This window comes from Musca vetustissima, unplaced genomic scaffold (genome assembly GCF_032173495.1).
Source record: "Musca vetustissima isolate MV318-11 ecotype Yass unplaced genomic scaffold, APGP_CSIRO_Mvet_v1 utg20142, whole genome shotgun sequence".
NCBI classification, from domain to species: Eukaryota; Metazoa; Arthropoda; class Insecta; order Diptera; family Muscidae; genus Musca; species Musca vetustissima.
The window spans coordinates 309076-380500 of record NW_026882995.1 but is presented as its reverse complement, the minus strand read 5'-3'; the positions used below and the strand labels follow the sequence as shown (position 1 = coordinate 380500).

The 71425-nt window shown below is 36.0% G+C and overlaps 8 protein-coding genes and 1 non-coding gene across 9 annotated transcripts; 5 read left to right on the top strand and 4 right to left on the bottom strand.

The window, feature by feature from the left end:
• Nucleotides 1-43019: 43019 nt before the first annotated feature.
• Nucleotides 43020-43772, top strand: LOC133329737 (glutathione S-transferase 1-like). Its single transcript, XM_061538204.1, has 2 exons — nt 43020-43127; nt 43196-43772. The coding sequence occupies exons 1-2, from the start codon at nt 43033-43035 to the stop codon at nt 43770-43772; spliced, it is 672 nt and encodes a 223-aa protein (XP_061394188.1). The 5' UTR covers nt 43020-43032.
• Nucleotides 43773-48528: 4756 nt separating this feature from the next.
• Nucleotides 48529-49267, top strand: LOC133329736 (glutathione S-transferase 1-like). The gene is made up of 2 exons (XM_061538203.1): nt 48529-48631; nt 48688-49267. The coding sequence occupies exons 1-2, from the start codon at nt 48537-48539 to the stop codon at nt 49265-49267; spliced, it is 675 nt and encodes a 224-aa protein (XP_061394187.1). The 5' UTR covers nt 48529-48536.
• Nucleotides 49268-49586: 319 nt separating this feature from the next.
• On the top strand, nt 49587-49658 carry Trnat-ugu (transfer RNA threonine (anticodon UGU)). The gene has a single exon. It is a non-coding gene; the product is annotated as a tRNA-Thr (tRNA).
• Nucleotides 49659-52016: 2358 nt separating this feature from the next.
• Nucleotides 52017-52924, top strand: LOC133329747 (protein saal1). The gene is made up of 3 exons (XM_061538214.1): nt 52017-52172; nt 52239-52834; nt 52912-52924. The coding sequence occupies exons 1-3, from the start codon at nt 52017-52019 to the stop codon at nt 52922-52924; spliced, it is 765 nt and encodes a 254-aa protein (XP_061394198.1).
• A 4343-nt stretch (nt 52925-57267) lies between these two features.
• LOC133329746 (protein FAM185A) lies at nt 57268-58588 on the bottom strand. Its single transcript, XM_061538213.1, has 3 exons — nt 57986-58588; nt 57731-57917; nt 57268-57662 (listed from the first exon to the last, which is right to left on the bottom strand). The coding sequence occupies exons 1-3, from the start codon at nt 58586-58588 to the stop codon at nt 57268-57270; spliced, it is 1185 nt and encodes a 394-aa protein (XP_061394197.1).
• Nucleotides 58589-60029: 1441 nt separating this feature from the next.
• On the top strand, nt 60030-60801 carry LOC133329735 (transcription elongation factor SPT4). The gene is made up of 3 exons (XM_061538202.1): nt 60030-60109; nt 60169-60331; nt 60666-60801. The coding sequence occupies exons 1-3, from the start codon at nt 60041-60043 to the stop codon at nt 60782-60784; spliced, it is 351 nt and encodes a 116-aa protein (XP_061394186.1). The 5' UTR covers nt 60030-60040; the 3' UTR covers nt 60785-60801.
• A 2062-nt stretch (nt 60802-62863) lies between these two features.
• On the bottom strand, nt 62864-64056 carry LOC133329745 (uncharacterized). The gene has a single exon (XM_061538211.1). It carries the CDS (start codon nt 64052-64054, stop codon nt 62864-62866), a length of 1191 nt encoding a protein of 396 aa, XP_061394195.1. The 5' UTR covers nt 64055-64056.
• Nucleotides 64057-64791: 735 nt separating this feature from the next.
• On the bottom strand, nt 64792-65055 carry LOC133329749 (bolA-like protein 2). The gene has a single exon (XM_061538216.1). The coding sequence runs from the start codon at nt 65053-65055 to the stop codon at nt 64792-64794; it is 264 nt and encodes an 87-aa protein (XP_061394200.1).
• A 3191-nt stretch (nt 65056-68246) lies between these two features.
• On the bottom strand, nt 68247-70461 carry LOC133329744 (ceramide-1-phosphate transfer protein). Its single transcript, XM_061538210.1, has 3 exons — nt 70343-70461; nt 70015-70235; nt 68247-68543 (listed from the first exon to the last, which is right to left on the bottom strand). The coding sequence occupies exons 1-3, from the start codon at nt 70459-70461 to the stop codon at nt 68248-68250; spliced, it is 636 nt and encodes a 211-aa protein (XP_061394194.1). The 3' UTR covers nt 68247.
• Between the last annotated feature and the right edge of the window lie 964 nt (nt 70462-71425).

Here is a 71425-nt window from a genome sequence, read left to right as displayed (position 1 = left end):
TAGTTTTGACATTTTTTTTACTTATGTGTACGAAAAGTACTAAATCGTACTACAATTGGTACAACTTGGATTTAGGTGAACCCATAGAGCTGGAACAATGAAATTTATAGTTAGGATCATTGTAGGGGTGTAGGATTAGGGTCAGGATTCAGTTTAACAAATTAATACTTATCGGTACTAAATGGTACTAAATTTGGTACAATCTTAATTTTAGGTAAAACAATAGTGCAAGAATCATGAAATTTGGAGTCATAATCACTGTGGTGCTGTAAGATTGAAATATTTAGGAAGTTTTAGAAATTTGTACTAATGTGTACTAAATTTGGTACAATTTAAATTGTGGGTGAAGCGATAGAGTTGAAATCATGAAATTTTTATTTAGAATCACTGTGGAGGTGTAGGATTGGGGTATGTAGGAAGTTCTGGAAATTGTTATAACTGTGTACTAAATTTGGTACAATTTAAATTGTGGGTGAACCAATAGAGTTGAAATCCTGAAATTTAAATTTGCAATCATTGTGGGGGTGTAGGATCGGGATATGCATGAAGTTTTGTTGGATGTTTGAAGAGGGTACTTATGGAAAATATGTGTGTTAAATGGAAAATTTGGATTTGGGTGAACCTTTAGAGCGCGAATCGTGAAATTTGGTACTAAATAGTACTCAAATTTAATTTATGGTCGAAAGTAATGCGTGAAATGTTTTTTCTGACATATGCAGCTTGCTGTGAAAATAAAATAATATATTAAAACATGTTTAAATATTTTTTACATTCGCCAACGAAGTTGCGGGCATATGCTAGTAAATAATATAATTCGGTTTTTGAATATATGCCTATATTCAAAAAGGTTCCGCAAAAAAATGTTCACCCTCCAAGAAACCCGAATTCCAAAGTGAGGCCTCTTCGGTGCCTTATATCTAGGGGTGGTTACAAAATTCATAATAATTTCAAAAAAATCGCTATAAAAAGAAAATTGAATTTCGAAAAAAAAATTTGTCAATGAGCCCCTGAATTGCCTAATGCATTGTAAGCAATGTTGTAAGTAGTATGCCTTTTTTACATCTCTTGCATTTTTATTACATTTTTTCCTTTATGTTGCTGATAATGACAACAATAGCAACAACTTCACCCGATCTTACAACAAAAACGTAATCGTTATGAAAATAGCAACAAGTTTTGTTTTCCTATTAGCTGTCGATTTTTTTTTTTCAATATCTTTTTTTTCCGAACAGAAAAATCAATCCACATACAAATATGGTATTCAATGTCAAACAAGTCGAGTCGAGTCAAGCAGCGGCAACCCAAACCCAGCGACAAATACAGCGGTGAAATTATCATTTTTGTTTTTGTTCGGGGTTTCGATTTGTTTTTTGTTTAAACAAAAGAAAGACAAATCGTTCTTTGGTCGATGGAGGCCTACAAGGGGGCCCAATGTAAGTGGGGGTCGGTTTGGACTGGCAGTCAGACAAAAAAACTGATTTGAAAAAAATTAACTACTGGCCGATAGCAACAACAACAAAAATGCGGTAGCAAAAAAACCCCAAACAAATACACTTTTTTTGCTGTTGTTGTAACCGTTATACAAATTGAAATCGATTTTAAAGTCGCTCGGTCGTTCGTTCGAACCATGCGAAAAATGTAATTGATTTTGCTTCGAAATTTTTCAAAAACAAACGAAAAAATTGATTAGCGTTTTTTATTTTTTGTGTGTTTCGAAAGTTCATCAGGTGGTGTTGGATTGGTTGGTCGGTTGGTAGGTGACATACTCCCTTGGCTCCCTCTCCACGTATCGTATCATTCTGCTGAGTTACAAATGAATTTTGGAATGTAAAAATGGATTTATTTTAATTTTGAAATGTTTTTCGAAATTTTCTGGAATTTTAAAGTTAATTGCTGAAGCGGTAAATGGGGTTCCAATAATTGGGTTTTGAAAATTGATATTTGAGAATTATTTAGAAATAATAAAATTGACACTAAATAAATGGAACTTTTAAACTACTAGGAGGAAGACCTTAAAAAAATATTTTTTTAAAAAATTCACATCGAAGGGTAAGAAATATTTTTAAAAAGGCGCGCCTAATACCTGCCTAAGGGTAGACCTTAAAAATATTAAAAACCTGTAAGGAAAGAAGTAAAATCGGACGGGGCCGATATTCATCAGATGGAATCCTAACGGACGTGGCATTTTTGAAGGACTATTTACATGAAATTAAACATGTCATTCTGCAACCTATACTCAATTTTTGTCAGATATAGAGTTGCTTCATACAATGGGACAATATTATGTAAATAAATGTAAAGCAAAATATCGAAATCTAAATAGATTTCATCGAAACTTGTCACACATTAGGTTACACATATTTCAGTATGTTTTATGCATTCGGCCACATTTTGAGCTTCGTTTACTTATAAATCCAAATTCGGGCACATTTTGAGCTTCGTTTACTTATAAATCCAAATTTCGTGAAAATCGAAGGATGTATAGGGACTTCGGTGCACCGTTTACATAAAATCGGATACATATGTGTGCGATATATATGAATCCGAATCGATTTTCTCGAAAATTGAAACACGATATTCTAGACTCAATTGATTAAACCATGCAAAATTTCGTACAAATCGAAGGATATATAGGGACTTTGGTGCACCATTTACATAAAATCGGAGAAAATTACATATGGGAGCTATATCTAAATCTGGGCCGATTTTCAGGAAACTTAGCACACATCATTCTGGACCTGATTCAGTACCCTATGTCAAATTTCGTGCATATCGAATGATATATAGGGACTTTGGAGCACCATTTACCTTAAATCGGACGAAAATATATATGGGAGCTAAATCTAAATCTGATCCGATTTTCTCGAAATTTGTCACACGATATTCTAGACTCAATTGAGTTAACCATGCAAAATTTCGCGCACATCGAAGGATATATAGGGACTTTGGTGCACCATTTACATAAAATCGGAGAAAATTATATATGGGGGCTATATCTAAATCTGGGCCGATTTTCACGAAACTTAGCACACATCATTCTGGACCTGATTCAGTACCCTATGCCAAAATTCGTGCATATGAAAAGATATGTAGGGACTTTTGTTCCCCATTTACCTTAAATCGGACGAAACTATATATGGAAGCTATATCTAAATCTGAACAGATTTTCACGAAACTTAACATACATCATTATAGACCTAATTCAATACGCTATGCCAAATTTCATGCAAATCGAAGTATATATAGGGACTTTGGTTCACCATTTACATAAAATCGGACGAAACTATATATGGGAGCTATAACTAAATCTGAACCGATTTTCACGAAACTAAATACACATCGAAAATATATATGGGAGCTATATCTAAATCTGTACCAATTTTCACGAAACTTAGCACACATCATTATGGACCTAATTCAGAACTCTATGCCAAATATCATGCAAATAGAAAGATATATAGGGAATTTGGAGCACCAATTACCTTAAATCGGACGAAACTATATACGGGAGCTATATCTAAATCTGAAGCGATTTTCTTGAATTTCAATAGGGTTCGTCTTTGGGCCAAGTAAGTGAGCTGTGCCAAATTTCATCCAAATCGGATCATAAATGCGACCTGTACTTTGTTTACAATTTTACATCTACAGACGGACGGACATGCCTAAATCGACTCAGAAAGTGATTCTATGCATACTCTCAAAAGGAACTATGGGTCTATCTCGTTTCCTTTTGCCTGTTACAAACATATGCACAAAGACATAATACCCTGTACCAGGGACGTACACAGAGCGGGGGCCCGGGTCCCCCGAAATGAAATCTTGTATACGTTGCTGCCCTGTACCACAGTGTGGTGAAGGGTATAAAAATCCATCGATATTTGTGTGACCTCAAGAGTTTGTTATTCAATGGAAATTGGCCCTTAAGTATAACGATCGTCAAATCTCGATTAACTGAGTCGATCTAGACATGTGTGCCCGACCGGTTGTCCGTCTGCCCATTATAATTTGTAAACACTATACAGGACACAGTTATGGACTACTCGTCACGAAGTTGTGCATGCAAAATGGGTTCTGATCAAAAAGAAGACCCCCATTGTTGATGGTAATGATCGGTTTATATTTAGGGGATGGAATTATTTTCTGTTCGCTCTAGAGGTCTCAATAATGATCCGAACATCATGCAATTTTACATGGACAAGGGGGCCTGGCCATGGAATAAGCATGACCCTTTTGATGAAGATGACCGATATTTTGGGAGCCAAATAGATCAATAATTTTATGTAAAAAGTGAAGGACATAGACCAGATATGTTGACAGTAAACCCAAGGCGAAAGAATGACACTCGTTGACCCTTGTACGTATTCGGATGTGGGTATTATACGTAAATATAAATTATAGGCCCCTATCTATTCGGATATTTTTTTGCATTACCATTACCGCAATAGATGGGGCTGTTCGATTTGAAATTTTACACAAAGTTCCGATAATGGTCAATGACGGACACCTATACTTTTCGGGGATGATCACATGATATTTGGAGGTTGAAATGGATCGACAATTTTATTTTTGTTTTATTTTCTGAAGCTCTAGAGATCTCAATAAAGACCCGAACATCTGGAAATTTTACATGGACAAGGGGGTCTAGCCATGGAATAAGAATGACTCTTTAGATGAAGATAATCGATATTTAGCGATTCAAATAGATGCAGAAAATTCCAGACTCTATCTATTCTGATATTTTTTGTATCACCATTACCACACTAGATGGCGCTGTTAGCTTTGAAATTTTACACCAAGTTCCGGTAATGGTCTAGGATGACACCTATACTTTTCGGTGATGATCAGATGATATTTGGGGATAGAAATGGATCGACAACTTTATTTTGGTTTTCTAGTAGCTTCAGAGGCGAAAATTATAAGCCGAACGTCACATATTTTACACGAGGAAGAAGATTTCGCCAACGAAAAAGTATGACTGTTTAGATAACGATCGTTAAATATTTAGCTGGTCAAATGAGCCAAGACTTTTGTGTGTAAAATAACCAAATTTGAAACTCATGACGTAAATGTTCACTCCGGGTATCGTGATTCGGAAAAGATGTCAGGGTAAAGTAAGAGGCACTGAAGACTTTAAATTAGTCGAAAACGAGCAAATATCGTGAAATATGGGCCAAGCTCGGGAAATAGTACCGCAGATAGTTAGAATTCCATGGGCGCAAATATTGTGAATTTTTGGCCAAGCTCGGAATATAGTTCCGCAGAAAGTTAGAGTTCCATGGTAGGTAGGATGCCATATGGGGCCCGTTTGACATGAATTATTACATACAAAATTTCCGAAATTTTAATTTTTTACAATTTTTAAATTTTTTGTTCTAATTCGCCGTTCCAATCATACAAAATTATTTTTCAATTTTATTCCAAACTTTTTTTCAGTACAGTTCCATACAAAAACATAATTTTTTTTAATTTTTAAACTTTATAAAAAATGGTGTAACTGATATTTTTTGTGGGCTATTTTCGTGTAATATCCTCAACTAAGTGTTAACTTTGGTATAATTAATTTATTTTGTTTAAATTTTTTAATTTTGAAACCGCAAAACAAATATATATTATCCAGTTCTCGGGTTATTTTTAAAATTTTCCGCTTTTTTTTTTTTTTTTTTTTGTATTTCGTATTTTGCGGTTTCTGTTTTTTACTCAAGTTTCAGTTTATTGGCGCGAGCGAGTTAATGTCGGCAATAATAAAAAAAAAAAAAAAATACGGAGCAGCAACAGCCGCAGACCCCATTAAATATTCCTCAGATGTTTGCATAATTATTTTGAAAAAAAAAAATTATAGTGATTAAATTTATAATAATTTAACACAATATTTCTTATTAAGTTGTATTATTATTTTTTTAATTTGATTTTATCAGAAAATGTCACTTTTATTTTTATTTCAAAAAGAATAACAACACAAATATTAACCTTTTTTGTTTATTTCTTGTAGGTTTTGTTGTTGTTTTTATTGTTTTCTCCTTTATTTGTTTTTATAGAAATTTCGCAGAATTTCAATTTTTTATTTATTTATTGAAATTTGTATTGTTTTTCTTTATTTGTTTATCGCTGTCAAATATGTAAACACAGCCAACATAGTCTCGTATCAATTTATTTTTTGTTGTTTTTGGTTTTCTTATTCCGCGCTTTATTTTCATTTATTTATTTGTGTTTTATTAAACAAATTTTATTAATTTTTAACGTCTTTCCAGCTTTAACAACAATTGGCAACTGAGCCGTTGAAAGGTTGTCGTCGCCTGGTTTGCCTTGTCTTCTTCCTACCTAACTGCATGCCGTTGAGCAGAGATACCAATCAAGTAGTGTCTTGTTGTTGTTTTGGTTTCTGTGTGATTAATTTCCCATACTCAATTCTCACACACTCTCTCTCACTCTCTCACTCTCTCACTCTGGCTTCGGTGCAAAGCTCAGCTTGGCATTCATTCTCCCTCCGTATTAATCATGCACAACACCCCGCACAGTTGTGTAAAATGGGCACAATAATTGTTTTTGTTGTTTTTTACACATTCTTTTGATTCGGTTAGCTTTCATTTTATTTTGCAGTGATTCACATTCCGTTTCCATTGTCTCTGTGTTGTTAGTGTTAAAGAATTCTCCAGAGAGTTGGGGAGTCTCAAGAGAGTCTCTGGAATATGGTTCTCACCTAATTTAGATAACACAACACTCGCGAATCTCACAAAACTATTTAACAAACTTTAATTAAAAAGAGTTCAAATGCTAAACAGTTAACCGGCTTCATTAAACTTTGTGAGTGTGTGTGTGTGCTATAAGTTAATAGGTGTGTTCAGGTTTATTAACAGTCGTAGGCATACTAATGTGGATTTATTGGATGATGATTTTCAAATGGCTGTAACTCCTTCAAAAATCATCGTATTTGAATGGAATAAAAAGCATTGTAAAGCTGAAGAACTGTAGTTTTAATCAAAATCGTTTTAATCTTCAAAATCGTAAAGGGTACAAAAATGGATTTCTATTCTTTAATATAACTATTCTAATTGAAGGTATTTTTTTAAATTCGAAATCCTAAAGAAAACAAAAAATGCATTTTTATTCTTTAACCCTTTGCGTCTCAAATAATTTTCTTTGACCATTGAACTATTTTCCTGAGCACAAATATAATGCAACTATCCTAAATAGGATATGAACAAAAATGTATGTCAATATATTTTAACATTAGTTGAATACAGTACATTTTTTTAAATACAAGTCCAAAATCAAGGCATGGAATTACAATTTCGATAAAATTATAATAATTACTTCAAATTATTCTTTAGGTTCCCTTTTAATAAAAATCCACAATCATTTTGAGGGTACAATTCGAATACGAGAGATTTAAATAATTTGGACTACTTTAGATCACACACACGACAAACTTTCATCTTGTCTGAATCCTCGTTCGGTATTTAAGGGCTCCGATAAGTCCTTTCCAAACGCAGACATGGCTTTATATACCTCTGAATGGATAGCGCTGTCGAATGCGGCTTTATAGTCGACGAATAGGTGGAATGTGTCAATGTGTTTTTCGTGGTTTTTTCCATGATTTGGCGTATAGTGAAGATCTGGTAAATGGTGGATTTGCCAGGTCTGAAGCCGTATTGGTATGGACCAATAATGTCACTGACCATTGGCTTCAGTCATTCACACAGTACGCTGGATAGCACTTTATATGCGATGGGAAGAAGGCTAATTCCTCTATTGTTGGCACATATCGTCCTGTGTCCTTTTTTGTGCAGGGGGCAAAGGATGCTGAGCTTCCAATCATTGGACATGCATTCCTCTAGCCAGCATCTGACCACCAGTCTTGAATAGTTCGGCTGGTAACCCATCGACTCCTGCTGCTTTATTATTCTTCAGCCGAATGATTGCTATTCTGAAGTCATTTTGGCTAGGTGGTATACACTCGATACCGTCATCTATTATTGTCTCTGGGGTATCCTCTTCACCGCTACTATTTGATACCAGAAGTTTTTCAAAATCTGCCTTCCAGATCCTCAGCACGCTGTCTGTACCTGTTACGAGGTTTCCGTCTGAAGGAGGATGTGCCTTCAGTTTGGTGTTTTACCCGTTGGTAGAATTTTCCGACTTGATTCTGACTCCTGTACATCTCGATTTGCTCACGCTCACGTTTTTCTTGTTCTTTCTTCTTTTTTTTTTGAAAATACGTTTCTCCTCTCTCCTTTTCTCGCGATAGTTCTCCATCGCATTACGTGTTGCTACTGTCCGCAGGGTTGCCCTATACGCTGCGTTTTTCATATCAGTAGCATTACGACACTCCTGATCGTACCACAGATTTCTTAATGGTGGTCTTTGGTACCAAGGTGTTGCTTTTGCTGCAGTTTGGAGTGGGCAATTATCTGGCACTGTGCTTTTAACCCTTTCTGTGTTTTTGTCGAATATATTCGACATTTAAAAATTCTCTCTTTCTTTGCGATTTTTTCGTCAACGTTAACGTTGACGTTTTTGTTATGGCTGAAAAACATACGAAACTATCCGAGGGTTAAAATGAAAATTGTTTTTTTTTCAAAACTCTGTGCCTTTATATGATTTTAAGTATAAAAATTTAAATTTTTATTCCGACAAAAAGTTTTTTTTGACACTGAAAGGGTTAAGACGGTTGCGTACCTTGGCTGCAAAAAGTTAATGCTCCGAATCGATATTCGCTCCTCGTATCGATCGAACGTCTAAAACACTGGACGAATGCCTTCCGTCTATCACAACATGATTAATTTGATTTTTCTTTTCTTGATCAGGAGAAATCCACGTGGCCTTGTATATATCGAGATTCTTGAATCTGGTGCTGCTAACTGCCATGTTTTTTGCTGCCGCGAAGTCAATCAACGACATACCGTTGTCGGATGTTTCTTCATGAAGGCCGAATTTTCCGATGGTGGAGCCAAAGAAATTTTCCCTTTCGATTTTTGCATTAAAATCTCCTAGCAAAAGTTTAATGTCATAGCCAGGGCAACGGTCATATGCTGTTTGTAGGCGCTCGTAAAATATGTCTTTGTTCATCTTTATCTTCGATCGGAGCATGGGCGCAAATGAGACTGATGTAGAAGAACTTCGGTTTTATACGGATTATAGAAATTCGTTCATATACTGTAGGGAATCTGGAGACGAGGTTTTTTTATCCTCCTGTTGACCATAAATCCGCAGCCAAATTCATGTCTCGTATCATGGCAGCTATAATACAGGGCGTAATCATCTGATTTACTTACGCCAGTCCCTTTCCATCGCCTTTCCTGTAAGACAATAATATCGGCTTTGTACTTCTTGAGTACATCCGCCAAAGCGAATGTTCAACGTGCGCACATTCCAAGTGCAGATTCGCAGATCGTGGTCCTTTATACGTTTGCGGGGGTCGTCAACATTAGGGGGATTTGGTTTTCTTTGCTTTTTCATAGTAGGTTGGGTTTTCCGAGAGTTGGCAACTAACTCGACGCCTCAATCTATTTTATAGTTCTTATGGGTGAACTCGCGGCACATATTAGCTAACTATTTCATTCTTTAAAAAATCAACGACTATTTTGGGACTTGAAAAAATATTCTTTAGACCTCCAAGTCCCGTCTTACCCACAAAGCGGCAACACTGTGTTTTTGTTTTGTTTATTAACACCAACACTTACAGGGCAGTGATCGGTTGGAGATTTGTTTTCGCAAAGCTTTATTTGAAATTGTTAATTAAAGAGACTCGCGTTACAACTTTTTGCGAGCTCTCTTTTTCATTGTGCTGCTTTTATTTAGGCCTCTCAGTGTAAACAATGAAAGCTGTTATTTTTCAAACTGATAAGAAACAAACAGATGTTTTGTGTTCGTTCTCATTACCTTTTTAGAACGGTGTTGTCAATGTGAGATGGCAGTTTTAAACGACAAAAAATTATATTTAATAAAAGCTTATTATAGATAATAGGGTTTGGAATAGAAAATTCCACATATTTCTTGTATCGTTTTGGACCGAGATTTTCTGGGATTTTATTTTGAAATAAAATGGGAAATGGAATTTCCACATAACAGTCTCGAAAAATTATTCAGTTAAGAAACTTCCCTGTTTCATTGGACTAAGTCCGTTTCAGACAATTTGTAATTTTTTATAAACACGTTGGCAGAGATTATGTGACACATGTCCGACAAAATACACACATATTTAATAGTAATAATAACGATGTAACCTTTCTCATAACAACAAATATTTTATCTTTGGTAAATAACATTTTGAGGTTAGGATGAATGAATGAAATGTCATTGTTAATGTCTAATCCAAACCAGGTAAATCTGATCTAACAACAATGAACCGAAGTTCAAGTGATGGACAGACTAAGAGTAAATATTATTTTGTGAAAGTAAAATTGTTTTATTTTTCATCTATGTATGTACATAATAAATGGATAGATATACAAACGGATAATTTGCTGACTAATAATTTTAGTTCAGGAAATAATTCGCAGTTTATTTTTTCCAAATGTCATTTCTAGAGAAAATCATCAAAAAACAAGTTAAATGTGTTCATTATTTTTAAATCAAATAAATAAATATAAACAATATATTTGATATACCCTACACAGTTGAGGGTGGATGAGAATAATTATGACAACAAAATATTACTTAAAACAAAACTGGAAAAATATTTTTTTTTTAATTTACGATTTTTGATACAGGGTATTATGTCTTTGTACATATGTTTGTAACAGGCAAAAGGAAACGAGATGGGCACATGGTTCCTTTTGAGAATAAGAATAGAATCAATTTCTAAGTCGATTTACGCATATTTGTCTGTCCGTCTGTCCTTTCATGTATTTTTGTGAACATTTATGATCCGATTGGCTCAAGGACGAACCCTATTGAAATTGGGAAAAATCGGTTCAGATTTAGATATAGCTCGCATATATACTTTCTTATGATTTAAAGTAAATGGTGCACCAAAGTCCCTATATATCTTTCGATTTGCACGAAATTTGGCACAGCATACTGAATTGAGTCTAGAATGATGTGTGCCAAGTTTCGTGGAAATCGGTTCAGATTCAGATATAGCTCCCATTTATATGTTCGTCCGATTTAATGTAAATGGTACACCAAAGTCCCTATATATCTTTCGATTTGCACGAAATTTGGCACAGCGTAATGAATTAGGCGTAGGAATATATGTGTTAAGTTTCCTGAAAATCGGTCCAGATTTAGATATCGCTCCCAATATATATTTTCGTCCGATTTAATGTAAATGGTGTACCAAAGTCCCTTAATATCTTTCGATTTGCACGAAATTTGGCACAGCGTAATGAATTAGGCGTAGGAATATATGTGTTAAGTTTCCTGAAAATCGGTCCAGATTTAGATATCGCTCCCAATATATATTTTCGTCCGATTTAATGTAAATGGTGTACCAAAGTCCCTTAATATCTTTCGATTTGCACGAAATTTGGCACAGCGTAATGAATTCGGTCTAGAATGATGTGTGCTAAGTTTCCTGAAAATCGGTTCAGATTTAGATATATCTCCCATATATATTTTGGTCCGACTTAAGGTAAATGGTGTAGCAAAGTCCCTATATATCTTTCGATTTGCACAAAATTTGGCGCAGCGTAATGAAATAGGTCTAAAATGATGTGTGTTAAGTTTCCTGAAATCGGTTCAGATTTGGATATAGCTTCTATATATGACCGGTTACAGAATGACATGTTTATGGAACCAATTTCATTTTACTGGTCCTTTAAAAATGCGACGTCTGTTAGGATTCATCTGTTGAATATACCCAAAGTGGTGAAGGGTATCATATAGTCGGCTCCGTCCAATTTTACTACTTTCCTTACTGGTTTATTTGTATTTATTCATTTATATAAAAAAATATGTATATGTACCCATGAAAAAATATTCTTTAAAAAATCCACGCCTTGTTTGGGACTTGAAAAAATATTCTTTAAAAAATCCACGCCTTGTTTGGGACTTGAAAAAATATTCTTTAAAAAATCCACGCCTTGTTTGGGACTTGAAAAAATATTCTTTAAAAAATCCACGCCTTGTTTGGGACTTGAAAAAATATTCTTTAAAAAATCCACGCCTTGTTTGGGACTTGAAAAAATATTCTTTAAAAAATCCACGCCTTGTTTGGGACTTGAAAAAATATTCTTTAAAAAATCCACGCCTTGTTTGGGACTTGAAAAAATATTCTTTAAAAAATCCACGCCTTGTTTGGGACTTGAAAAAATATTCTTTAAAAAATCCACGCCTTGTTTGGGACTTGAAAAAATATTCTTTAAAAAATCCACGCCTTGTTTGGGACTTGAAAAAATATTCTTTAAAAAATCCACGCCTTGTTTGGGACTTGAAAAAATATTCTTTAAAAAATCCACGCCTTGTTTGGGACTTGAAAAAATATTCTTTAAAAAATCCACGCCTTGTTTGGGACTTGAAAAAATATTCTTTAAAAAATCCACGCCTTGTTTGGGACTTGAAAAAATATTCTTTAAAAAATCCACGCCTTGTTTGGGACTTGAAAAAATATTCTTTAAAAAATCCACGCCTTGTTTGGGACTTGAAAAAATATTCTTTAAAAAATCCACGCCTTGTTTGGGACTTGAAAAAATATTCTTTAAAAAATCCACGCCTTGTTTGGGACTTGAAAAAATATTCTTTAAAAAATCCACACCTTTGTTAGGCGCTGAAAAAATTCATTTAATTCGGATCCAATTACAAAAAGTAGTTATTAAATATAATTAATAGGCCCCTTTGTTCGCATTTCCCCTTTTATGAATAACTAAAAGTAGTCATTTGCTCATTAAATGGCTTACGAATAGTTATTTGCTAGTCGTTACAGTTGTTGTGGGTGTTTACAAATGTTATAATTAATATATATATATATATAATGTTGTTATTATTTTTTATTGTCGTTTTTATTTGCAGTTTCAATTTTTTTACTGGCATCGTTGTTAACGTCAATATTTTGTGGTCATCAGTTGAGGTGATCTCTTAGTGGCGGCAAATATGATTTATTTATTTTTGTTCAGGGTTGCCATTTCACAAAAGGGGTATTAAATTTTAAATTCAAAAGAAAAAAAGGTAAAATTGTGTTTTTTCCTTTAAAATGATTTTAATTTCCCATTTTCCTTGAGAATACACGCCTTATAAAGATTTAAAATAAATATACATTTCAAATAAAACTGGTGACGTATAAGTGTTGTCGTTACTTATACGCTCCATTGACTCTATATTAAAACTGTTTTTACTGTATACATGGCATTTGGCTCTGAAAACATATTTTTACTTAAAGTTCACACCTTTCAAAGAAGAAAAATATTCTATAAATAGCCTTGACTTTCTGGGACTTGGGGGAAAATCCAAGCCATTCTGGGGCTCGAGGAACATTTTTTCTTTACAAATCCACGATTTTTCCAGGCTCACAAAAATCTATGCCTTCTAAAGGCTTAAAAAACTTCGGAAAAAATTCTTCATAAACCCACGCCTTTCTGGGGCTCGCAAAAAAATATTTCTTAACAAATCCAGGCTCACAAAAATCTACGCCTTCTAGAGGCTTGGAAATAAAAAAATTCTAAAACGTCAAGAAAATATTCTTACAAGAAAATATACACATTGAAAGAATATTCCTTCTAAATGGCATTGGTGACGTATAAGTGTTGCTGGTACTTATACGCTCCATTGACCCTATATAAAACTATTTTTAATCTACCCATTGTATTTGGCTCTGAAAATATATTTTTAAAACAGTTCACACCTTTCAAAGAAGAAAGATATTCTCGGGGAAATTTTTTTCTTTACAAATCCACGATTTTTCCAGGCTCACAAAAATCTACGCCTTCTAGAGGCTTGGAAATAAAAAAATCGAAAACTTTAAGGAAATATTCTTACAAAGTCCACATCTTGAAAGAATATTTATTCCTTCTAAATGCCATTGGTGACGTATGAGTGTTGTCGGTACTTATACGCTCCCTTTAGTGTTTGGCTCAGAACAAAATATTGTTTTTAAAATCGAGTCCTCCTTAAGGACTCAGAAACGATAATTTTAAATAGTGTCTTAACATGTGGACTATGGAACAACATTATAATGTTAAAGCCAAAAAAATTGGTCAATACTTTTTTTAAATACAGTTTTTTTTTTATTTCAAGCTAAAATTTTGATATAATTTTCCAATATTTAATATTAAACATTTTGTGTCCCCATTTTTATACCCTACACAACTATGTTGTCAGGGTTTTATAGCTTTGTGCAGCCCCAAGAGTTTGTAACGCCGCGAAATATTGGTTCTAGATCCACCATTAAGTATACCGATCGTCATATCTCGACTAGTTGAGTCGATCTGGACATGTGTGTCCGTCCGTCTGTTCAGTATAATTTGTAAACACGATACAGGCCACAGTTATGGACCAATCTTCACGAAATTTTGCATGTAGGATGGGTTCTGCCCAATGAAAACCCCTATTGTTTTTGGTAAAGATCGGTTAATATTAAGGGGATGAAATGGACCAAATACCTAATTTTTTCCGCTCCAGAGGCCGCAATTATGGTCCGAACATCGCGAAATTTTACATGGTGAACAGGATCGAGATAAAGAATAAGCGTGCCTGTTTTGAAAACATTGGTCAATTTTTAGCGGGTTAAATGAACCATGACTTGTGTGTGAAAAATTACAAAATTTGTATTCTATAGCGTATATATTTGCCCCCTGAAGGACATAGACCCGACAAGTGGATAACATATCCAAGAGGAGTGGTTGACCTTTAGATTGATACCAATTATATGGTCGTATGTACTGAGATGTGGGAGTTACACTTAAATATCTACAGGTACATACATTCTGAGATATTATTTAGTAACCCATTACCACACCAGAGGGCGGAAATATAGCGCTTTGAAATTTTCCATGAGATTCAAGTTGTGGTCAAGGACAACGCCTATAATTTTCGGTAATGATCAGATAATAATTTTGGGATGAAGTGGAGCGAAAACCTGATTTGTTATGCTTTCGAGTCGATCTATAGGCCACTATTATAACCCGAACATCACAACACAACTCACGGTAAAGGGAATCAGGACACGTAATTAGAACGGCTGTACTAAATATTAGTAAAATTCGGAATATATGTCAGTGTAAGGATGAGGTGATGTTAATCTCTAATCGGGAAAGAGGGTGCAAATATCACGAAATATTGCCAAATGCTCGGTATCCTAAACATTCACAGAAAGTTAGAGTTCCGTGGTAGTTGTGTATGGTATCGTATGGTCGGCCCGCCCGTATATACTGCTCCGCTCACTGGTTTCTTTTAATTATTAAAAATTACCGTATTGAGTCCTATTTATTTTTATTATTTTTTAATTTAATATCCAATTTTTTTTTTAATTTTTTGGTCGTAGAAAATCGATGATGGCAACTCTGTTTTTTTATATGATTGCATTTTGTAAAGCTAAAAATTTGTTATAAAACTAATATTTGAAATGGAGAGCGGAACTATAGCGCTGATCGCTTTGAAATGTTCCATGAGGTTCCAGTTATGGTCAAGGACAACGCCTATAATTTTCGGTGATGATCACATAATAATTTTGGAATGAAGTGGACCGAAAACTTAATTTTTTGTGTTATTTTCGAGTCGATCTATAAACCTCAAATGAAAGCCGAACATCACAACACAACCCACGGTGAAGGGAATCTAGACAATAGTTGTACTGAATACTCGTAATATTCGGAAAATATGTCAGTGTGAGGAACATGTGCTGTTTACCTCTAATCGGGCAAGAGGGTGCAAATATCACGAAATATTGCCCAGTCTCGGAATAAACATCCACAGAAAATTTGAGTTCCGTGGTAGTTGTGTAGGGTATCGTATGGTCGGCCCCGTCCGTCTATACTGCTCCGCTCACTGGTTTTCTATCTATATATCTATAGAATTTGAGAAATTCTTTAGAAGACCAGAGATTTTTTTTGAAAATCGGAAAGCCAATAATGAACTAGAAGGTCTTTGGAGGAACAGCAACAGGCATTTAGAAGACTAAAAGGTCGTCAGATAAAAGGTCTTTAGAAGAACAGAAGGTTTTCACCCCACTTTAATGAATATATATATTAGGTCGGGACAACATTTTTGTCGATTAGTCGATTTTTTGAAAAATGGGAGACTCGAAAATCGAGATAGACTTATGGTTCCTCCACCAAAGTTGCTTAAAATTGTCCATAGAATCATCCTAGGGCTGTGTTTTATTGAATTTTTCGGCTCTATACAAATTGACCCGCCCTAATATATATATATATATATATGTGGTGATGGGTTATATATATATATATATTGTAAGTTTTCTGATTAATGGGTTGTGTTTGTGGATCGTGGTGTATAATTATACGCAAAATTTGCGGTTTAGAATTGTAACAGTTCTATATTCGGATACAAATTCAGAGAAAACTATTTTAACGACATGCAATAGTGACGTTTTTTCTACAACAACGATGATGAGGATGAAAAGGTTGTTTTTGTGGATGATGTGCTGATTTAATTATGAAAAAAAGCGGATACAAAAATATAAAAAAAACAAATATTGAATATTTATTGTCGTGATTATTAAATTTAAGTATCCGATGACGATGAACCTATATTAACTAAATAAATCGATTCAATATAAATATATTCCAAAAAAATATATTTACAATATAATTTTATATAGAAGGTTCTGGATCCAAACTACATTTTATCATTCTTAAATTTTTCTACAATAAGGTAAAAAAAAATTGAAAACCAGTGAGCGGAGCTGTAAAGTCGGACGCGGCCGACCATACGATACCCTACACAACTACCACAGAACTCTGTAATATTTCGTTATAGTTGCATCCTCTTGTCCGTTTAGAGGTCAGGTCCTTACCCTGAGATATTTTCCGAATATTACCAATATTCAGAACAGCCCGTCTAATTACTTTGTCCATCCTTGCCTTCACCCTTCTGTTCTGATGTTCGGCTTATAATTGTAGCCTAGAGTTTGAATGGAAAAACCACAAAAAAAAAAATAACTTTTCGGTCCACTTCATCCCAAAATTATTATCTGATTATCACCGAAAATTATAGACGTTGTCCTTGACCATAACTGGAACCTCATGGAACATTTCAAAGCGATTAGCGCTATATTTCCGCCCTCTAGTGTGGTGATGGGTTACTAAATAATTTCTGAATACGTAAGAGCCTGTAAATATTTAAATGTAACTCCAACACCCAAGTACATACGACAATATAATTGGTATCAACTATGTCGGGCCTATGTCCTTCAGGAGTAAATAAATACACCAAAAAAATACAAATTTTGTCATTTTTCACACAAAAGTCAGAGTGCATTTGACGCGCTAAATATTGATCGATCTTTAACAAAACTGGGATGCTTATTCTTTGGCCCGTTTCCCTTCTCCATGTAAAAATTCCCGATGTGTGGGTCATAATTGAGGCCTGTGAAGCGACCAAAAAATTAGACAAAAATAAAATTTTTGGTCCATTTCATCCCCTAAATATAAACCGATCTTTACCAAAAACAATAGAAGTCTTCATTGGCCAGAACCCATCCTACATGCAAAAATTCGTGAAGATTGGTCCATAACTGTGGTCTGAATCGTGTTTACAAATTATAATGGACAGACGGACGGACACTCATGTCTAGATCGACTCAGCTAGTCTTTGGCCCGATTCCCTTCTCCATGTAAAAATTCGCAATGTTTGGGATATAATTGCGGCCTCTGGAGCGATCAGAAAAACCGACAAGAATTAAGTATTTGGTCCAATTCATCCACTAAATATTAAACGATCTTTACCAAAAACAATAGGGGGCTTCATTGGCCAGAACCCACCTTACATGCAAAATTTCGTGAAGATTGATCCATAACGGTGGCCTGTATCGTGTTTACAAATTATAATGGACAGGCGGACGTACGGACACACATGTCTAGATCGACTCAGCCAGATCGAGATATGACGATCGGTATACTTAAAGGTGGGTCTAGGACCAATATTTCGCGGCGCTACAAACTCTTGGGGCTGCACAAAGCTGTAATACCCTGACAACATAGTTGTGTAGGGTATAAATTATCAAAATTCGGAATGAAAATAAATACAAATTAAAACCCACATAAATCTCTTCATCCAATACAATAACATCCCCCGCCAACCCACACCATCTGCCACCTAGCAATATCCGTTCCTTTGTTACCGCTAAACTCAAAATTAAATTATGACATATAAACTGGAACTATGACATATCAAAAAAAATGGTTTTGTAAACAATGGAATATTTGTGCCACAAATCTGTCCGGCAGATAGACAGATTGATGGTCTTGACTTTACCCGATTAAGTCATTCCGCTTTGACGCCGGTGTGACAGTTGTTTTTGAATTATGAGCAATTTTCTGTCAAAATGTTTGTTCCACACCATCCCAAGCGGATTTATGGCAATGAACGGGGTAGACGAATAAAGTCATGTGTCAAAAATTGTCAAAAGATATACAATGTTATGTGTTAAAGGGACGTCTGTTGAGATGATAGGTGACCTATTAGGCACATCGAATTTATAGATAGACTATGGATTTAAGATAATTAAAAAAAACCCCTATGGGAGGTAGTAAGAAGTTCAGACTATAGGCAAAGAGTGAGGGTCGAAAGAAGACCAAAATGTCTTCACAAGTTCAGAGGGTCCTTCGAAGGACTTTTGAGACCACAGGAACTTCAAAAGACCAGAAGAACCTTAGAATACCAATATATGATAAGATCTGTAGAAGGTCGAAATGATTTGAAAATACGAGGCCTTAAAAGCCCTGTGGCCTCCTGTAAAGCAAAATATTTTTGAGAGACCAGAATAAGAGAATACAAAAGTTTTTTTTCTTAATATCAGGAAGCCTGAACGCACTGCAGAAAGATTGGAGAAAAGAAGAAAGTCTTTCGAACACATGAAGACATCTAGAAGACTTCAGAAGGCCACCAGATCTTAATTCTTTAAAATTAAGAAGGTGTCTAAAGTACCAGAATGTCTATATTAGAGTAGACGATTTTTGGAAACTGGAGACCAGAGGTCATATAATGCTTAAAAATCGTTTTCAAGGCCCTGCAGTCCAAACAGTCTTCAATCGGGCAGAAGTTGTTAAGAAGTCTAAAATTGTTTCGAACTCTGGATGATATAGATATTGCAAACAAATATTCTAAAGTGCAGATTTTTTCAATAGGCCTCTATAGTCGCCCTAAAAAACATATTCGACATAAAAAAATATATTTAAAAAATCTACGCCTTTATAGTCGCCCTATAAAAATTATTTAAAAAAATCCATAGACCCTGGCTTGTTACAGAACGGGTTTTCCATAAGCCGAGCTTAAAAAAAAATTCCAAGCGCGTCGGTCTTGTGCGCATCTACTCCAATTTGAAAGACCAGGTTCCAAGATGTTGTTTTCTACTTGGTCTTTCCATCTAATTCGTGGCCTCTCCCCTTCCATGGGAACCATCAGTAGACTCGTTTTTATATGTCTTTTAGGCTGGGACATTCTCATTCCTTAGCACTATATGGTCTAGCCACCGTAGTCACTGCAGCTCAATACGTCTAACTATGTCGATGTCCGCGTATAAATTGTAAAACTCGTGGTTCATTCGACGCCGATTTTTCGGAGAATTTTTCTTTCAAACACCCCAAAGATCTGCCTCATCTGCTTGCGCAAGTACCCATGCTTCAGATCCATATAACAGCACGGGTAGTATCAGCGGCTTGTAGAGTGTGAGTTTGGTCTGGCGGGATGTGGCCTTGCTTTTTTCGGAGAATTTTTCCTTCAAACACCCCAAGAACTGCCTCATCTGCTTGCGTAAGTACCCATGCTTCAGATGTATATAACAGCACGGGTAGTATCAGCGTCTTGTAAAGTGTGAGTTTGGTCCGGCGGGAGGTGGCCTTGTTTCTAAACTGCCTACTCAGACCGTAGTAGCATCAGTTAGCCATCACAATCATTCTCCGAATTTCAAAACTGATGTCATTAGTTTTATTTAATGCCGGTACCAAGGTATATAAAATCTTTAACTACCTCGAAGCTGTAGTTCTCATGTTCCACAGTTGGTCCGAGTCTACTGGACGTCTTGCGTTTTGATACCATCAGCTTGGTCTTCTCGCCATTTGCTACCATACCCACTTTGGCAGATACCTTTTTAATTTGTTCAAAAGTGGTTGTTCGCAATGTTCGCCCCATTATATCGATGTCATCGGCGAGTAGGCGAGTATCATGTATTGTTTGGTGTACAGGGTGCCATTTCTGTTCACCTTTGTGTCTCGTATGACCTTTTCCAGCAGGATGTTAAAAAGATCACACGACAAACTGTCACCTTGTCTCAATCCTCGTTCGGTATTAAAGGACTCCGATAGGTCCTTTCCTACTGCTGATCTTGCCCTACTTAAAGTTGTCCTGCATAGCCGTTTTAATTTTGCAGGAATGCCGAACGCAGCCATGGCTTTAAACACCTCTGAACGGATAGGGCTGTCGAATGCGGCTTTATAGTCGACGAATAGGTGGTATGTGTCGATGTGTTTTTCGTGGGTCTTTTCCAGGATTTGGCGCAGAGTCACTTTATATGCGATGCGATATGAATAAGGAGGCTTATTCCTCTATAGTTGGCACATATCGTCTTGTCTCCTTTTTTTGGCACGGGGCACAGGATGCTGAGTTTCCAATCATTGGGCATGCATTCCACTAACCAAATTGTAATAATTGTACTGGTGCATGCTCCTGACCAGCATCTGACCACAAGTCTCCGTCGGCTCCTGCTGTTTTATTGTTCTTGAGCCGATTAATTGCTTTTACGACCTCATCTTGGCTAGGTGGAATACACTCTATACCATCATCTATTATTGGTTCTGGGGTATCCTCTTTACCGCTACTATTTGTTATCAGAAGTTTTTCAAAATGCTCCTTCCAGATCCCCAACACACTGTCCATTTCTGTCACCAGGTTTCCTTCTTCATCTCTACAGGAGGATATGCCTGCACCAAAATCTTCGCTTTGGTGTTTTACTCGTTGGTAAAATTTCCGGACTTCATTCTGACTTCTATACATCTCGATTTGCTCACGCTCACGTTTTTCTTGTTCTTTCTTCTTTTTTTCTGAAAACACGTTTCTCCTCTCTCCTCCTTTTCTCCCGATAATTCTCCATCACATTATGTGTTGCTACTGTCTGCAGGGTTGCCATATACGCAGCGTTTTTCACTTCAGTAGCATTACGACACTCCTGATCGTACCATGGGTTTCTTGGTGGTGGTTTTTGGTACCCAAGTGTTGCTTTGTGCAGTGGTCTTCCATACTATTATCGGGACAGGAAGTGCTTTCGTCAAGCAGGTGGGTAAGTTGAGCGAAGTAGGCCTCGGCTACTTGTTGTGTTTTTTTCTGCTTTTCGACGTCGAGTTTCCGTGTTGTGTCAGATCGCACCTTTGCTGCAACATTAAGACCACTACAAGGTAGTGGTCCGAATCGATATTCGCTCCTCGGATCGATCGAACATCTAATACACTGAATGAATGCCTTCTCGATATACACAAGGTCACGTGTATATCGATATGCTTGAATTTGGTGCAGCTAACTACCATGTTTTTTGGTGCCTCAAAGTCAATCAATTGCAACCTCAAAAATATTTTCCCTTCCGATTTTTGCATTAAAATCTCCTAGCAGAATTTTAATGTCATGACCTTGGCAGCGATCATAGAAGAACTTCGCTTTTATGCGGATTATAGCAATTCATCTATAATCCGCATACTCATCTACTAGAGTGAATCTGGAGACGAGGTCTTTTATTCTCCTGTTAACCATAAATCCGCAGCCAAAGCCACGTCTCCTTTTATGGCAGCTATAATACAGGACGTAACCATCTAATTTACTTACGCCTGTCCTTTCCATCGCATTTCCTGTAAGGAAAATAATATGGGCTTTGCACTTCTTAAATCTGTCCTGTGTGGATGTGTTGTGTGGACTGTTGGGAGGTTGTGTTGTTTGGTGTGTGTGAGTGAGTGTTGTGAGGAATGTCCGTGAGAGTGTTCTGGTTGTGCCTTTGGGTTTACTAGTCCCGGATCATGGATCGAAACTCGTAGGGTCACCATTCCCGAACTTTGTAGACTTTTGGAATCGTTGGGTGAAGTTGGAGATCTGGTCTGGGAATTAACATCGAGAGGTGTTGCTTTTTGCATCTGTTGTCATCTTCTCTTAATGGACATTCCATTGTAGTGAGACCCTGCAGTTATAGTATCAAATGGTAGAAGTTTCAGCTACGGAAACGTGCAGAGGTTAGTCTGTGGGGGACCATTCCCGGACTAGCAGGCTTGTGGAGTAATTGTTAGCAGGGGTGAGATGAATGGTGGTCTCTTTTGCATTGTATCCCCTTTCAGCGATTGTTTCATTGTAGAGATCCGGCATGTTAGTCCTAATGGTAGTAGCTTTGGCTATGAAGCTGGGCAGAGGCTATAGTCTGTAAGTGACCAGTCTCGAACTGTTTGGGGTTCTACTGGTAATATCTTCGGCTTTAAACGTGACCGAAGGTTTCGGTAGCACGGATGTCTGGGCCTCTAGGTCTGCGGATCTAGCCTAGCAGTTGGTGTTGGCCTGGAGGTGGTTTATACCCAAATCGCGGTTTATACCCAAAACTGTGGCTCGGTGAGGAGTTGCATTACAACCGGTTGCCTGACCCATAGAAAGGCAGGAGTTTTAGATGGACTCCGCTCCTCATCCAAGGAGGTGATCGCGTCCAAATACGTGTGATCGATTGGTACCTGCATTTCGGTGTGGGGGAGTTGGTTGACGCTTTGTATTAACTGGTGTTTACAGCACCATGGTGTAAGACTCTGGACTACTTGAAATCCATGTCTTATGTAGTTCTCCAAAACAAACCAGTAAGGAAAGCAGTAAAGTCGGACGGGGCCGACTATATGATACCCTTCACCACTTTGGGTATATTCAACAGATGAATCATAACAGACGTCGAATTTTTGAAGGACCATTAACATGAAAATGGATCCATAAACATGTCATTCTGTAACCTACACTAAAGTTTTCATTTGGTCAGATATAGGGTTGCTTCTTACAATGGGACAAAATTATATAAAGCAATGTAAAGGAAATGTATTATAGTAACTACAGTTCATTGTACCAATTGTGTGGAAATCAGACAAACTTTGGGTCTTTAGTGCACAATTTACACACACTCGGAAGAAAAAATATATAGGAGCTATATCTAAATCTGAACCGATTTTCACGAAACTTAACACACATAATTCTAGACCTTATTCATTACGCAATACCAAATTTCGTGCAAATCGAAATATATATAGGGACTTTGGTGCAACATTTACATTAAATCGGACAAAATTATATATGGGAGCTATATCTACATCTGGGCCGATTTTCAGTAAACTTAACACACATCATTCTAGACGTAATTCATTACGATATGCCAAATTTCGTGCAAATCGAAGGATATATAGGGACTTTGGCGCACCATTTACATAAAATCGGACGAAACTATATATGGGAGCTATATCTAAATCTGGACCGATTTTCTCGAAACTTCGTAGACATCATTCTAGACTCAATTCAGTACGTTATGCCCAATTTCGTGAAAACCGAAAGATATATAGCGACTTTGGTGCACCATTTACATGAAATCGGACGAAACTATATATGGGAGCTATATCTAAATCTGGACCGATTTTCACGAAACTTGGCATACATCATTCTAGACCTAAATGATTAGGCTGTACCAAATTTCGTGCAAATCGAAAGATATATAGCGACTTTGGTGCACCATTTACATGAAACGGACGAAACTATATGGGAGCTATATCTAAATCTGGACCGATATTCTCGAAACTTGGCAGACACCACTCGAGGCTTAATTCAGTACGTTATGCCAAATTTCGTGCAAATCGAAAGATATATAGGGACTTTGGGGCACTATTTACATGAAATCGGACGAAACTATATATGGGAGCTATATCTAAATCTTGACCGATTTTCACGAAACTTGGCAGACATCATTCTAGACCTAATTCATTATGCTGTACCAAATTTCGTGCAAATCGAAAGATATATAGGGACCGTTTACATTAAATCGGTTAAATATATATATGGGAGCTATATCTAAATCTGAACCGATTTTTCCCAATTTCAATAGGGTTCGTCCTTGGGCCAAACAAATGAGCTGTGCCAAATTTCATCCAATTCGGATCATAAATGCGACCTGTACTTTGCTCACAAAAATGCATGGACAGACAGACAGACGGACAGACGGACGGACGGACATGCATAAATCGACTTAGAAAGTGATTCTATGCATATTCTCAAAAGGAACCATGTGTCTATCTCGTTTCCTTTTGCCTGTTACAAACATATGCACAAAGACATAATACCCTGTACCACAGTGTGGTGAAGGGTATAAAAATTATTTAAAAAATCCACGCCCCTAAAAAATCTCCTCCAAAAAAAAAATATTTAAAAAAATCGTCATCTATATAGTAACTCAAAACGACCTTTTATCTCCACAAAAAAAGCCTCATTTTATATCATCCGATATAAAATGTCATAACCTGTCTGACATTAATTCGCCCTGAAAATTTCACCAAGTGATTTAGTCCAGGAATTTTATCTTGAAATATGACATCGTCCATATGTCACCTCAAGATATTTTATTTTTTTCTTTATAAAGTCGTAGTTTCTTCTCTCACTCTGCCTTGGCTTATCAATGGGAAAACATTTTAAATTTATTAATTAACTAAACAATGTTCAGGTTATTTTTTTTTTTCTAATAACAAATATTTATATATGCAGTTAAATAACTTGTTTAATATGCGTTTAAACTGTTGGAGAGCTGATCTGAGATGGGGGCTGTTAAAAAGTTTGTTGTAAATATTTACAGCGTGAGTACGTGTGTGTGCGCGTTTTTACATTTTACAAAGACGAAAAAAAGACAAGAATGCAATTGGCTTAAAGTCTCCAAGCGGACCATCGTATCTGTGGCGGCTCTGACTAGACAACAACTTATAATAAATTAATAAAAATCATAAAAATAAAACAACAACAACAGAAAATATTTCAACTCACCTGGTTAATAAACTGGCTTTCAACGAGGCTTTATAGGTGGGTATGTGTGTGTATGTGCCTGTGTGTTTGAGTATGCCACCGGCATTCAGCTGCGTCTATTGGCAATATTATCGAACGTTATTTTACAGCAATTGTTTGAAATTCAAATTAAGCGATTTGTTCGGTTTTTTTTGTTGTTGTTATTTTTGTTACAACATCTGGCTGTGGGGAAGAAATGTGGGAGGTGTCACTGGGGATTTTAAAATAATTTTCAATATTTACAAATATTGGGATTTTCTTTTCAATATTTAATGGAGATCGTTGAGCTTAGCTTATAAATCGTTGGAATTTATTCACCGGAGGTGGCTCTTCTTCTTCGAATTTACCTGCAACGATAATAAATAATAATATTAGAAAATTAATTAAATTATTATGTTGTTGTTGTTGTTGGAAAAATTCACAATCACGAAATAGCAATCGAATTGAAAAAAATCGTGCTGACCTATAGGCAATAATAGTTGGTAAAACCCCGAAAAAAACGACGACTGCTGCTGAGTCATGCCGTAACGTAGTTAATTATTCAAAATTTAATGGAAGATTAACTATAAATAATAATTATTATTAGTTAGGTTACGCCAAGTCAAAGGCTTGCAGGTGCATCGCTAAGACAAAGTAAAAATGCACACGGCAACAGGTGGAAATGAAATTATTTAAAAAAAATCCAGGCCTCACAATCGCTCTAGCTCTACTGGTTCGCCAAATACAAATTATACCATATTTAGTACTTTTCGGACCGTTCGTACGCATTTCCAAAAACCCAGCCTTATCTGACACCTTTGGACCAAAAGTTACCCTCACCTAAAATTTCAAGATTCTAGCTTCAGCCGTTTCGTCTGGGCGTTGATGAATCGTTAAATCAGTCAGTCGGTCAGTCAATCACTTTACTCTTTTATTAGTATAGATAATCCTCACCTCTATAGCCCCCGAAAAAAATATTAAAAATTCTAAGATTCCGATATTCATCTTTTGTCGGTAAAATATATTAATTTCAGTTTTGTTTTCAAATGTTTCCCAATTTTTTTATACAAATTTTTTTGTTTGAACGCATGCATGTATGTATGCAGGTTTGTTCACATTTATTTGTTTCGGACATCCAAGCCATTACAGCGTCAACTAATTGTAACCACGACTATAAACTGAAACCGAACACCTCCGGAATTTTAAGTAGGAAATAATTGCAGATCAATCTTTTCGGAATGGTGTGGGTAAATTATTTCATACCACCAACAGAAAACACACGGGACGTCATTATTTGCACAAACATGTTTGCGACAATGTGTATGCACATTTCGGTAATTGTTTATAAACAAACAACATGTTAAAACATTTTTTAAGTACAATGACACCGCAGTGACTGGAACTTATCTTGATTTGTTATATAAAAAAATTAATGTACTTGGGTCACATACATTTATTCGGCCTTTTCTTATGAGTGTTTATCTACTTGACATTCGAAAAAAAGACATTAGGGGCCTTGAAAAAATATTCTATAAAAAATCCACGTCTTGTCGAAAAGTTGATTTTTTTTAAATAATTTTTTAAGCGACTATATAGACCTTGAAAATATATTCTGTAAAAAATCAACGCCTTTTATGGACCCTGAAAAATATTCTGAAAAAATCCACGCCTTATATGGACCCTTTAATAAATCCACGCCTTTTATGGACCCTGAAAAAATATTCTAAAAAAAATCCACGCCTTATATGGACCCTTTAAAAATCCACGCCTTATGGACCCTTTAAAATGGACCCTTTAAAAAATCCACGCCTTTTATGGACCCTTTAAAAAATCCACGCCTTTTATGGACCCTTTAAAAAATCCACGCCTTTTATGGACCCTTTAAAAAATCCACGCCTTTTATGGACCCTTTAAAAAATCCACGCCTTTTATGGACCCTTTAAAAAATCCACGCCTTTTATGGACCCTTTAAAAAATCCACGCCTTTTATGGACCCTTTAAAAAATCCACGCCTTTTATGGACCCTTTAAAAAATCCACGCCTTTTATGGACCCTTTAAAAAATCCACGCCTTTTATGGACCCTTTAAAAAATCCACGCCTTTTATGGACCCTTTAAAAAATCCACGCCTTTTATGGACCCTTTAAAAAATCCACGCCTTTTATGGACCCTTTAAAAAATCCACGCCTTTTATGGACCCTTTAAAAAATCCACGCCTTTTATGGACCCTTTAAAAAATCCACGCCTTTTATGGACCCTTTAAAAAATCCACGCCTTTTATGGACCCTTTAAAAAATCCACGCCTTTTATGGACCCTTTAAAAAATCCACGCCTTTTATGGACCCTTTAAAAAATCCACGCCTTTTATGGACCCTTTAAAAAATCCACGCCTTATATGGACCCTTTAAAAAATCCACGCCTTTTATGGACCCTTTAAAAAATCCACGCCTTATATGGACCCTTTAAAAAATCCTTGAAAAAATATTCTTTGAAAAATCCACGCCTTTTATGGACCCTTTAAAAAATCCACGCCTTATATGGACCCTTTAAAAAATCCTTGAAAAAATATTCTTTGAAAAATCCACGTCTTGAAAAAATATTCTTTAAAAAAATCCACGCCCTGAAAAAATATTCTTTAAAAAATCCACGCCTTGAAAAAATATTCTTTAAAAAATCCACGCCTTGAAAAAATATTCTTTAAAAAAATCCACGCCCTGAAAAAATATTCTTTAAAAAAATCCACGCCTTGAAAAAATATTCTTTAAAAAAATCCACGCCTTGAAAAAATATTCTTTAAAAAATCCACGCCTTGAAAAAATATTTTTTAAAAAATCCACGCCTTGAAAAAATATTCTTTAAAAAATCCACGCCTTGAAAAAATATTCTTTAAAAAATCCACGCCTTGAAAAAATATTCTTTAAAAAAATCCACGCCTTTGAAAAAATATTCTTTAAAAAATTCACGCCTTTGAAAAAATATTCTTTAAAAAATCCACGCCTTGAAAAAATATTCTTTAAAAAAATCCACGCCTTTGAAAAAATATTCTTTAAAAAATTCACGCCTTTGAAAAAATATTCTTTAAAAAATCCACGCCTTTAAAAAAATATTCTTTAAAAAATCCACACCTTTGAAAAAATATTCTTTAAAAAATCCACGCCTTTGAAAAAATATTCTTTAAAAAATCCACGCCTTTGAAAAAATATTCTTTAAAAAATCCACGCCTTTGAAAAAATATTCTTTAAAAAATCCACGCCTTTGAAAAAATATTCTTTAAAAAATCCACGCCTTTGAAAAAATATTCTTTAAAAAATCCACGCCTTTGAAAAAATATTCTTTAAAAAATCCACGCCTTGATTATGCTGGACCTTGAAAAAATATTCTTTAACAAATCCAATTAAAGAATATTCTTTATAATATCCACGCCTTATATGGACCAAAAAAATCTTCAGTCTTAAAAAAAATCAAGGCTTTCGGTTACGACCCTCGCATATTAAAAAAAAATCATATCTACTTAACCTTGAAAGTGTCTCTGATCTGTTGATGCTGCTGCCGCTAAATTTTGAAGTTGTTTACTTACCGTTATGTTACAACGCAGGCATGTAAATGACGACGACGATGTTGTTGTAAATATGACGGATTGTTTTGAAATACTTCAAGCCACGATTTTTAATGCGAACTCATATAAAGAAATCGAAACGAACTTCGTTTAACAAAGAACTTTAATTATGCTGCGATTACAAAAAATAATAACAATTGATTGGAATTGATACACTTGATTTTTTTTTTCTAAAACTAGAAACTGGCCAATTGCCGCAGACTATTAAACAGACTGGCTTTTCGTTGAGAGTTGATAGACAACCACTAACCACTTGATATCTTCAATTTTTGATTTAGATTGTTGAATACGATTTTTTTTTTCTTTTTTGTTATTTGAATATCATAAATTTTTTTATTAATTTCTCTTTAAATCAACTTTTTTTATTCATCAAAACACTTACAGATTAGAAGAGCCAAGATACACATCATTATCTTCCGAGATTTATTTCATTTTATTTTTATTTCTTATTCTTATCTCCATTTATTTTTTCTGTTCTAGAAAACTTGGCAAAAAATTCGCTGTTACTTTTCTTGTGTAAAGCTGAGGGCAATATTTCCGTTTTTATGATTTCGCGTTCGCGTCTCCTATATTGGGGCCATTCATGAACAATTTTGTTGTTTTATTTAGATTTTTTGTTTACATTTTTCTTACACTACTACTTATTCTTTGTTTTCACATGCACTCTGTTTCGCTCTCACTCTTCTCAATTGCACACGCACGCACACTCATTCATGCATTTACTCCACTAATTTTTGTTTTTCGGTGGAATTTTCGCAATTGCCCAAACTCTCCGCACAAATGGCCGTCGTCGTTGTAGCAACAGAATACATGTTGTTTTGTCACTCATCGTCTGGTTCTGCATCCTCTACCTCCAAATTCAGGAAAGCTGCAACTTCAGCGGGCTGCGCCCAAAGAGAATTTGGCGATAGGTGAGTAGGCTTAGCTGGGCAATTGAAGAGGTGCAACGTGTCGTGTGGTCCTAGTCCACATGCCGGACATGTGTTAGGTATCGAGCCGTCAATTCTTGCCCAATATGAATTGAGGCGGTTGCACCATCCTGATCTTAGTTGAGCTAAGACTACTCGTGTTTGCCTTGGCAGCTGCTTCTCCTCAGCTGCTATGGATGGGGGGTGGTCTCCAATTATGGTATTCACTCTATATTGCTCTACTGCTTGAGCGACTGCATCCGTGTGAATACCATTCAGACCTGCTTGATAGGCCTCTTGATCTAGGGGTTCACGCTTGTACCTTTGGACCTCTCTCTCTAGATCATGAAGATCTTTCCTGACGTGCCTGGGTGGGGGAGTCCTGTCCATAAGGCTATGGCAGGGATGTTCCTGACGATAACACCCAAGCAGGTACTGCATCGACAACATATAGTTGTGACGATGGACGGGTAAGATCTTCGTCTCCTCATGAAGATGGTCCACTGGAGTCATGAGGAGACACCCTGTTGCAGTTCTCAGGGCAGCGTTCTGGCAGGTCTGAATATTCTTCCACTGCGTATCACTGACATTCGCGAACCACACTGGCGCCGCATAGCTTACCACTGACCGGCCTATTGCTTTATAAGAGGTCAACAAGGTTTCTTTGTCAGCGCCCCAAGTGCTGCCGGCTAGCGACTTGAGGACCTTGTTCCTACTTCTCAGCTTATCGCATAAAGCAGTGGCATGCGCGGACGACTTGAAAAGGCTGTCGAACGTTACTCCCAATATCTTGGGGTAGTTGGTGGTCGGAATCAATTCACCATCGACCATTATGTTCAGCGGGAGCTTCATTTCAGCCGTCCATGTGGTGAACAGTGTGGCTGTTGATTTGGTGGCGGATATTTTCATATTCCTCAGATGGAAGTAGTTAACAATATCAGCTATGTAGATGTTTAGCCTCTCACATATATCATCAATAATGGGACCCGACGCCATGATCGTGCAATCATCCGCATACATCACGATCTCTATGCCGTCCGGTGGTTGTGGAATATCAGAAAGGTAGAGGTTAAACAGTTCCGGAGATATCACCCCTCCTTGGGGAACTCCCTGTTTCACTCTACGGGGTTTAGACTTCCTGTTTCTGAATTCCACATACGACTGGCGTCCACACATATAGTTGACTACCCAACGTTTCAAACACGGTCGGAGATTCGTCTTCTCTATATCCTCGAACAGCTTGGCATGGTTGACGGTATCGAAGGCCTTCGATAGGTCAAGTGCCACCATAACTGTTCGGTTGCACGGCCTGTTCTGGTTGAGTCCTCTGCTAATATGTGTGGAAATGGCGTGTAATGCTGTTGTTGTACTATGCATCTTACGGAATCCATGTTGGTATTGGGCAACTGGAAAACTGCTTCTCAGCGATGGGAGGAGTAGCGCCTCAAGTGTCTTCGCTACCGGCGACAGGAGTGAAATCGGCCTGTACGATTCACCCCTGCTGGCATCCTTGCCTGGCTTCAGTAGCGGGACCACCCTGCCTATTTTCCAGGCTTCAGGAACTATGTGGGTGGTTAACGACAAGTTGAGGGCTGATGTTAGGTACTCGACTCCAGGTTCATCCAGCTGCTTTAGCATTACCATGGAAATTCCGTCCGGTCCCAACGCTTTGGATGATTTAGCGTTCTTGATGACATCTGCAACGTCCTCCTTCGTAAATTGTGGTGGTTCCTCCTCAGCTCGGAGTGCTCTTATGCGACGTAGCACACTCCTTTTCGCCCTGTCACTCTCGGGGTGCTCTATGAACTGCCGGTTAAAATAACTCGCGCACCTCTTCGGGTCTGTTACAGTTACGTCGTTAAATGTAACAGCCGTCCTGTCATCTTTCCTTCCAGGATTCGAGAGTGACTTAACCGTTGCCCACAATTTACTCGTTCCGGTGGCAATGTTGCATTGCTTCAGGTGGTCTAGCCACTTTTTCCTTTTATGCTCGCATACTAATCTGTTGACTTCAAGGGTAAGCTCTCGCACCCTTGGGTCCTCAGGAGTAGTACGACGGAGCTCATCACGCTCATTGGCCAATACCGTTGCTTCTGCTGGGAAGTTAGGTCTTACTTCGGGTATTCGACCAGCAGGTATGAAGCGAGCGGCAGCAGTAGCGATGATTTTGCGGAAATTCCTCTCAGCTACCCGTGGATCTGAGGGAGTGGGCAGCTCTCTGAAGCGGTGATTGGTAAACTCTCTGAAGCCAGGCCAATCAGCTTTCCCATGGTTCAGGAAAGTACGGCTTTCAGAGGTTATGAAGTCTGGTGGTCTGTTTACGGAGACGATGATCGGAAGGTGGTCTGAGCCTAGTGAAACGACGGGTTGCCAGGTTACGTCATTTATCAGACCCGGTGCCACAATGGTGATGTCTGGCGAGCTGTGGCAATCTCCTCTAATCCTCGTGGGGGCATCCTCATTAACCGTGCAAAATGTTGAGCTATCAATTTGCTCAGCCAGCGCTGTACCCCTCTGGTCATTACCTAGGACGGAATGCCATAATTCATGGTGGGCATTGAAATCCCCTAGTACCAGGCGGTTATTACCTTCTAAAAGCGGACTGATATCCGGTAAATAACGCGGTGTACAGCTATTCATCGGCGGTATATAAACATTGAGCACCTCTACCTCGGCAGTTCCACACTTGACTGCTACCCCCATACATTCCATGTATGGGTCACTAGAGTCTAGCTCAAGCGAGATAGGTCTGTACTGGACAGAATGGTGTAATAAGAATGCGAGTCCCCCACCTCCGCTTCTGGTACGATCCTTCCGCACAACGTTGTAACCATCGCAACGCTGCAAGCTACAGTTCTCAGTTAGCTTGGTTTCTTGGATCGCACCGACCATTATTCTCTTGCGACTCATAAAATCTACAATTTCGCTGATTTTGTTGCGAAGACCGTCGCAGTTGAACTGCAAAAACGATGCATTTTCAAGGCGCGGAACAGCAATATGTGGTGTTAAATGCTGCGCGTTTTGCTGTTGGGGAGACTGCGGGGGTGTCTCGTACTCCGACGATGACGATTCGGATGATGAATCGGACGACGACTCTTGAGACACACTGGGAGACGTGCTAGCGCAGCATGAAGCAACGTAACTCCTTTCGCAGTACTCCTGGATCCTGTTCAGTCCAGAGCAGCCTCGAAAATACCCATTCTCCACATCCATTGCATCTCACCGAGACAGATCTGTGGTGGATGCGGTTTCTGCAAACACTGCAGAACCAAGGTCCGGGGTTACTTTCAATCCCGGCACGGACCAGTAGGGTTCGGAGCAGGCATTCCGGGATATAATGCCGCTCCCATGACAAAAATGACGAACACGAACATGTAATTGTTGATGTGGCAGCCTCTGGTCGGAGTCCATCTCCGAGTCAATCCGGTACAAAGAACCAGCTGCCGTGGGATTGAATTGTTGTTGTTGTTTGCATTGTTGTTTTTATGCTGTTGCCGATTGAACTCTGTTGACTGATGTGGTAGTAGTTGTTGGTGTTGTTGTTGCTGCCGCCATCGTTGTCTCTCAACATCAATCATCATAGCCAAAAACAACAACAACAACACTGTGTGAGAGCAAGAGAGCATTCTTAACTGTTGTTTATATTACATCTGTTAATTAACAGCTGCAAAGCTTTGGAATAGTTGAAAGATCATAAATTTGATGGCTGGATATAAATGGAGATCAGTGACATTAAAGGAGCTTTTAACAGTTTTTTGTGATTATAATTACCGGTATATATTTATTTGTACATATCAGGCGTGGATTTTTTAAAGAATATTTTTTTCAAGGGTACATATAAGGCGTGGATTTTTTAAAGAATATTTTTTCAAGGGTACATATAAGGCTTGGATTTTTTAAAGAATATTTTTTCAAGGGTACATATAAGGCTTGGATTTTTTAAAGAATGTTTTTTCAAGGGTACATATAAGGCTTGGATTTTTTAAAGAATATTTTTTCAAGGGCACATATAAGGCTTGGATTTTTTAAAGAATATTTTTTCAAGGGCACATATAAGGCTTGGATTTTTTAAAGAATATTTTTTCAAGGCTTGGATTTTTTAAAGAATATTTTTTCAAGGGTACATTTAAGGCGTGGATTTTTTAAAGAATATTTTTTCAAAGGTACATATAAGGCGTGGATTTTTTAAAGAATATTTTTTCAAGGGTACATATAAGGCGTGGATTTTTTAAAGAATATTTTTTCAAGGGTACATATAAGGCGTGGATTTTTTAAAGAATATTTTTTCAAGGGTACATATAAGGCGTGGATTTTTTAAAGAATATTTTTTCAAGGGTACATATAAGGCGTGGATTTTTTAAAGAATATTTTTTCAAGGGTACATATAAGGCGTGGATTTTTTAAAGAATATTTTTCAAGGGTACATATAAGGCGTGGATTTTTTAAAGAATATTTTTTCAAGGGTACATATAAGGCGTGAATTTTTTAAAGAATATTTTTTCAAGGATACATATAAGGCGTGAATTTTTTAAAGAATATTTTTTCAAGGATACATATAAGGCGTGAATTTTTTAAAGAATATTTTTTCAAGGATACATATAAGGCGTGAATTTTTTAAAGAATATTTTTTCAAGGATACATATAAGGCGTGAATTTTTTAAAGAATATTTTTTCAAGGGTACATATATACCCCATCCGATTTGTGGGAGAAATATTTTGAGTCACAATACATTTGATTTTAGCCATCCATCCATACAGAGGACATTATCGAATACACCCGACATAGATACATAAAAAAATATTTTCTTATGAAATGAAGAAAGATTGATGTGACGCCTGCCATTTGGCCTTGGGCCAAACGTCTGGTGGCCAGTGGCCCCAAAAATTGATAGCTGAATGACTCAGCTGCCTTGCCATTGTAATAGCAGCGGATACGTCATCGATGCATTCCCATGAAAATGTTTTAAAAAATTCATCAAATTCGAAATTGCTTGCATGTTTGGGAATTAATTAATACATTTTTGTGTGCTTGTGTTTTGTTTTACACCAATTTGTGAATGAAAATAAATTTAGAAATATTAATCATAAATGGTAAAAATAAATTTAAAAAACAAAGGAAATATAAAAATAAAAATTAGTAAAAAAAATATAATAATAATAAAAAATATTATATTTGAAAGGAAACTATTCAGATAGTTGGGAAAACAATTAAATAATAATTGTTTTTTTAGGAATATTATTGTATATTATATTCCTAAATAAACAATTATAATTTAATTATCATCCCAACTATCTGAATAGTTGTCCTTCCAACATCACCTGTCCATCTATCCCAATTAAACCTTAAGAAAAAAACTTAGCAACATGGGAATTACTTGAACACATGTTTCGTTTGGTTACTTTTTTGTTTTTTGCTCCGACACTTTTCGTTGGCCCCAGGCCAATGCATTTCACTTTGAGACATACAAAGTTCCTTAGTGAACAAAATAAACAAAAAAACCACCAACAACAAATAACCAATTAAATATAAATACTTCCGGCTAATTTAAAATAAATGGCAATTGTAATCGGAATGCATGCGAGAATTAATTACATGATCGGTATAGTCTACGTGTGGCGTATGATTGATATTTTTCTCAGGGTGTTCATCATACGCCACGGCGTGCAGATGTCAATCAATGAGACATTAAAAAGGTAAAGGATTTTTTAAAGAATCATTTTGATGACCTACCACAAGGCGTGAATTTTTTAAAGAATATTTTTGAGGACCTTCACAAAGACTATTTTTAAGGACCTGCCAAAAGTTCTATAAGGCGTGAATTTTATAAAAAATATTTTTGAGGACCTACCACAAGTTCTATAAGGCGTGGATTTTTTAAAGAATATTTTTGAGGACCTACCACAAGGCGTGTAGTTTTTAAAGAATATTTTTTCAAGGCCTATTTTTTCAAGATCCCTAAAAGGCGTGGATTTTTTAAAGAATATTTTTTCAAGGCCTATTTTTTCAAGATCCCTAAAAGGCGTGGATTTTTTAAAGTATATTTTTTCAAGGCCTACAAGGCGTGGATTTTTTAAAGAATATTTTTTTCCAAAGGCCTATTTTTTAAAGAATATTTTTGAAGGATCCATAAAAGGCGTGGATTTTTTAAAGAATATTTTTTCAAGGCCTATGTTTTCAAGATCCCTAAAAGGCGTGGATTTTTTAAAGAATATTTTTGAGGACCTTCCAAAGGCGTATTTTTTCAAGAATATTTTTGAGGACCTTCCAAAGGCGTGGATTTTTTAAAGAATATTTTTTCAAGGCCTATTTTTTAAAGATCTAACAAGGCGTGGATTTTTTAAAGAATATTTTTTCAAGGCCTATTTTTTAAAGAATATTTTTGAGGACCTTCCACAAGGCGTGGATTTTTTAAAGAATATTTTTGAGGACCTTCCACAAGGCGTGGATTTTTTAAAGAATATTTTTGAGGACCTTCCACAAGGCGTGGATTTTTTAAAGAATATTTTTTCAAGGCCTATTTTTTCAAGATCCCTAAAAGGCGTGGATTTTTTAAAGAATATTTTTTCAAAGGCCCATCCACGCAAGGCGTGGATTTTTTAAAAAATATTTTTTCAAGGCCTATTTTTTCAAGATCCCTAAAAGGCGTGGATTTTTTAAAGAATATTTTTTCAAGGCCTATTTTTTCAAGATCCCTAAAAGGCGTGGATTTTTTAAAGAATATTTTTTCAAGGCCTATTTTTTCAAGATCCCTAAAAGGCGTGGATTTTTTAAAGAATATTTTTTCAAGGCCTATTTTTTCAAGATCCCTAAAAGGCGTGGATTTTTTAAAGAATATTTTTTCAAGGCCTATTTTTTCAAGATCCCTAAAAGGCGTGGATTTTTTAAAGAATATTTTTTCAAGGCCTATTTTTTCAAGATCCCTAAAAGGCGTGGATTTTTTTACAGAATGTCTTTCAAAGTCCCTAGAAGGTGTGGATTTTTTTGAAGAATGTCTTTCAAAGTCCCTAGAAGGCGTGGATTTTATGAAGAATGACTTTCAAAGTCCCTAGTGGATATTTGAAAATTAAAGACATTCTTCTCTATATGGAAGACTTATTTTATCCTCTTCTATCAATAGAGGACCTCTACTATCCGTAGAAGACATATTCTATGAATAGATTAACTCTTCTATGTATAGACAACCACTTCTAGGAATAGAAGACCTCTTCAATCCATTCTATCTAGTTGAGATCTTTTCTACCCATAGGACCCTCTTCTATCCATAAAAGACTCCTCTACCCATAGAAGACCTTTTCTATCAATAGATAACCTCTTGTACTCATAGAGGATCAATCCTAATCATAAAGGGACTCGTATATCCATACATGACCTCTTCCATCCAAAGAGGGACTCTTCCGTCCATAGAAGACCTCTTCTATCCATAGAGGTCATTTTCTATCCATAGAACAGCTATTTTATCAATAGAGGACCTTTTCTATCCATAGAGGACCTCCTTTTTCCAAAGATCTCCCTCCATAGATAACTTTGTTGTATCCATGGAAGACCTCTTCTATCCATAAAAGGACTCCTCTGTCCATAGAAATTTTTTTTTATCCATAGAAGAGCTATTTTATAAATAAGGACCTGATAGAGGGTCTTTCCAAATCATAGAGGGACTCGTCTATCCATGGAGCACCTCTTCCATCCATAGAGGGACTCTTTCATCCATAGAAGACCGATTCTATCCATAGAGGACCTCTTCTATCCATAGATCTATTTTATCAATAAGGACCTTTTCTATCCATAGAGGACATCTTTTTCCAAAGAAGACCTATTGTATCCATAGAAGACTTATTCAAGCCATAAAAGAACTCTGCTATCCATAGAGAACCTCTTCCTATTTTATCAATAAACACCTTTTCTAACCATAGAGGACCTCTATTTCCAAAGAAGACCTCTCGTATCCATATATGACCTCTTCTAGCCATAAATGAAATCTACTATCCATAGAAGACCTCTTCTATCCATAGAGGATTTCTCCCATTTATATAAGACCTCTTCTATCCACAGAAGATCTCCCTCCATAGACAACTTTTTTTTATCAATCTGCCCACAGAAAACGTCTTCTAGCAGTAGCAATATTACCCTTATATCCACAGATGATATTTGTCGCGTAGAATGTTTTTTTCCTACTGGGCTCCTGGTGTTATTTAAATACACAAATCAGAGACACAGACCATCATGCATAAAGCAAAATTAAATTCACAACGTGATGACAAGAGATGGCGCCCAACGTAAAAAAAATATATAACATCTACTAATGAAACTTCTATCTGGTCGTATCACAAATAGAGCTCAGCATTGTTAAAAAGCCTTCAAATCAAAATGTCAATTCAGTGATCCGATAATCTTCATATTGTATGTATCTATGGAACCAGATCTTCAAGGCATATTCACAAAAAAGTAGGGTTTTCAGCATGAATTTTCGATTTACTCAAAATCATCGATATTTATTATTAATTAATAATATATTATTATTAATTAAAATAAAAAAAAAAACATTTATCCGAAATCGTATTAAACTTTTAAATTCACAATCTGGCAACGATGACCGTCTCCACATATCTATCTGCTCACTTCGGTTTCTATGGTGCTCTGTTTTCAAAATGTTTTCAATGAACAGAAAACCAAAAAAATCAGTTCTCATTTGAAGCTCGTAACGGCAGGTCTAAATACGCGCAAATCCAAGAAACCGCAATCATCCGATCGCACTCAAAAGATAAAAGAAGAAAAAAATAAACGAAAGCAAAACAAACAAACAAAAAAATCCCGAACTAAAACAAAAAGTAAGTAACGACGAAACGTTTTTTAATTTGATAATAGATGCAGGGCAGACAGACACGCCGACAAAAACATACAACCAACAAGAACAGCAATAAATGCAAATATTTGCAGTGTGCTAGTGTGCGGTAATTTGTGTCTGTCTGTGGATTCTATCTACATTCGGGCGATAAAAGTGAACGCTGGCGACGATGATGATGATGAATAAATAATAACACTTTTTTGCAAAGTGAGGGGCCGTGGAGCGACAACAAGTGTAAACAATAACAAATGCGAAGAAAAACATTCAAACGAAATAACGACAAACGAAATTGAATTTGCACAGGGAATTGAAGGGTATAGAGGACTTTACTTGATTACTATGTGTGTATTGGTAGCTGTTACTTTTTTCGCATTGATTCTAATCACCGAATACACCTAGGACTTGTTGAACAACAGCTGGACGATTTCTTCTATCCCTTGAAAGCCTCTTCCATCCATAGAAGATGCCTTCTACCCCTAGAAACCTGTACCCCTAGAAGACCGCTTCTATCAAAGGATGACCTCCCTATCCATAAAAGACCTCTTTAATTTGTGTATCCCTAGAAGACCTCTTCTATCCATATAAGACCTTTTCATCCATAAATAGAATATATATTCTATCCCCAGAAGGTCCCTTCTATCTATAGACGACCTTTCCATCCACAGAAGACCTCTTCTATCCATACAAGCCTTTTCTAGCCCTAAAAGACCTCTTCTTTCCATGGAACATCTCTTCTATCCCTTGAAAGCCCCTTCCATCCATAGAAGATGCCTTCAACCCCTATGAATCTCTTCTACCCCTAGAAGACCGCTTCTATCAAAGGATGACCTTCCTATCCATAAAAGACCTCTTTAATTTTTGTATCCCTAGAGGACCTCTTCTATCCATATAAGACCTTTACATCCATAGCAGATGTATTATACCCCTAGAATATATATTCTATCCCCAGAAAGTCCCTTCTATCTACAGAAGACCTCTTCTATCCATAGAAGCCCTTTCTAGCTCTAAAAGACCTCTTCTATCCATAGAAAACATCTTCTATCCATAGAAGACCACTTTTATGTACAAAAAACCTCCTCTATCCACAGAAGGCCTCTTCTACCCACCCAGAAGAAGGTTTCCATTTCCTAAAACACTTCTTCTATTCACTGAAGGTCTCTTCTATCTACAGAACCACTTTTCTATGCATAGAAGACCACTTCAACCCATAGAAGACAAATCTTTATTAACTTACGAACGAAAGTTCTGTCACAAGCCAGCTAAGTGACAGAACTTTCGTTCCGTAAGCCGAGCATAAAAACGTTTTCCAGGCGCGTCGATCTTTTGCTCAGTTTTTTCAGTTTGAAAGATCATATTCGGCAATGTTATCTTCCACTTGATCTTTCCATCTTATTCGTGGCCTTCCCCTTCTGCGTGAATCATCAGCTGGTTCGCTTTTATATGCTGGGGCATCTTCATTCATTCTCACAACATGACGACAACAGGACCCATCTATCATTTCCATGACAAAGGGGTCTACGATCCGAAAGGACTCGAGTATTTCTCGGCCAACGTCTGTCACCTCAGCCCATTGTGTAAAAGCAATGGGGCTGCTACAACAACAACATGACCTAGCCAACGTAGTCGCTGCAGCTCAATACGTCAAACAATGTCGATGTCCGAGAATAGCTGGTACAACTCATGGTTCATTTGATAGCGATATTCAACACAGATCGGCCCATAGATCTTTCGGAGAATTTTTTCTCTCAAACACTCCGAGAGCTGCCTCATCTGCTTGCGCACGTACCCATGCTTCAGAGCCATATAACAGCACGGGTAGTATCAGCGTTTTGTAGAGTGTGAGTTTGGTCTGACCGGAGGTGGTCTTGCTTTTGAGTTGTTTGGCCATCACTGTCCTTCTCCGAATTTTAAAACTCATGTTATTCGTTTTGTTTATGGCGGTACCAAGGTATATAAAATCTTTAACTACCTCGAAGCTATCGTTCTCATGTTCCACACTTGTTGCGAGTCTACTGGACGTCTTGCGCGTTGATACCATCAGCTTGGTCTTCTCGCCGTTTACTGCCAGAACCACTTTGGCAGACTCTTTCTCAATTTGTTCAAAAGTGTCTGTTACCGCTCGCAATGTTTGACCCATTATATCAATGTCATCGGCGAGTAACATGTATTATTTGGTGTACAGAGTGCCATTTCTGTTCACCTTTGCCTCTCGTATGACCTTTTCCAGCAGAATGTTAAAAAGATCACACGACAAACTGTCACCTTGTCTGAATCCTCGTTCGGTATTGAAGACTCCGAGAGGTCCTTTCCGACTTTAACTGCTGATATTGTGCCAGTTAAATTTACGCCTTGTGAAGGCTCCTCAAAAAATATTCTTTAAGAAAACTACGCCTTGTGAAGGCTCCTCAAAAATATTCTTTAAGAAAACTACGCCTTGTGAAGGCTCCTCAAAAAATTTTCTTTAAGAAAACTACGCCTTGTGAAGGCTCCTCAAAAAATATTCTTTAAGAAAACTACGCCTTGTGAAGGCTCCTCAAAAATATTCTTTAAGAAAACTACGCCTTGTGAAGGCTCCTCAAAAAATATTCTTTAAGAAAACTACGCCTTGTGAAGGCTCCTCAAAAAATATTCTTTAAAAAAACTACGCCTTGTGAAGGCTCCTCAAAAAATATTCTTTAAGAAAACTACGCCTTGTGAAGGCTCCTCAAAAAATATTCTTTAAGAAATCCACGCCTTATGTGGTCATTGAAAAAATATTCTTTAAAAAATCCACGCCTTATATGGTCATTGAAAAAATATTCTTTTAAAAATCCACGCCTTATATGGACTTTTAAAAAATGTTCTTTATAAAAATATCGACCTTGATTAGATCTTGAAAAAATATTCTTTAAAAAAATCCACACATTGGTTTTATGGATCTTGAAAAAATGTTCTCTAAAAAATCCAAGCCTCATATGGACCTTATAAAATACTATTCTTAAAAATTCCTCGTTTTATATGTCTACATATAAAAAGAGGCCTAAGTGTACCCAACACCGATACACTCACAGTATACGCGTCGCTACCACCATAAATAAATTATAGTGCCGTATACTGTTATAAAACAACAACAATAATGAAAGCAACAACTTATAGCTAATGACAACAAATGACTGACACAATCTTGATGAGTGAATATCGAACAACAACAAAGCAACAACAAACTGGTCATTATCTACACCCTACATTTGTTTAGATTTCCATTTTACCAGGAAACCCGAATATTACGATCAATCAAGGGGTTAGATATTTTCTAAAAAAGGTGTTAGAAAGTAAGAATTCAATTAAGAGATTGTAGTATCCAGCCAAGATTTTTGATTACTTCGAAGCTGAAACAACTCCAAATCGTATTTATACTAGTTCCAGGTTTACTATTATCGACCAGAGACCTCTATGGTACCCCTTTAAATTTTGATGACAATATAAATATTTTAATTTACATGAAAAACAATAATTCTTGCAAATCTCACGTAGGGATGTTAACAAGTTTTCAAAATTGGAAGAGGGGAGGAACTCGTGTGTCAAGACAGAATCAAAACCAACTGCTTTACTTTTCAATAGGTAATGTCTGTGTGAAAGTAAATTTTCGAAATGCAAATGAAATGAAATTCTAAATAGCTATTAAAAATTCATTGAGTTATTTTTATTTTCGTTTTTTTTTTTGCATTTGCTATTGTTTGCATTTTATGAAGAAATTAAAAAATCGCATACACACATGCAAACAAATTTTTCCGTTCAGAATGTCAGTCGTTTGCCGAACACAAAGCAGGGGCAATTATTGCAAACCGGCACAAACAAAAGATAATTTACATTAATTTCTTAATAGAGAAAGTGATAAGAAAAAGTATTTTTGAAATTATATTTTATTATTATCTCACCTCATACAGTCGTAATAGAAACCCTATTCTGGACAATTGAATATTATTTGCAAAGGGGAGAAGGTAAGGTACTTGTTGAATAAATATAAAAATCTTATAGAACCTTTTCAAAGTATTGAAATAATATTTAAAAAAATCCGAGAATTGTGAAGTCTCCTCAAAAAAATATTCTTTAAAAAATCCACGCCTTGTGATAGCTCCTCAAAAAATATTCTTTAAAAAAATCCGAGAATTGTAAAGTCTCCTCAAAAAATATTCTTTAAAAAAATCCGAGAATTGTAAAGTCTCCTCAAAAAATATTCTTTAAAAAAATCCGAGAATTGTAAAGTCTCCTCAAAAAATATTCTTTAAAAAATCCACGCCTTGTGGTAGCTCCTCAAAAAATATTCTTTAAAAAATCCACGCCTTGTGGTAGCTCCTCAAAAAATATTCTTTAAAAAATCCACGCCTTGTGGTAGCTCCTCAATAAATATTCTTCACGCTTATAGGAGCCTTGAAAAAAATTGCTTAAAAAACCACGCCACCCTTGTGGGACCTTGAAAAAATATTCTTTAAAATTTTTAAAAAAATTACCAGTAAATATTGTAATTTCAAAATCTTTACCTTTTTTATTTCAGCACCAAAATGTCAAAACCCATTCTATATATGGCCACATTGAGCCCTCCCTCTCGGGCTGTTATGCTGACTGCCAAGGCTATTGGTTTGGAACTGGAATACAAGTACGTATAGAAAATTAAATAATTCTCTAAAATAAATCAAAATAATACAACTTACCTCTCCATTACAGACCCATAAATTTACTCAAGGGAGAACACTTGACACCCGAGTTCATTAAAATGAATCCGCAACATACCATACCCACCCTCGTGGATGGTGATGCCATTATTTATGACTCCCATGCCATCTGTTGTTATTTGGTTGAAAAATATGCCAAAGATGATCAGCTATATCCCAAAGATTTGCTCAAACGTGCCCAAGTTGATGCTCGACTCCATTTCGATTCGGGACATTTATTCGCACGTCTACGTTTCCTTTACGAACCGATATTATATTACGGTTCTACAGATTGTTCCATTGATAAAATTGCTTATATACAAAAATGTTGGGAAATTATGGAAGGTTTTCTGGCAGACCATCCCTATGTTTGTGGTGACCACTTGACAATTGCCGATTTCTGTTGTGTTGCCACAATTACATCGGTTAATGATGTGGCACCAATTGATGAATTTAAATTTCCGAAATTTTTGGCATGGTTGAAACGTTTGTCGGAATTACCCTACTATAAGGATACCAATGAAGAGGGTGCTGAAGAATTGAAGAGAATTTTCAAAGAGAAATTAGCTGAAAATCGAGGTGCAAAATAAAAGTACAATTATTGTGGAATCAATATATATATTTTTTATTAACATTAATGCACGGATATATACACACACACATACCTACATACTTTATGAATGTAATTCTAAAGTGTTTTTTGTTTGTTTTGTTTTATTTTTATTATTAAATAAACATTGCAAATGATTAAGAAAGTATTTGGAGTTATTCAATAAAATAAAAAAACACATTCGGGTTAAGGCCCAAAAACATGTTTTTAACAAGAAAAATATAATTTTATATGACCAGCATTCTAGCATTCTTCATTGATATAATCTTATAAGATCTTCAACTAAAAAAGACCAGTTATTCTTACTTTTCATAGGCAATTAGATGTCCTCTCCAGGAAAAAAATTAATTCTTTATTAAAATTCAGAAAGTTTCCCCTCTTAAAAGATCTGATGGACGCCCTATTCCGTAGAATGGTAGAGGAAAACAAAGATCTACTATAATAAGAAATGGACAGAAGATCCTCAAACATTATGGAAAACCATGAAAGTTCTATTCTTTAATTACAACCTAGAGGCCTCTAGTCCTTTATTTATTAAAAGATCATCTAATTTGAAATAGAATAATATGTTATTGAAACTCAGAAAGTGTTCCATCTTAAACTGGTAGAATGTCAACATATTCAGTTGGAAAATTAAAATCTACTACAATAACAAATCGACAGAAAATCCAAAAACATAATAAAGGAGTTATTATTTAATTGCAACTTACATGATCGATATAGAAGAAAATCTAGGCCCTGATTTATTACATTACCATCTTCTTATATAGGAAACAGCCGACCAAAAGGTGTAAATGGTCAATATTCCTATAATACCAAATGTAATTATTTTATAAAATTAAATAAATATGCATATTACCATCTTCGATGAAAGTCCAGAATCTGTTTCATAAATAGCTGAATTTTTAATAAAACATCCTAAAGTTTATTTTTATAAACACCAGAAGAAATTTGCTGAAATTTATTATTTATAAACAATTTTTGAGCGGTTTTGTTATTCTTCTTCTTCCATGATATTTTCAATTGAATTGACAACATGCTTCTTCTTATTTAAAAATGTATATAAAATTATATTTTTATTGGAATCTCAGGAGTTCTCTAAAACAAACAAAAATGGAATACAATTAATTTAAATAACTGAAAAGAAGGTCCTCGCTTCGGGCCATGTCCTATAAATAAGGTCGTCCATGGAGACCAGGAGGATATCAGCTGCCACGTAAGATTGCTTTCAAAATCCATTATTTTGAATTGACTTCCAACGAAAAAAGCCAAATTTTTGACATTAGACTTGAGAAAAAACTGCCGAATTTCGCTAGCTGGTTGACCAAGATCTATTAATAAGGTTACACACAAGATATATTAATAAGGTCACCCAGCTAGCGAAAGTCAGCTGTTTTTTTCTCAATTCTGTCAAAAATTTGAACTTTGTTTTCGTTTTCATAATGAAAGTCAATTCAGAATGATAGGTTTTGACCGCAAACTTGAGAGTCATCGGTATTCAGCTGGTCTCCGTGTGTGACCTTATTTATAGGCCTTGCTGGTTGACCTTATTAATAGATCCTCATTTATGGAACTTATGAATATCATTTTTAGAAGACCAGCAGGTTGTCTTCATAACCTAATAACCTATTTTATTACAAACTAAACTAGTGGATTCTTATTTCTGAAGTACCTAAAGATGTGGCCATAAGGTAAATATATAATTTCTGTATAAATAAAGAATTTAATACTACAAATATGTCTTCTCCTTGAATATATTATTGGAAAGTCCTTGCTTTTAGCATAACCTCAAAAGGCTTCTTTTAACTAAAAGCAAAAACAGAACTGGAAACCCATAGGTTTTTTAGCAGCTAATCACAAGGCCTTTCTATATCAAAAACAAGATGATCAATACAACAATTCACCTTTCGAAGGCTCCCAAGCAGAACTCAATAATAAATTTTAATACGCCCACGCCTCAAAAACTTATAAAAAAGTTGAGATTTTTAAACTTTCGAAATTCTTCGCAGAATATTTCGTAACCTATCAAAGCTCTATGTTCCTATATATAATATGATCATCTTATTGAAGCTGAGATCGTTCTTTACATCAACTATCCAAAAGGATTTATAGTTATTTATAGACCGTGTTTACATATGGGGCTAGTTGGAGGAGGGAAAAGAAGGTAACTGATAAGCGTTCTTCAAGACAGAAAACCAGAAGGTTTACCTGTATAAAAACCCAGGCGAGAAAGAAAAGTCCGGACGACTAAAAGGTTATAAACTGAAGGACTTCTATAGGAGACTAATTGGTCTTTATTAATAGAATATCAAAAGATGTGGCCATAAGATAAATATTGTTCTTGTAAAAGACCAAATAAATTTCTCAGGCCTCCTATACAAAATTGAGTACCACAACGGCTTCCTCCTCTATAATACATTACTAGGTGATATATTTTAGTAAAAAAAAAAAACAGTACGGAAATCCATCAGAAGAACTTTCTATATTGAAAAAGATCTTAGAAGATATATATAATATATCTGGAGATTTTCTTCATTTAAAGAATTTCATAAACACTTTGGTTTAATAGAAAATCAAAAGGATATATTCTTATATAAAGGAAGCAACATTTAGTGTTCTCAATCCTTAAGTATGAAGTCGTCCTTAATAAGAACCTCCAAATATATCCTTCAAGGATCATTATTTAATTTAAGTTACGATATGATTTATTTTTTAGATTCCCAAATGTTTTTCATTTACAAATGTCCTGTAAATATTTTAACCTTTAAAGTCTTCTTACACAAAACTGAACGGGTCAATACCCAGTTGTACAAAAAATATCAATTGTCTGCTATTATATAGTTATATAGCTAGTTACTTAGTGATCTAGTTACTTCATACCCCAAAAAGGAACACAAAATAGACTGTTGGATTTTTTTGTCAATTGAAAAAGTTGTCTACGCACATCATACCAATTCAGTAGTTACTGGTAATGCAAAGGGTAATGAATCGACTATCGAAATGACTGTATACTGGTAACGCAGGCATGGGACAATTGACTTCCCCAATGACATACCCATGTTAAATTCACCAGTCTAGGGCATGAAGTGGTAACTAGTGGTACTTACAGGTAATTAGTAAAATATCTAGTTCATCACCAGTTACTCGAACTACTGGGTAATTAAATAGTTTTCATATTCATACAATATACCAATGGGTTCCCACGTTGGGCATTACAAAGTTTCACAATGTCAAAGGCAGGCTAGTTTCTCAAAATACAATAATCAATAAACCTAATGTCTTACTTATCACAAAATACAAATAAATGTCTACGAAACGCTATTAACAATTCATGGATTTTGTTGCATTTGTTTATTTTTTCTGAACAAAAAAAAAAAAAAAACTATAAATGCAGGTACCACACTTTTGTTATGACCAATAGTATTGTACAATTGGTGACAAGCATTGGAACCTGGCAAACTTTTAATATCTAAAGTGGTGGACAGAAAATATTCCATTAAATTAAATTGAAGCCAGAAACAGGTAAGGAAGTACCCTATAAAGAAGGTGTAAATTCTTGTACAAAAGGTAGAAATCGAAATAAATTTTGTTTAACTATAAATTTTAGCATTTTTCGGAACAGACCATAATTTGTAATAAATCCTCTGTTTCAAAACATGCAAGAATCTCTAATTTTTTAGAAATTATTTTAGATTTGTCCATAAAAAATTTTTAAATACGGCAAAAGGTTATATATGAAATGTTCTTTCATTTGAATCTTCCCGTTTCTAATACTAAACTAATGAAGAATCTGTACTCAAATGATCTCTTAAGATCATTAAATAATCTCTCCTCAGAAATTAGAAATCTTATCGAAAAAATGAGTATACAAATTCTGGTTAATCAGAGAGTAAGAACATTTTTAGAGGCACAGCCACCATTCAACATACGATTCTAAAAAAGAATTACTCGATCTTATCGAAAAAAATGAGAATAAGATTCCCAAATAAACTAGAGAGCAAATAAATGTTTTGGGGGTATAGATTCTGAAAATGAAATTTTTGCCTAATAATCTGTTGTATGGACTGGAATATAGCGTGTAAAAAGTGTGTGTATGTGTGTGTTTAGATGGAAGATTTCCATTATCAATTTTGAAGATGCCAACATGAGTATGCAAAAAAAAAGAATGAGAAACATTAAAATCTATTCTAAATCATCGCTTGGAGGGAACAGTAACAACTTTCAGTGTTTTGAATATTAGCTAAAGGTAAGAAGGCAAAATTTATACAAGAATCCGTAATAAAAAGTAGAGATCTTCATTAACGAAAAACGCCATGCGGAGCTTTAAAAACAATCTTCAAAAAATCTACAACCTTCAGAACTTTTGAAAATATTCTTTAAAAAATCTGCAACCTTCAGAACTTTTGAAACTATTCTTTAAAAATTTACAACCTTCAGAACTTTTGAAAATATTCTTTAAAAAATCTACAACCTTCAGACCTTTGGAAAATATTCTTTAAAAAATTTGCGCCTTGTATCAGCCTTGAAATATTCTTTAGAAAATCCACTCCTTATATGGACCATGAAAAAATATTCTTCAAAAAAATCCACGCCTTTAGGAGCCTTAAAAAATATACGCCGTGGTTAGGCTTTGAAAAAATGTTCTTTAAAAGTTAGAGCTTTGAAAATATTCTTTTAAAATCCTATAGTAATCTTGAGAAAATATTCAATTTTAATCCTTACCTTTTTCATTTCCAGCATCAAAATGTCAAACCCCATTCTATATATGGCCACATTGAGCCCACCCTCTCGGGCTGTTATGTTAACTGCCAAGGCTATTGGTTTGGAACTGGAATACAAGTAAGTATATTTTTAAAAACGAAATCAAAATTCAAACCAAATTACCCCCTTTACAGAGTCGTCAATTTACTGGCCGGTGAACATCTGACACCCGAATTTCTAAAAATGAATCCCCAACATACCATTCCCACCTTGGTGGATGGTGAGGATATTATCTATGACTCTCATGCCATATGCTGTTATTTGGTTGACAAATATTCCGCCGCCGATGACACCTTATATCCTAAAGATTTGTTAAAACGTGCCCAAGTAAATGCCCGCTTGCATTTCGATTCGGGTCATTTGTTTGCTCGTCTACGTTTCCTCTTCGAACCGATTTTATTCTTTGGCTGCACCGAAGTTTCTGAAGATAAAATTGCCAATCTTGTAAAATGTTGGGAAATTATGGAAGGTTTCTTGCAAGATCATCCCTATGTTTGTGGTGATAACATGACTATTGCTGATTTATGCTGTGTGGCTACCATTTCGTCGTGTAATGAGGTGGTACCAATTGATGAATCGAAATTCCCCAAATTTGCAGCATGGTTTAAACGCATCTCTCAGCTGCCATACTATAAGGATACCAATGAAGTTGGTGCCGAAGAATTGAAGGCAATTTTTAAAATGAAATTGGCTGAAAATCGTGCAGCTCAATAAAGGAAAATCATTTTGAGATCTATTGGAAATAGTGTACCAATGTAAATCAACAATGATATAAACACACATACATATACACTTTATGAATTTAATTTAATTAAAGTAAAAATTGCAAATGTTGCCCTTCAAATCTTAACTTTTTAATTACATTTAAACTTGGAAAACGTAATTGTCATTTAACCCTTAATTTTGGTAGCACTGATTATAACACCTATCGCCCACCCACATCAAAAAGATAAGGGTAAATTCGAACAGTTCGTAACCATGACCAGTTACGTGCCGAGTTTTGTTATACACATTATCACGCCACACGACACCAGCCTCTTTAGCTCAGTGGCAGAGCACTGGTCTTGTAAACCAGGGGTCGTGAGTTCAATCCTCACAGGAGGCATTCTAAACCAACTGTTTTCAATGCGAAACATATTTTCAGGTTATTTATGAAAGTTATTTACAAAATTTTTAAACAAATTCCAACTGGGACACCATATTTTTTTTATGGAAGCCTAGATAAAATTCTATTTTATAACATTTGAGGTTAGAAATAGAAAACCTTTTCAGAGGGTCTTCCAGCTTTGGTATTTTTTATGGAAGACAAAAAGTTTTCTTTCAAAGGAGATTAGAAAGTCTTCTTTATAGTGGAACAGAATATCTGTTTCATGAAAAGCTTCTAATAGATGAAGACAGGTCTACTTATAGTATTACAAAATGGAGGAAAGCAGGTTGATCCAATTATTTTTGATGTCATATAGAAGAGCTTTATTCAAAGACTTAAAATAAGAATGCAGAATGATATACAGAAAGAAGAAGAAACAAGAATAGACCATGTTGCCATATTCACAACAATTCATAGACCAAATGGTCTACTTCATAAAATGACAGATGGTCTCATTTAAGAAAGACCATAATTCCTTCTTATAGACGACCTGAAATTCTATATAGGACATTTTTAAAAGGTCTTCATTAGATACTAGGAGGTATTGTTCATAGAAAACCAAAAGGAATTCATAGAAGACCACAAGATGCTTTTCATTTAAGACCAGATTGTATTCTTACTAGAAGAATAGATGGCCTTCTTAATAGAAGTTCAGAGGGTCTACTAACAGATGACCAGAAACTCTTCTTACAGAAGGTATTTTTCATAGAGGGCCAAAAGTTCTTCTTCATAGAAGACCACAAGATACTCTTCATAGAAGACCAGAAGGTCTTCTTTGTAGAAGGCCAGAAGGCATTCTCGTAGAAGACCAGAATGTCTTCTCGTAGAAGGCCAGAAGGTCTTCTTCGTAAAAGACCAGAATGTTTCCAAAAAAGAACAGAAGGTATTCTTCGTAGAGGTCCAGAAGACCTTCTTTATAGAAGACCAAAATGACCTCTTCATAGACTACCAGAAGAAGTTCTTCTCGCAGATGACCAGAACACTTTTTACGGAAGACCAGATGTTCTTCTCATAGAACACCAGAATTAAATCCCGAATTACTTCGCATTGAAAAGCGGAAGCTCTTCTCGGAAGCTCTTCAGAAGACCAGAAGAAGTTCAGATCAGATGTTCTTCTTATAACAAAACCGGAAGCTAAAAAAATCCAGAAATACTTATCTTGGAATACCTAGAATTCTTCTCTTAGATGACCAAAACCCAGGAAGCCTTCTCATGGTAGATCATACTAACAGGTATTTTCATAGCCGACCAGTAGGTCTTTTTTAAAAGAACCAGAAGATCTTCACACAAATGTCCAGAAGCTCTTCATACGTACGATCACAAGGTCTTCTTATAAAAAGCAAGATGTTTTTCATATAATAATACAGAAGAATAATACTGAAGCAGACCAGGAAGCCTTCACTTAAAAGACCAGAATATATTTTTTTAATAGAAGACCAGAATATCAGAATGTTTTCTGGCAGGAAACTGCTGGATATTCATATAGGTGACAGGAAAGTCTTTCAATAGAAGACTAAAAGATAACACAAGAAAATCTTCTTATAGAATACCAGAAGGTCCTGTTTTTAAAGACCCCAAAAGTAGGAATTCTTCTAGAAGATCAGGAGTTCTTTTCATAGCATAGAAGATCAGGAGTTCTTTTCATAGCATACCGGGAATTCTTCACGTAAAAGTCCAGAAGGTATTTTTAATAGAATACCAGGAAGTATTTTTATGTAAGATCAGAAGATTTTCTGGCTGGAACCTGTATGGTATTCATATATGTGACAGGAAAGTCTTCCTATAGAAGGCTAAAAGATAAGACGGGAAAGTCTTCTTATAGTATACCAGAAGATCCTGTTTTTAAAAACCAAAAATTAATCTTGTAGATTGGCTTCTAAGAAGAGAGTAGAAGAAGAAGGGAAAGTCTTCTTATAGTATACCAGAAGATCCAGTTTTTAAAAACCAAAAATTATTCTTGTAGATTGGCTTTTTAGAAGAGATTAGAAGAGACAGTAGGACTTCGTATTAAAAGTCAGGAGGACTTCATATTAGATGATTATATTTCAAGGTCTTCTTATGGTAGATTAAAAGTTCATTTTATAAAAGTCCAGAAGGTATTCTTCTGAAATATCAAAAAAATACTGGACGACGAAATAATTTTTCGCCCCAAACAAAAACTTTTTGCAATGAATGTGCGCACAGAGTTGTATTTTTTGCTGGAATTCGCTCTGCAAGACCATCTGATACATGACGACGGGTCATGAGCGTCTGTATACAAAACAAACTTTTGTTTGGAACGACGACGACCGACAGACAGACGGCTGCCTACTTGAAGATGTCTTCACCACAGACAAAAGAAGAAAAATCCAATGATTCCAACGGCACTAAAAATCCGGAAAATAATAAAACTGTTGTGGATACCGAGAGTGCCTCCTGTAATCCCACATTACCGGATGCAGATGCCGAGGGTACAGATATACAGCTTTTAAAGGTAAGCGGTACATTTCAAAGAGTCTACATTGGATTGTTATTAAAATTTTCTTTTGTATATCCATAGGGTGATGCCATTGGAGATACCCTGTACAGTGAACGTTTCGTATTGAATACCTTGTTAAAATTGGCCGAAGTTAAAAAAGATCTGCAAAATGAAGAGGAGGTGGAGCGGGATTTATGTTCCCTGTGGGATATGACAATTGAAAGGGATGTGGTATTGTTCCTTTTGGAACAGGATGTTTTGGAAATATTTTCCGGCATCATAAGGACCACAGAGGATAAACGTCTATCGGAAATTTTGGTGGGCATTTTGGCCAATATGTGTAATGTACAAGAAACACGCGACCAATTGGAACAGCAAGAAGAAACTGTACAGGTGCTGTTGGAACTAAGCTCCTGCTTAGATTCCCTTACACTGGAACAATTGATGCGTCTCTTTGCAGTGGTATTTGTCAAAGTGAAAGAGTCCAGCGTTACCATGTGGTACAATTATCTGCTGAAATGCGATCAATTTGTTAAAAATATTTGCTTTATATTGGCAAGTGCTGCCAATAATACCCTGGTCCTGCAGACCATGGAAACCCTGAATGCCATATTGGCCAAATTTGCTGTAATGGATGATGACGATGAAGATGGAAAGACGAAGGACGATATAAAAGTGCCTACATTTGAGAAAGTTTTCGTTGATACAACTTTAGTGGGGGCGACCATTGAGGGCTTGCAATCCCTGCACAAAGATGTTGCCAGTAATTTGGATAATTACGATAGCATTGCCGAAAGTGTACTTAAAGGAAATCAAACATTTTGTAATATCCATAGTATATTGAGTCAATACGAGGAGATCAGCAGGGAGTCATATGCCTCGTTTAATGCTGAAATGTTAATGTGTCTGAAGGAGATTCTGAAGACTGTCGATGATGAACCCAGTGCATGGCAACAATATGAAACAATTGTTTTGGATAGTATAAATGATATATTAAGGGTAAGAAGAAGAATTAATAAAATTAATTTACAACTTTCAATTAAAATTAATTTAAAATTGTATTTTTTATTTCATAACCACCTTTCAGGTTCTCAACAACCCATTCGATTTGGAAATTGCACAAAAACTACTCAAACTCCATTATAAAATCTCTCTGACCCTCGAGGAACGTTTAAAAAAGTCAACCGCTAAAACAAACGATTTCGAAAATGATACATCAGATGAAGAAAATAATACCAATTTTGAATTAATACTCAGCACAGTATTGAGTACGATTTTATTTATTATCTTGAAAACAGATGATCAGACATTGGAACAATGCTTTACAATATGTCCCAGAAAATATGCCCTTAAAGTTATGGACACTTTTACACAACCAATTGAAAATGAATCACTGAAAATGTGCTATTCCAAATTAAAAGATATTCTCAAAATTTAAAGTAATTAATTTAAGTGCCATAATGTAGAGATTTTTAAAGCAACATTTAAAACAAAGTATTTATTAAGATTTTTTCTTTATATAAAAAAATTCTGTTTTGTAGTCAAAATTAAAATAAATTTTACAAATATGGGTGATCAAAAGTAACTAAAGAAAAAATTAGGAAAAATAAAACAAATTTTTGGAACAATGCAAAATGTTAATGGATTTTTATTTACTGAAGAAAGTCTTTATAGACGATTTGAAGGGAGTCTTTATAGACGAGCTGAAAGAGCTGAAAGGGAGTCTTTATAGACGAGCTGAATGGGAGTCTTTATAGACGAGCTGAATGGGAGTCTTTATAGACGAGCTGAATGGGAGTCTTTATAGACGAGCTGAATGGGAGTCTTTATAGACGAGCTGAATGGGAGTCTTTATAGACGAGCTGAATGGGAGTCTTTATAGACGAGCTGAATGGGAGTCTTTTTATAGACGAGCTGAATGGGAGTCTTTATAGACGAGCTGAATGGGAGTCTTTATAGACGAGCTGAATGGGAGTCTTTATAGACGAGCTGAATGGGAGTCTTTATAGACGAGCTGAATGGGAGTCTTTATAGACGAGCTGAATGGGAGTCTTTATAGACGAGCTGAATGGGAGTCTTTATAGACGAGCTGAATGGGAGTCTTTATAGACGAGCTGAATGGGAGTCTTTATAGACGAGCTGAATGGGAGTCTTTATAGACGAGCTGAATGGGAGTCTTTATAGACGAGCTGAATGGGAGTCTTTATAGACGAGCTGAATGGGAGTCTTTATAGACGAGCTGAATGGTAGTCTTTATAGACGAGCTGAATGGGAGTCTTTATAGACGAGCTGATAAGTTTTCCATCTCTATTCGTTCACTCGAATCTAAATTTTATCAAATTTAGTACAGTTGTTTTGACTTACCTGCATAAATAACACTTGCAACTATTTCTGTGCAGGAAAGTGAAAAGTGCAGATATCTGATATAATATACCTGCCTCGACGTGCACATAAGTGATATTGCTGCATAATCCGGGGTCAATGACCCTTAATCCGGATTAAACCTTAATCAGGGGTCAATGACCCTTAATCCGGATTAAACCTTAATCCGGGTCAATGACCCTTAATCCCGATTAATCCTTAATCCGGGGTCAATGACCCTTAATCCGGATTAAACCTTAATCCGGTGTCAATGACCCTCAATCCGGATTAAGCCTTAATCCGGGGTCAATGACACTTGCAACTATTTCTGTGCAGGAAAGTGAAAAGTGCAGATATCTGATATAATATACCTGCCTCAACGTGCACGTAAGTGATATTGCAGCATAATCCGGGGGCAATGACCCTTAATCCGGATTAAACCTTAATCCGGGGTCAATGACCCTTAATCCGGATTAAACCTTAATCCGGTGTCAATGACCCTCAATCCGGATTAAGCCTTAATCCGGGATCAATGACCCTTAATCCGGATTAAGCCTTAATTCGGGGTCAATGACCCTTAATCCGGATTAAGCCTTAATCCGGTTTAGTACGGATTACCTGCATTTTCTGTGCAGGAAAGTGAAAAGTGCAGATATCCTGCCTCGACGTGCACATAAGTGATATTGCTGCATAATCCGGGGTCAATGACCCTTAATCCGGATTAAACCTTAATCAGGGGTCGATGACCCTTAATCCGGATTAAACCATAATCCGGGGTCAATGACCCTTAATCCGGATTAAACCTTAATCCGGTGTCAATGACCCTCAATCCGGATTAAGCCTTAATCCGGGGTCAATGACACTTGCAACTATTTCTGTGCAGGAAAGTGAAAAGTGCAGATATCTGATATAATATACCTGCCTCAACGTGCACGTAAGTGATATTGCTGCATAATCCGGGGGCAATGACCCTTAATCCGGATTAAGCCTTAATCCGGTGTCAATGACCCTCAATCCGGATTAAGCCTTAATCCGGGGTCAATGACCCTTAATCCGGGGGCAATGAACCTTAATCCGGATTAAACCTTAATCCGGGGTCAATGACCCTTAATCCGGATTAAGCCTTAATCCGGTGTCAATGACCCTCAATCCGGATTAAGTCTTAATCCGGGGTCAATGACCCTTAATCCGGATTAAGGCTTAATCCGGAGTAAGGGTCATTAACCCCAGATTAAGGGTCATTGACCCCGGATTAAGGCTTAATCCGGATTGAGGGACATTGACACCGGATTAAGGTTTAATCCGGATTAAGGGTCATTGACCCCGGATTATGGTTTAATCCGGATTGAGGGTCATTGACACCGGATTAAGGTTTAATCCGGATTAAGGGTCATTGACACCGGATTAAGGCTTAATCCGGATTAAGGGTCATTGCCCCCGGATTATGCAGCGATATCACTTACGTGCACGTTGAGGCAGGTATATTATATCAGATATCTGCACTTTTCATTGACCCTTAATCCGGATAAGCCTTAATCCGAGGTCAATGACCCTTAATCCGGGGTCAATGACCCTTAACCAAGGTCAAGGTTTAGTGCGGATTAAGGGTCATTGACCCCGGATTAGGCTTAATCCGGATTAAGTGTCATTGACCCTGGATTAAGTGTCATTGATCCCGGATTAAGCTTAATCCGGATTAAAGGTCATTCACCCCGGATTATGGGATATTGACCCGGATTAAGGCTAATCCGGATTAAGGGTCATTGACCCCGGATTAGGCTAATCCGGATTAAGGGTCATTGACCCCGGATTAGGCTAATCCGGATTAAGGTTCATTGACCCCGGATTAGGCTAATCCGGATTAAGGATCATTGACCCCAGATTACGCTAATCCGGATTAAGGGTCATTTACCCTGGATTAAGGGTCATTGACCCCGGATTAAGAGTCATTGACCCCGCATTATGCAGCAATTTATCTTACGTGCACGTTGAGGCAGGTAAATTACTTCAGATGTCTGCAGATTTCAGATATCTGCACTTTTCAGATATCTGCAGTTTTGAGATATCTGCACTTTTCAAATAGCTGCCCTTTTCAGATAGCTGCACTTTTCAGATATCTGCACTTTTCTGATATCTGCACTTTGCAGATATCTGCATTTTTAAATATCTGAGCTTTTCAGATATTTGCACTTTTCAGATATCTGCACTTTTCAGATAACTGCACTTTTCAGATATCTGATCTTTTCAGATATCTGCACTTTTCAGAATATCTGCACTTTTCAGATATCTGAACTTTTCACTTTCCTGTAAAGAAGTAGTAGTTACTGTTAGAGTACATGGATTGAGGTGGTATTAGAAAATCGAACATATAAGTACGAAAAGTACTAAATATGGTACAATTTAGATCTATGTGAACGGATAGGACTGGGATCCTGAAATTTCTGATTAAAGTTACTGTTGGAGTGAAGAATTGAAGAAGTTTTGGAAAATCGAACGTACGTCTAGGAAAAGTAATAAATGGTACTAAAGTTTGTACAATTTCAGATTAAGATTATTATTGGAGTGTTCGAATGAGGTAGTTTTGGAAATTCGTACTTATTGGTACGTAAATAGTCTTTATAGACGAGTTGAAGGCAGTAATAAATTAAAGAAAAACCTTGCAAATTTTATTTTAATAAAAATAAATAAAATTTTCAATATTTTTTTATTAATATTAAAATTTAAAAAACGAAAAACACCTATTAACTATTTACATTGCATTGTTATTATTGTTATTATTCTTTTGATTTTGCTGCATTTTTAAACGTAACATATCCGCCCATGATGATTTACCCAATGTCAATGGACTATTAACATTTACCTCTAACTTACACTCTTGTTCCTTGTCTTTGGGCCATTTAAAACATTGTTTATTTTCCGAAAGACCTTCATTTAAATGCTGAAGTGAAGGATCCAATGTTATGCCCGAATTCTTATTTTGCAAATTCGCCAATATCGAAGTATTATTTTCAATGTCATCGGAAATGTTTATAACAATCGATTTGGCTTGATTTGATTTAATACAATTTTCACCATTCAGTTCGGATAATTGTAGCTCCATAGCAGTACCATTAAAGTTGACATTTAAATTGCCATGGACGCCAGCTGGAAAAGGAATGTTGTTTTATAAAAAAATATATTTTATAAATTTGAATTATTTATATTCGACTTACTCATTTTCAAATTCCCTTCGGCTTGTTGTACATTAACCTGACTAGTCTTGTGTATATTTTTCAAGTCCAAATCGCCCGCATTCGTTTCGAAAACTGATGACTCGACATAACAGCAATTTGTTGTGATATTACCATTGTCGGTCTTACAGAGGATCTCATCACCTTGGAGTTTGTCTAAAATAATGTGCTAAAATGTGTAAAAATCAAATATTATAATTTATTTTATAGTCATCGAATATAAGCTATTGGACTTACACCATTATTATTGGTTACGATTTTCGTTCGCTTGCCCAGCAAAAGACCACGACTAAACACATTCCCATTGACACTCTCAACGCTGATCTCCTCCGCCTTGACATCCGATACACTTATATAATTTTCCGCTTTTAATTTGAGGAAATCCCCGAAAATTTTCGATATATTTGCACCACTATTCGATGTAGCCTCTAAACTTGCCTTAACCGGCACTTCCAGTTCACAAAAGAAATCTCCCGTATCATCCTTTAATTTCTTAACCACAACCTCCACATTATTCTCATCATCGCTAACATTAACCTCCATAGAGGCGGGACAATTTTTGGCTGGACCACCATGCAGCTGGGCAATGAAAACATCACCATTTGGATATTCATGAACATCTGCTGAACGGACTTTTAAAAATATATCCGATATCACTTTGACATTACACGTCGGACTGAGATACCTCAGTGTTTCCTGATGAACGAATTTCTTCATAGCCTCAGTTTTGGACGGGGATGATGAGGATTTCTTCGATGTGGTTGTCGTCGGTCGGGCATAAAATCGCAATGAGCAACAGGTCCGTTGTAAAAATGGCGCCACCGGACGCAATGTCAGCATTATTTTGGAGTGGAAAGTAAAGGAATTTTCAATTGTTTATTAAATAACCTAGTCGCAGAGCAAATTTGCCCCCAATATTTTTCAGAATGAAAACAAGGCGAATTCGCCGGGAATGTTTACATTTAAATGCAGGGTTATTTAGGTACGTTTTGGGCACAAGGGTTTACAAGACGACAGCTGGTGATTGGGTTCAAAAAGGCGGTAACGCTGAAGGGGGCCTTTTTACATGAGTCTTTTTAAGCGAGCTGAAGGGAGTCTTTATAGACGAGCTGAAGGGAATATTTATAGACGATCTTAAAGGGATTCTATAGACGAGCTGAAAGGGTGTCTTTATAGACAAGCTCAAGGGTGTCTTTATAGACAAGCTGAAAGGGAGTCTTTATAGACGAGCTGAAGGGGAGTCCTTATAGACGAGCTGAAGGGGAGTCCTTATAGACGACCTGAAGGGAGTCTTTATAGACGACCTGAAGGGAGTCTTTATAGACGACCTGAAGGGAGTCTTTATAGACGACCTGAAGGGAGTCTTTATAGACGACCTGAAGGGAGTCTTTATAGACGACCTGAAGGGAGTCTTTATAGACGACCTGAAGGGAGTCTTTATAGACGACCTGAAGGGAGTCTTTATAGACGACCTGAAGGGAGTCTTTATAGACGACCTGAAGGTAGTCTTTATAGACGACCTGAAGGTAGTCTTTATAGACGACCTGAAGGGAGTCTTTATAGACGACCTGAAGGGAGTCTTTATAGACGACCTGAAGGGAGTCTTTATAGACGACCTGAAGGTTTCTTTATAGCCGAGTCGATGGAAGTCTTTATAAATGAGCTAAAGGGAGTCTTTTTAGTCGAGCAAAACACCGCTATTATTTCAAAATTTCTTTTTCTCGTGAGCTTTCATTTTATCCCAATTAGATTTCTGCAAATACTGACTCTTTTCGCCATCCTCCCACATTGTGTGCGTAAACTCTAACGCCATTAAACAATGTGTTCACGCCGTTATGCCTTCGAATGCCAAATCGACTATGATCTCTTTGTTTTTGGCATTTGTTTACCGCTATTCGAGAGTTAAAGTCGACTTTTAGACTTGTCGATGTTTGCCTCTGATCAAAAAGTTGACTTTTACCAAATAATGCAATTTAATTACAAATTTAAATTGTCGTTTGGCGTTCTCAACATGCATACAACAACGCCGTCACACATTAACATTATGGCTCGGTTCTCTGACTGCAGCTGCTGTGAGTGTTGTGTTGTAAACAATACGGGTTCTCTTAGTCTCCCTCCCACATCATTCGTAAACTTTCAGTCATTTTGTCTTCTCCTCCCATTCGTTAGCATGTGGAACGTTTTTCATTTTGTTTAATTTTACTGTTATTCCTACCATTTCTCGACAATTCGCCAGCTGCGTGTTTTTTAACAATTGTGTGAACAAAAACATAATATTAACAATTTTACAGAATGTCTTTCGATACGATACCAAAAGATCTACGTGGTTTACGTGCATGCTTGGTGTGCTCCCTAATTAAGGTAAGTTCATTTACTTAAATTAATGTGGAATAGAAACAAATTAATATTTATTTTCACAGACGTTCGATCAATTTGAATATGATGGCTGCGACAATTGCGATGAATTTTTGCGCATGAAAAACAACAAGGACAATGTTTATGATCATACGAGTAACAATTTCGATGGATTGATTGCTTTGATGAGTCCTGAGGATTCTTGGGTTGCCAAGTGGCAGAGAATAGGTGAGTAATGATGAACATTTTTACAGATTTCTTCCAGAAACAAGGAACAAGTGTTTGGGCTCCACTCGTATCACATTGAATTACAATTAAATGTATGGCTTTAACCAAGGTTTTCAAGAAATATGCATTTCCCCCACATAAAATGTATACCCCCGTGATCAGCTCACCAAGGCATACTTACGAGTGCAGCCTCTAAACTTGACTTAAGCCCTAAAAGATTATGAGATGTGGCATGAAATTGCAAGTTCTGCATGTTTGTAGGAAATTTACATAACTAATTTGGCTATCTCTAATTGTAATTATGCCTTTTTAAAACGATTTTTTGTGTTTTTAGGCCGTTTTACTCGAGGAATATATGCCATATCTGTATCGGGAACATTGCCACAAGCAACATTGCGAGAAATGAAAAGTCGAGGCATACCCTACAGACCCAGAGATACAAGTCAACGCTAAGAGAGTTATGGGAACTGGAAAAGCATTCATGTAAGTACAATTTTTGCCATGGAACTTTATTAACTTCTATGTCATAAGTTTTATTGTAAATATTGTAGAAAATTAATATAGGTACATTTGGTAGAATAATACGTTTAAAGTAACTGCTGATTTCATGGTGTGTCTTCTTCATAACTCTTCAAACATAAATTCATTGTGGACCCAAGCAGCCCCTTATCGCAGTATAGCTGGCTCCGTTATGATAATAGTTAACATGGCACACCAATTTTTTTTAACTACAACTATGTAACTACTTTACTAGGAGTCATTCTGATTAAATCGTGTCATTGAGCGTGGAATTAGAAACAAAATAGCATGTCTCCAATAGACCCCTCACACGGATGGACAAAAACCTTTAATGTGAGATTTTACAGGTTATTGAACAATCTCCTAACCTAGGTCCCGACCAAATTAAGCAAAATAACAGAAAATTCTTCGACAAACTAAGTGAATTTTGAAACCCGATGTAGACCAAATTACACTTGATTCTACAATACGAAATTATCACACGTGAAATGAAGTGGGAACAAGTCTAGTTTAGGGTCCCCTCGCGGATCGTTTTGCAACTTTTACCACATGTAAACCTTTGGGCTCTGATTACTATGGTATGGATTAAAACTTTCTCCTATGGATAGGTGGCAGCTCCGGCTACGTGATCGCACCTCCCTTTAATTTAAATAGTGTTTTTGTAATAAGGACTTCGAACGCTTTAAATCGATACCCATATTGCCTCAGTAAATGTTAAAAACCGTGAGAACATATATGGGTCCCTACGAAACTTTGGAGGCCCATATCTCCGGAAATACCGATTACCCCAAGAAACAGGACCCCAAGGACTACATGTAAAAATTTCAACACGATCCTCGGGGGGCTCTAAACTAGACTTAAGCCATGAAATGATTACCAGTTGAGTCTGGGCTTGGCCAAAAATTTAACCTAATTTGTACGCGTTTTGCGAAAAGTCTTCCATCTTCGTTTTGATGAAAAATGTAGCATACAGACTTTACAGTTGAAAAATTATCCTATGCACTTTAAATCGTGTAGAGGCTATTCCCAATCGTGGACACATACGGACCATTTTTTTAAAACTGTCCTAAACAATGACAAACTTTTCCTGAATCCCCGAAATATGCATTTGTAAAACAGGACCTAATTTTTGATGCGTAGACGTTTTATATCCAAGAACGGAAATTCTAATGACAGCTACTTTCGTTGAAAATATAATTAAAAAATTCAAAATACCATACATAGAACGACATCGTTCAAGGTGGGGCTACAAAAATATATAGCATTTTCAATACCAACCAATGTGCGAAATTTCAAAAGCTCTATCTTAAATATCGTAAGTTCTATTGTGATTTTCAAAAACAGCCAGATTTGAGCTTCGAAGACTTCAATAATTCGTAATAACATTTTATAATATAAGCGGGTTATTATTTCATTTCATTTATTAAGCATAGTAACAAAGCCAAATAGGCTTTTACTGTAGTAATATAATGCGAATATTAACCTACAAATAATTATCTATATTGTAATTAATTAAGGCTTTTTGGCTTGGCTTTGAAATGAATAAATAAATAATAATAATGAGTATGACCCGAATCCCAACAATGTGAACTTATAATAAATGATCATTTTATTATTACTGGCTAATATCTTTATTAAAAAAACAGCCTATATTTTGTCAGGACTTTCCCAATAAACCCTAATTGGCTATTAACTTTCAATCTCTACTTTGTTATTTGCAGGATATCGACGCCAATACTATTTCTACTTTTCTCCAGGAGTTATACTGACTGAAATCAACACAGATTTACCGACATCATTCACATTTGGAGAAGAGAGGGAAACACTTGCTTTACAATATAGATATTTAAAAAAATACAAATACTTTATTACACAAAAAAGGATTACAAAATTTAATAAAAAAATTAAAAAATAATATACAAACATTTAAGTACATACAACACACTACATATACAATAAAAATAATTTATTTCGTTCGTGAACACCTTCAAGTGTAGTTCATCATATTCGATCCTACAATGGCTCCATGCGTAACCCCTCACCTCCAGCCGTGGTGGCATGTACTCCAAAGCCAGCACCTTCTAATTCTTCTTTCAATTTCCAATAGACTTCATTGCTGGCATAATTCTCCGGCAACAGGACAATAGCATAACCACCAGCACCGGCTCCAGTTATTTTACTAAAGAAGCCACGCTTGAAGGCAATCGAAAATATTTGTTCCAATTTGGGATGTGTTACACCGATGGCTTTCATGAGATCATTGTTGATTTGAAATAGCCGTTCAAGTTTTTCGAATTTTTCACTATCATCCTGGCATGTACCGAAATTCTCATAGAGCGGGATGGCAGTATTTACCAAGGCTTCACAGGCATTCCAAATGGCATTTATCACTTCGGGGAATGTTTCACCTAAATGTCTGACCTTTGCCACAATATCGGCAGTTGATCGTTTTACTTTACTATCGACGAGTAGGATGTGAAGGGGACGTAAAATTTTCACGGGTTGAAAACCTTGGCCTTTGACAAAACGCAGCATACCACCATAGGTACATACGGTGTTATCTATGCCCGACGGTGTGCCGTGCATAACTCGTTCCGATTCAAATGCCCACATGGAAATTAATTGTTGATTTTCTTCCTCTTTATAGTTGGCCAAGTCAAAATGTTGGGCATAGGCCAAGAAGGCAGATGCCAAAGCGGCTCCATATGAAGCAGAGCTGCCCAAGCCGGCTCCAATATTCAACTCTGTGTCAATGGTGATGGTAAAGGGTGTTTCCAGTTGCAAATCCTTGATGGGTGATGACAATATGGCTCCCGCCAATAAATAATAAATTGAAATAAAGGCCTTTTGGGTCTGCTGCTTTTTCGGTGAACCCAAGTCGACAACATCATCCTGTTGTTTGGCCAATTCCAAACGAACTTCTTCCAACAGCTGTACCGCATTTTCCAGACTGCATTCGGGAAACTTGGAACGACAGTGTTTTAAGAAATTATTGAAGTTGGCTATGTCAATTTCAAAACTCGTATTTAAGGCCTCCAATTTGAAAGTGACGACTTTGTTGTTCTTCGTGTCTTCTGTTGCCGTTTGGAATTTGAGGGTTGTGCCCACACCCACGACTGCAGCCAAAGCTGGTTTGTGATAGACCACTGCATGTTCGCCATGCAAAATGATCTTGCCAGGTGATTTGACTTGGAAATTCAACATTATATAATAATTGTTGTATACAAACGAAACGAGACCAAACAATGAACTCGCTGATGACTTCACAAGATAAACTGGGCTTCGCTCCCTCTTTGAAATGAAAAGAAAAAAAAACAAAACGGCAACAACTAAACCCGAATCGGAATACCAATTAGACAACTTTGATCTCAACTTCTAACAATACTACTACGCTGATGATGATGATAACGACTTTGATGGATGTCTATGGAACGGCAGTCTAATGCTGGCCTTTTTTTCTTGTGTGCGTATGTAAAACAAAAATAATTATTTAAATATTACAACACAACCAAGCTGAGCTTAAACCCGACTGCTGATTGACTGACAATGTTGAAGTTTATGTTCGCTCCCCAAAAACACTTTCACTTCTTGTTCGTCTCGCTTCAGACAATGGACTACTCGACGAAACCAATGAACTGAACTACCACCACACAACAAAAACTGTTTTGCCTGTTACGGATGCAGTCTTGTTTCGTTTTTTATTATTATTTCGCTTTATTTCTATCTTTATTTTTTGTTTTGTATTTTTTTACTTTTAACAACTGTTCGTTACGTCGGTTCATAAACAACTGGTTGGTTCAGCAGCCAAACAACATCGTCGTCGACATAATCTCTGCTCTCCTCCTCAATTACCTTACCAACCACATTGGCCATTGACAACTTTTGTTGTTGTTTTTGGTTTCTGAACCGCAAAGTTGTCTCTCTCTTCTATCTGCATTTATTTATTTCTCTTGCTGCACTTTCTCCCACTCTTCTGGCGTATAGGATTTCTGAGAAAAGGCATGGATTTCTTTCAGCTCTTCGGCCAGCACGGTGTTGACTAAACGATGTTTCTGCAGCATTTTTAGGCCCTTGAATTTTTCCGATACAATTATGACACTGAATTTGGCACCACAACCATCCGAATCATCAACCGCATGTACATATTGGGCCTCAAGTTCTTTGGTCAGTTTATCTTCAAGGTATTTCACTGTATATTTGCTCATGATTGGGGGAGTTACGATGGTATTGTTGGGAATCGGCCGGTGTGAGTTTGTGTTTGTTTACAAAATGAACGCACGTCACTTGTTTTTTCTAGAATATTAAAAGAGTTAACTTTGGTTAAGTTTTATTTGTTGTTGACAACAATATTCTCCACTCATATGGCATGCAAAAAAAACCTGTTCCTTACCGGTTTGTGTTTGGCAATTACCTGACGGAAGCAAAAATGAAAAACGTTCCACCTGGTATAACCGAATATTACGAATTAGGTTTTTACAACACAACACACACATCAGCTGCAGTCAGAGAACCGAGCCATACTGAAATGTTAATGTGTGACGGCGTTGTTATATGCATGTTGACAACGCCAAACGACAATTTAAAAATTAGTTTTGAACAGGTTTGAAAAAAATCGAAAGATCTAAAAGTCGATTTTTGCGCTCGACTATGTGTCCTAGTTGACAACAATATTCCCCACCCATATGGCATACAAAAAAACCGATGTTCCTTAGTCATGATTTAGATTAAGCGAGTTTACTTGCGGCGAGTCTTTATTTGTAGGCGAGAGGGGCAAGGCAATAGAAATGAAAAAAATTGCTTGTACCGACAATTTTCTGGCAATTCGTTTTGTGTATTTCGTATTTGTTGACATTTTATATATATTTAAATGTGAAAAAACAACAAATAGAAAACTATTTTGGAAGCCGAATTGCCTTGTATAGACCCATGAAGCAAGTTCAAAATAGAACGACAAGAGTTGCCGCAAGTAAACTCGCCTAATCTAAATCAAGACTTAACGGTCTGTGTGGCGGAGTATGAAGCCGTTGGGCAAATACCAACGGCGTACAGTAGTTAAAGGTGACATTTGGTGTTTAACGATAAAGGCGTCGAATGTGTTTACAATGGCTTTGCAGCAATTGGTAAATTGGCGCCTTTTGATGTCGACTTGCTCAGTTGTGATTTTATTTGTGTAACAGTTCATTATTTGTGTAACAGATTTGTGTAACAGTTCAAAATCGTTTAAAAAAGATATTAAGTGTGTGTTAAATAATTTTAAATACTTACAAAATACGATATACTGCAAAAGTAGAGGTATTGTGCTGAAAAGTGTGATTTTTTTAAAACTATTTTGAAAAGCTCGTTGCGATCAGCCATCCACACAAATGTTGCTGAGTTCCAGGTAGGTCTCAAATGTTGCTCAGCAAAATATTAGCTTGTGTGAATAGCCCTTGTGATTTTGAACCTAGATGCAGCTAAATATCAAAACCGTTGCATATGAGCAAGATTAAGCAGAAAAAATGCGCAACTTCTTTATAAATGCCCATGACGAATAGTGTAAAAGACCGTTTGGGCAGGTAACATTTGATGTTTAACGATGAAGGCGTCGAAAGTGTTTACAATGGCTCTGCAGCAATGGGCAAATTGGCGCCTTTTGATGACGACTTGCTCAGTTGTGCTTTTATTTGTTCCATGTTAAAGGGAAATTTGTGTAACAGTGCAAAATCATTTGAAAAAGAAATATTTAGTGTGTCTTAAATAATTTGAAATAATTACAAAATATCATATTTTGCAAAAGTATAGTTATTGTGCTGAAAAGTGTGATTTTTTCTGAAAAAACGTATTTTGAAAAATTATGTACGTTTCGATCAGCCATCCACACAAATTTAGCCATGCAGCCACCAAGTCTCAAATGTTGTTCAACATTATATTAGCTTGAGTGAATAGCCCTTGTGTTTTTGAAGCTAAATGTAGATAAACATCACAACTGTTGCATATGAGCAAGATTAAGCAGAAAAATGTGCAACTTCTTTATTAATACCCATGACGAATAGTGTGCTTTGGCAAATGCCAACGGCGTACAGCAGTTACAGGTGACATTTGGTCTTTAACTATGAAGGCGTCGAAAGTGTTTACAATGGCTTTGCAGCAATGGGCAAATTGGCGCCTTTTGATGACGACTTGCTCAGTTGTGATTTTATTTGCCCCATGTTAAAGGGAAATTTGTGTTAGAGTGCAAATTTGTTTAAAAATAGATATTTAGAGTGTTCTAAATTATTTAAAAAATATATATTAATCACTTACAAAACACCATATATTGCAAACGGAATGATATTGTTGAGAATGTTGTGATTTTACTGAAAAAAAAAACGTTTTTTTAAAACGTTCGGGTTTCGTGTTGTCGTGCAAATGTTGCCAAGTTGCCAGCTTAGTCTCAAATGTTGCGCAACAAAATATTAGTTTGTGTAAATAGCCCTTGAAGCAAAAGACATCTAAACATCAAAATAAAAATCGATGCATTTGAACAGGATTAAGTAGAAAAATTGTGCAAGTTCTTTCAAAAATATCTACGAAATTGTTCTTGGCATATATCCCACAAAACCGTAAGTAAATTATTAAAGAAAATATGAAGAAACAAAATTAAATTTATAATTATTATTCTTTGCGAGGACAAAAATGTGCCGCATCGAAATATTTGCTTAGACCCCCATGTTACTTTGAACCAAAATCAGAGATTTTGCAGCCGATATTTACATACTTGTTCATTTGATTAAATTGAAGCGAATTGAATTACGGATTTAATCAACATTAAATCTGAAGTGTCAGCCGGTGTGGCCGACAGATATATACCCTCAGCCTATGGTCGGCAGAATTACACACAGGTTTTATTATCCGTTTTATATATGGGAGGTACCAAAGAGAGTAGGCCGATGGTTCCCATCTTCGGACTTGATCTAGGTTTGGAAAAATATTACAGTTTGCAAGCGAATTTAACCGCTCTATATTGGACTAACAAATTAAAAAAAGATGTTGACAATGGGTGGGGTATCAAAAGGAATTATGATTTATATTCACCATGTAAACCAAATTGTAAACAATGATAAAAGAATGAATTATGGGGCAATAGTTTAGGGAACTATGCTGATATTTATTTTTTTGTAAGGCATACAGTTTGTCAAAGGAATGTTGAATTATAAAAAAACTAACTTATATAGAATAATATTAGCACTTAATTGATTAGATAATTGTTTAAAATACAACATTTAACTATTTAAAATTGAACATTCTAGCAGCATGGTTACAAACACAATAAATTAAAAATGAAGCTAACTTATTATAGATAGGGTTGTTGTGTATATATTGTATATATATATATATATATAGAGTGGGGCACCATATGTACAGTAAAATTTGAGAATTTAAGGCAATGCATGTAAATCGTAGAGGGTATACAATGCATGAGTACGATCATAGACAATTTTAGTGTTCTTTAACATTTCTGGCAGTACTTCTATAGCTCGAGGGACATTCGTACAGACACGTTTCAATAGTTCTCCTTGAGTTGGTAGTGCGTACATAGCGACAAGAGCACCTTTCCTTACAACCCATGGATGATGTTTGGCCAGTGTATTCTCGTAGGCCACCTTACAGGTTTGATGCACCTTTTCGTTTTCTGCCAAATCAGCTAATTTGAGTAGGAATTCGTAGACAAATTCTGAAAGGAGAATAACATAGGATGAACATTTTGATTTATTTATATATTTGGGGTTAGAATAAATATTATACAGTATTTTTCGGTTAGTTGCACATCAAAATTTGCACAAATTTTTGTTCATTATAGAAATGAAATATTTTTGACCCATCATGTGGTTCAATTAAGCGTGGAAACCAATTAACCGTAGGATCAATTAACCGAAAAATACTGTATAGAAAATATAACCATAGATTTTTTTTCTAAAGAATCAAGAGATCTTATTTTAAATAAAAAAAGTGAATAAGATCTGGCTTCCACAAAAAAGCATGTATTCTATGAGACATGTTATATATATTTTGCCTTCACAAAAAAGTCCAACAAGCCTTCTTATAAAAAACCAAAAAGAAACCCAAAACATATTTTTAAAAAAGATCGAAGTTTTTTTTAGAACAATATCAAAATATAATTTCATAGAAGCCCAATAGGCCAGGCATTCTTTTAGAAGTCTAAAAGGTTATCTTAGAGAAGACCAACAGTTTTTCTCATGGAAGACCAAGAGATCTTTTAGAAAACATTAATGTTTTCTTATCAAAGACCAAAAAGTCTTCTTATTGAGGCCCAAAAAGTCTTATAAAATAAAAAAAGGTCTTTTTTATAGAACACCAAACAGTATTTATACCCTTCACCACACTGTGGTAAAGGGTATTATGCCTTTGTCGAGATAGACCAATGGATCCTTTTGAGAATATGCATAGAATTACTTTCTGAGTCGATTTATGCATGTCCCTCTGTCCATGTATTTTTGTCTAGACTGATATATGCCAAGTTTTGCTTAAATCGGTTCAGATTTAGATCTACCTCCCATATATAGTTTCGTACGATTTTATGTAAATGGTGCACCATACTGCCAATATTGGTCCGATTGAGACAAAATGTTGTACAGAGCACTGAATTAGGTCCAGATTGTAGTATGCGAAGTTTGTTCGATTGAGATAAAATTTTACATTTTGGAATACTTCCATATATTTTTTTTTTTTTTTTGAAAATCTTCTATTTGAACAATAAATGGAATACCGAAATAACTTCTCATAGAACGCCAAAGGGTCTCCTCATTGTAAACCAAAGGGATTTTCATAGAAAGCCAAATGGTATTCTCATAGAAGACCAAAAAAAACTTCTTATAGAAGACAAAAGGGTGTTCTCATGTTAGGAAAAAGTATGCTTTCGAGTATTCTAGTCTTCAATATTTCAAAGGTTGGCATTGCATATCGAGCACTATGATTTCCAAAAAGTTAATCAGTACTTTGACACTCATTTGATCATGTTCCTATCTAGTTCAAATTGCATCTGTATTCATGTTTACTTTTTTTAGTTCACATGATAAGATACCAAATTTGGTGGTGTAGTACACAATGCTTGATTTTTCATTTAACATTTCACACCACCCGCCGCTCCCCTTTTACTACCCAGCATTCTCTCTCTTTTCACATACCTAATCCTCGATGCAAACGTAATAACGTTCGACTTCCCGATACATATTTGGAATCCTTCAACAGACCCGTATCCTTTTCATATGACATCATTGTTTTGAACGTTACAAAGTTTTCAGCTTTCTCTTCATCTTTGCGAAATGTTATTAAAATATCAATTTTGTTGCGAACATCACTGCTGACAAAGCCAAAAACGCTGCCAATTAAACTGAAAAATCTGAAAACAAAAAAATACAAATGTCATGTCACAATCATCTGAATGAACAAAGATGGGAAAAAGTCCTTGTCCTTATATAGCTATGTCTGTCTGTCTCTTTGTTCAATTCATACTTCATAATTTCCTCGTAGGCCTTTAAATATTCATCCATTTGAACATCGTCCTCATCTCGCAACGAATCTTGGAATACTTGTGTCACTTTTTCAATATCGAAACGTTCTACAGCAGCCATTATTTTCTATTTTTATAAATTTATCTTTTTTTCTATTCTTTCTATTAAAACTACACGCAAAACAATTGACTTGGGTCAAGTGCTAACTCTAATTGTGTTGGAGGGGGGGTTTGACAACAGTCATAACATATGCTGCTTCTTCCCCGGTTGGTATATGTTGTCATTCATCGTAGTGTGTGAGCCCTGTTGACAAAATACATCGCTGGCTCCTTTAATGCTACTGTGTGACAATTGTTATAATAATGCCATCTCTGACGTAGCAAAGACACAAACACCTGTTATAGCAATGATGGGCAGCACTTTTACAACAATTATAGTGAATGAAAAACTATTTTCGAGAAATGTCAGCCAATAGATGGCGTCCATAGTCTAAAATATAAGTATTTTTGATAACTAAATAATTGTATCAATCTGAGCAAAATTTACCGGTATTCATAAAAAATGTCTCAGGATCATATGTAGAATATACGGGATCAATACCATATGTAATCTATAGCTGTGGAACCTATCAAACCAGAAACCCATACAAATTGAGATTAAACGTAGGAAATATAGATGAGAAATCTGTAAGATTCCAAGACGACTAAAAAAACAAATATTATTTGCCAAATATTTGAACGACGCACTTTGTTTTGCAAATAGGAACACATTAAAAATTTTCATAAAAATGTAGAATGTAAACATGAAATGGAAGCACGCCAAAAAATTATAGGTATTGACGACATTATAATTCGACATGGCCACAAACTATAAATAGATTGAAACCACATTGCAATCGTTTATGGTCCATTGATATTTTATATGCTATTTGCATACCTCATACGTATACGAATAAATACCACAAAAAATTTCATTTATAGGTTATATAATGGGCTGGCAGTTCCACGATCGCCTTTAAACTGTGTCCAAAATAGAAACAACAGGGTTCCCCTTTACTCAGACATCTGACTTCTGTATACAATTT

What these genes read in the sequence shown, in the direction of transcription:
- LOC133329736 (XM_061538203.1), top strand. Translation starts at nt 48,537, where the DNA reads ATGTCAAACCCCATTCTATATATGGCCACATTGAGCCCACCCTCTCGG. An exon ending in GGTTTGGAACTGGAATACAA is followed by an intron (nt 48,632 to 48,687) that starts GTAAGTATATTT and finishes CCCCCTTTACAG; the next exon opens with AGTCGTCAATTTACTGGCCG.
- LOC133329737 (XM_061538204.1), top strand. Translation starts at nt 43,033, where the DNA reads ATGTCAAAACCCATTCTATATATGGCCACATTGAGCCCTCCCTCTCGG. An exon ending in GGTTTGGAACTGGAATACAA is followed by an intron (nt 43,128 to 43,195) that starts GTACGTATAGAA and finishes TCTCCATTACAG; the next exon opens with ACCCATAAATTTACTCAAGG.
- LOC133329747 (XM_061538214.1), top strand. Translation starts at nt 52,017, where the DNA reads ATGTCTTCACCACAGACAAAAGAAGAAAAATCCAATGATTCCAACGGC. An exon ending in CAGATATACAGCTTTTAAAG is followed by an intron (nt 52,173 to 52,238) that starts GTAAGCGGTACA and finishes GTATATCCATAG; the next exon opens with GGTGATGCCATTGGAGATAC.
- LOC133329746 (XM_061538213.1), bottom strand. Translation starts at nt 58,588, where the DNA reads ATGCTGACATTGCGTCCGGTGGCGCCATTTTTACAACGGACCTGTTGC. An exon ending in TCGTAACCAATAATAATGGT is followed by an intron (nt 57,918 to 57,985) that starts GTAAGTCCAATA and finishes TACACATTTTAG; the next exon opens with CACATTATTTTAGACAAACT. An exon ending in CGAAGGGAATTTGAAAATGA is followed by an intron (nt 57,663 to 57,730) that starts GTAAGTCGAATA and finishes TTCCTTTTCCAG; the next exon opens with CTGGCGTCCATGGCAATTTA.
- LOC133329749 (XM_061538216.1), bottom strand. Translation starts at nt 65,055, where the DNA reads ATGAGCAAATATACAGTGAAATACCTTGAAGATAAACTGACCAAAGAA.
- LOC133329744 (XM_061538210.1), bottom strand. Translation starts at nt 70,461, where the DNA reads ATGGCTGCTGTAGAACGTTTCGATATTGAAAAAGTGACACAAGTATTC. An exon ending in GCCTACGAGGAAATTATGAA is followed by an intron (nt 70,236 to 70,342) that starts GTATGAATTGAA and finishes GTATTTTTTTGT; the next exon opens with TTTCAGATTTTTCAGTTTAA. An exon ending in ACGTTTGCATCGAGGATTAG is followed by an intron (nt 68,544 to 70,014) that starts GTATGTGAAAAG and finishes TTCTCCTTTCAG; the next exon opens with AATTTGTCTACGAATTCCTA.
- LOC133329735 (XM_061538202.1), top strand. Translation starts at nt 60,041, where the DNA reads ATGTCTTTCGATACGATACCAAAAGATCTACGTGGTTTACGTGCATGC. An exon ending in TGGTGTGCTCCCTAATTAAG is followed by an intron (nt 60,110 to 60,168) that starts GTAAGTTCATTT and finishes TTATTTTCACAG; the next exon opens with ACGTTCGATCAATTTGAATA. An exon ending in TGCCAAGTGGCAGAGAATAG is followed by an intron (nt 60,332 to 60,665) that starts GTGAGTAATGAT and finishes TTGTGTTTTTAG; the next exon opens with GCCGTTTTACTCGAGGAATA.
- LOC133329745 (XM_061538211.1), bottom strand. Translation starts at nt 64,054, where the DNA reads ATGTTGAATTTCCAAGTCAAATCACCTGGCAAGATCATTTTGCATGGC.